This window comes from Lepus europaeus, chromosome 4 (genome assembly GCF_033115175.1).
Source record: "Lepus europaeus isolate LE1 chromosome 4, mLepTim1.pri, whole genome shotgun sequence".
Taxonomy (NCBI): Eukaryota; Metazoa; Chordata; class Mammalia; order Lagomorpha; family Leporidae; genus Lepus; species Lepus europaeus.
In genome coordinates this window covers 76,555,592-76,627,680 of record NC_084830.1, presented here as the reverse complement: position 1 = coordinate 76,627,680, position 72,089 = coordinate 76,555,592, and the positions used below count along the sequence as shown (strand labels likewise).

Here is a 72,089-nt window from a genome sequence, read left to right as displayed (position 1 = left end):
GTTTCTTAATTCTTGCACTAAACACCCTTTCCAAGTAGAGTTTCTGATATCAATATGCCAAGAAAACAGCATCAAGGGCTAAATCCTCACTCTTCACCAAGCTTCATGGGTAGTTCACTGGCCACAGAACATATTCAAAACATCAACAATACAAGAAAGTGCAGGGAGGATAGTAAAATTCAGAGATCTTTCTAGAACCCTCCAGCAAAAAACTATAGGGATGGAATTTCCTGTCAAAAAATGTTCAATTTATTTTTTTTAATTTATTTGAAATACAGTTTTTACAGAGAGAGAAAAAGAGAGAGAAATATCTTCCACCTGCTCGTTCACTCCCCAAATGTCCACAGCAGCCAGGGCTGGGTGGGTCCAGAGCCAGGAGCCTGGAGCTTCTTCCTAGTCTCCCAGGTGGGTTCAGGGTCCAAGCACTTGGGCCATCTTCCGCTGCTTTTCAGATGCATTAGCAACGGTCTGGATCAGACGTGGAGCAGTGATTAGGGCCAGCACGGTGGCATAGCAAGTCAAGCAAGCCGCCACCTGCAGTGCCGGCATCCCATATAGGCGCTGGCTCGAGTCCCGGCTGCTCCACTTCCTATCCAGCTCTCAATTACAGCCTAGAAGATGGCCCAGGTCATTGAGCCCCTTCACCCATGTGGGAAACCTGAAAGAAGCTCCTGGCTCCTGGCTTCAGATTGGCGCAGCTCCTGCAGTTGCGGCCAGTTGGGGAGTGAACCAGCAGATGGAAGATCTCTTTCTCTCTCTCTCTTTGCCTCTGCCTTTCAAATAAAGAAATGAATATTTAAAAGGAGGAGGAGGAGAATAGGAGGAGGAGGAGGAGCAGTGAGGACTCGCACTGGTGCCCATATGGGATGCCGGTGTCACAGGCAGCAGCTTTACCTGCTACACCACAATGCCGGCTCCAAAATTGTGATTTTCATGGACCTGCATGCTTTCAAAAATATTGAGTGTTTGGAGAAGTGAAAGGTTCAAGATATAGCATATTTTGTTAAATAAGGATTACCCTCCTTGTTTTCAAAGAATTATTGTTTGAACACCCCAAAAATAGGAAAAACATGGAAATAAATGTTCTGTAAGTTAATTAACTTGTTTTCCTTAAAAACAGATTGTATCCATCCATTTTCCTCAGATAAGAGCACATCCTTATGCCAAACAGAATTGTCCTTCATAGAGACAGTGGAATTAGAAAAATATTTCTCTGAATCCAGCGTTCCAGGCAGCAGCACCCAACCCAAGGGACTGTTTGTTTTAATCCCAAACTGAATTCTGGAATTCAGGCAGTAAAACATAGTATTGTAATGGTCTAATGAATCCCAGACACTCTTATCCTGCTCACCTCCCACCTCTTAACTTGTATTATGACCCGGAGAAATAATTTCCTATGCCACTCTTTCTCCATCAGCAACCCTGAGAACACAATCACCTTTAAAATCACATCGTAGGGACCGGCTTTGTGGCACAGCTGGTTAAGCTGCAGCTTGGGACACCAGCATCCGGCTTCGGGATGCCAGTTTGAGTCCTACTGCTCTGAGCCTGGGAAGCAGCCATCCCTGTGGGAGAGCAGGATGGAGTTCCTGGTTCCTGGCTTCAGCCTGGCCCAGCCTCAACTGTTGGAGCCATTTGGGGAATGAACCAACAGTCAGAAGATTCTGCCCCCTGCCACTTTCTCTCTTTCTCTCTCTCTCTCTCTCTCTCTCTCTCTCTCTCTCTCTCTCTCTCTCTCTCTCCCTCTCCCCCTCTCATTTGCAAATAAATAAAATAAATCTTAGAAAACAAAAAAATATGGTCAAGACAGTGAGTGAAACTGACTAAAGGACCCAAACCATGCAAATAAGCTGCCAGTCGATCAAAAGCGAGAAACTGTGGCAAGTGTAGGTGCAAACAGCACCTCTGTTCCCCAGACTCTTTAAGGACCCCTTGATGCCATCAGTTATTTTCTGCCTGGGAAAATGAACGCTGAACCAGATGTAAAAGTGTTCCATTCACTGCTTTAAATCAGTTAAATGCATCCGTGGCTCCTCAGCCACCAGCATGTGCACTGCCCTCTGACTTTCAAATAAATAAATAAGTCTTAAAAAAAATACTGATCGGGCCGGCGCCGCAGCTCACTAGGCTAATCCTCCGCCTTGCGGCGCCGGCACACCGGGTTCTAGTCCCGGTTGGGGCACCGATCCTGTCCCGGTTGCCCCTCTTCCAGGCCAGCTCTCTGCTGTGGCCAGGGAGTGCAGTGGAGGATGGCCCAAGTCCTTGGGCCCTGCACCCGCATGGGAGACCAGGAGAAGCACCTGGCTCCTGCCATCGGATCAGCGTGGTGCGCTGGCCGCAGCGCGCCTACCGCGGCGGCCATTGGAGGGTGAACCAACAGCAAAGGAAGACCTTTCTCTCTGTCTCTCTCTCTCACTGTCCACTCTGCCTTTAAAAAATAAATAAATAAATAAATAAATTTAAAAAAAGAAAAAAAAATACTGATCGAATGGGAATACGTTTTAGCCACTAGCTTCCATAATGGCTTGGGACCAACAGTCACTAAGTGAACGGTCCACTTAGTGAGCCGTGTCTCACCTGCTACCAGCATACACTTTCCCTTTCTTTGGTGGTAATAAGACACACACATATTGTATTCACACATATGCTCTAGTTTTAAAAAACAATTATTTGGTCACGTTCAGGGAAATGTAAGCTCTCAAATTCCTTCAGGATAAAAGTTCAGCTTGTCACCAAGATTTTAATGGCTCTTTCAGATCCGGCCCCAATGTGCATTTTCACCACGTTATTTCTTCAAGCCAATGAGACACTTGTCATTCCCTCATATGGCTCTTTATTTTCCATTCTCTAGCCTTTATCTCTTATTGTTCTCCCTGCCTAAAACTCAAAAATTCCTCTATCTCCATGGACCAAAATCACACACTCTTGTTAGAGCCCAATATTGGAATTTGACAAAAATTCAATTGTTCTTTCTTTAAAAAAATCTTATTTGAAAGGCACAGAGAGAGAGAGAGAGAGATTGTATCTCTCCACTGATTCATTCTCCAAATGCCCTCAACAGCCAGGATTGGACCAGGCCAAAGCCAGGGGCCAGGAACGCCTTCTGGATCTCCCACAGGGATGACAGGAACCAACGTACTTGAGTCGTCATCCACTGCCTCCCAGGGTGCACACTAGCAGGAACTGGATCAGAAGCAGGGGTAGGACTTGATCCCACGCACTGGATATGCAATGTGTACATTCCAAATCATGACTTAACCTGCTGCACCACAACGCACTCCCATCAATCATTCTTGCATATATTCTTATATGCATTTATTCTACAAATATTTACTTTAAAACCTTCATGGAAAATGCATGCTATGAAAAAAATGTAAGTGGATTTCAAAAAGATTTTGGGCACCAAAAGAAGTTTATCTTTTAACTTCATTTCTCGTTGAGCTTTTTCAAGCCCCCACGTCTATGCCTGGTACTGTACTCCATGCTTGAATTGCAGTAGCGAGTGAGACAAGCTGTGGTTTCCTGTTCTCATCGTTCTGGCCTCTGCTATCCATCACTCATGGCCTCTGCTAATGGGGCATCTCCTCGTGGATGTGAGGCTTTCCCAAAGTACTGATGCAGTAGCTTGTCATTGGCCACAAAAAGGTCTCACCTTGGTAGACAGTCCCACAGTTGATAGACACCTATGCATTCATTATCTCATTTCATCCTAACTCAGAGGTCAATGACAGACAAATGCCTGTTCTCATTTTATAAAAGAGGAGACTGAACTTCAGAGATGTCAAGTTCACCAACCCAGGCCAGTGTCAGATTAAGGATGGGGATCCTGGCCACCTTTCAGAGACCTTGGCCAATTGCATCACCTCCTTTATAAACAAATTAGATGTGGAGGGAGGATTAGCCATATTAGTTCTACTCTATACAAGAAAGAACATATTTCAGCACAATGTATGTCCAAGGAGTTACTACAAAATAAATACAATGTATTCATATTTGGAAATAAACTATCTCACTCTTTCACCAAAATATTATAAATCAGGTGCCAATGCCTTGAGGGGAAATAAGCTCTTTTGCAGAATTTATTTGAATTTAAAAATTATTGGTTATTCAGCTTTCTTCCTTGACTCTTAAGACTTGAATAACTGGTACTATAATGTGTTAAGCTAGTAAAAATTTTAAATCCAGAAATTCTTCATTTCTGATTTTGTCTTACACTATTAAAGAAAGATAGCATTTCAGAAAATTTAGGGGAAAAGGAAAAAAGCATTAATTTGCAAATTCTAATATAACTCTCTTAGCTTGAAAGTGTTTGTATTCAGTCTTTTATCAAATATAATATTTTACATTATTGCAATTATAATTTTCATACCCTGCTTTTATTTTTTTCACCTGCTGTCCCATTTGCACTTTTCTGGGTTTCTACATAGTGTGAAAATAGGACAGATCAGGCCGGCACTGTGGCATAACAGGTAAAGCCGCTGCCTGCAGGGCCGGAATTCCACATGGGCACCGGTTCAATCCTGGCTGCTCCGCTTCCAATCCAGCTCTCTTCTATGGCCTGGGAAAGCAGTGGAAGATGGCCAAATGCTTGGGCTCCTTGCAGCCACCTGGGAGACTCGGAGGAAGTTCCTGGCTCCTGGCTTCGGATCGGCACAGCTCCGGCCATTGTGGCCATATGGGGAGTGAACCAGAGCATGGAAGACTTCTCTCTCTCTCTCTCTCTGTTTCTCTCTCTCTCTCTTTCTCTGCCTCTCCTTCTCTCTCTGACTCTGACTTTCAAATAAATAAATAAATCTTTAAAAAAAGAAAATAGGACTGATCTTGGAGTCAGAAGGCCGGACTCAGACCCCAGCTCTATAACTGAACACCTAAAGACTGATGATGCAGGGGATTTTTAAATTCATTTTTAAAAGATTTATCAATTTATTTGAAAGTCAGAGTTACAGAGACAAAGCGAGAGAGAGAGACTGCGTCCATCCACTGGTTCACTCCCTAAATGGCTGCAATAGCTGGGGCTGGGCCAATCCAAAGCCAGGAGCCTAGAACTCCATCGGGTTCTCCCAGGTGGGTGGCAGGGACCCAGGTACTTGGGCTATCATTCACTGCTTTCCCAGGCCATTTGCAGAGAGCTGGATTGCAAGTGGTGCAGTCAGGACTCGAACTAACATTCAGCTATGGGATGCTATGGCTTATCGCACCGAGCCACATTGCCAGCCCTTGATGTAGGTTTTATGAGGCTCAAACTGTAAAAAATTTGGGGGGCCTTATTTTAAGAATTCAAAATTAGGGACGGAAGAACTACTTTGGAATGAAAAAGGAAATCACCACACATTTCTGGGGATGTGGAAATTTCAATCTGTTCTTCTGAGAGTTCTTCAAGCGATTTACCAGAAATGCATCTGCGAAAAAGCTCTCTGATCGCAATCTGGTTTCCCTCTGATACACCTCACCCTGTGACTCCTTGCACACACAGAGGGCAAGCTGGGGCCCTGGCATTTAAACTTCGTTTGCTTTACAATAAATCCACTTCAGCCTGCCTGATCTTGGGCTGACCAAATAACTGCTCTGGTCTTCAGTTTGCTCATCTGTAAGAGGGAATCATTATATCCACCTGTGGAGATCAGGAAAGGAAATGAAACTGTGCACACAAGTCAGTGGGAACGTCGAATGAAAAGTTTATTTTGGTGCAAAAAAAAAATTAAAGTCTATGCATAGTTATTTCTCATGAATTTTTTTCCCATGAACTTTTTGAGGGCCTCTCTCTCTTTTTTTGTGTGTGTTTTGTTTGAAAGATTTATTTATTTATTTGAAAGGCAGAGCTATAGAAAGGCAGAGAGAGAGAGACAGAGACAAGGATAGAGACAGAGACAGAGAGGTCTTTCAACTGCTGATTCAGTCCCCAAATGGCTGCAACAGCCAGAACTAGGCCCATCTGAAGCCAGGAGTCAGGAACTTGTTCTGGGTCTCCCACTTGGGTGCAGGGGCCCAAGGACTTGGACCATTTTCCACTGCTTTCCCAAGCCATAGCAGAGAGCTGGATCGGAAGTGGAGCAGCTGGGACTCAACCAGTGCCCATATGGAATACCGGCATGGCATCACCCCAGGGTCTCTTATATGCATTGATTTCAAAGTTGCACACGCCAGCATAAACTTATCTTTTCATTCCATATTATTGTCATTTTTCAACAATCTACACCTTCCTCACTTAGGTCACAGAGTTTCAGACCAGTTCATTTTTACACAGCTTTCTCTAGCAATTTAGGGCCAAAATAAGAATCAGGTTAAGCAGACTTCATCTGGATCTTCCTCTTGATTATTTCTTCTGCAAACAATGCCTTAAAAATCTAATTTTTTTCTTTCAATTTTAGATGCATTGAGGCAGCTAGAAAAGAGGTTAGAGGACGCGAGCGATTCAACGGCTCCAGCCTGAGCAGACGGGCCATTCATAACTCTGTAGTTCCTAATTTGCAATGAATTTCCTGCCCAAGCTGGTCTGCTTATGGAACAAAAGCCTGGAGCTGCGAGTGTTTCACGCCCCACTGGAAGCACACACTGCTCAGGGCTGGCCTCTCTGGTGGCCTGCGGGTCATCAGAGGCACTTGCCGCCCTCCCCAGTTTGGCTTTTACAAATCACTGCTTAAAGAACACATAAACGTTTTCCTTCACACCCCCCTGGGACCCTGCAAAAGGCCTTTTATCTTATAAGCGACCCATAGAGGTTTCTATTAACCATTTCCTGCGACTGCCTCCTCACCAAGAAAGTCACCCTCTCCTGGGAAAAGCCTTAAAGTGAACACTGAAAGTTGTCCCTCGGCTGTTTATTCCCCAGCGTGTGACATAGATCCATCCACCACGCCTTACCTGATATCCTACCCAGTTCTGAAAAATAATATCCAACCTTGGAAAAGATGTGCGTATCCCAACAAGGCAAGAGGTGCCGAGGTGGCTCATTCCACTTCGAATAATGACCCTTGGCTTTCTCCTGCGTGAAGGAAATGCTTCTTTGATTACAGTTTCTGCAGCCCCAGGGCTTTATAGAATAATGTAGAAGGAATGGACTGCAGCAGAGAGGGGAGGAGAGCAGACCCTGAAATGGAGGCTCAGCCACCCCTCTCCCCCATAAGCTGTTCTGGGGCTAGGGGACAGGACAGTGGGCCATTCACAGTCTTGGCCTATAGAGAGAGGAGGCAAGTTACCAATTTAATGCTAAAGAGTGGGTGATGAGAGGTAGCCTTTACTTCCAAGATTTCTCTGAATAAATCTTCAGATTTCTCTTTCAGATATAAAAAAAGAGTACCTGTTTACAATATTTTGAGAAAGTTGAATATATATAATATATATATAAAGTTGAATATATAATATAAAATATTATATTTTTATATTTATATATTTTTATATATTTATATATATATATAAGAAAATTTCCTTAAATACTAAAAGTCGATGTCTAGTAGTAACTGTATATCTTGTAATAGCTGGAATTGACTGCAAATTTTAAATCCAATTTATAAAAGTAGGAATGGGCATTTGGTGTTATAGTTAAGCCACCAGTTGAGAATCACGTCCCATATGGGAGTGCCTTGGCTAGATTCCTGGCCCCACTTCCAATTCTAGCTTTCTGCTAATGTGAACCCTGTGAAACAGCAGGTAGATGGTTCAAGTATTTGGGTCCCTGGCACCTGTGTGGAAGACCTGGATGAACTTCTGGGCCCTGACTTCAGCAAGGCCTATCCCCAGATGATGCAGAGATTTGGAGAGTGAACCAGCAGATGGAAGATTTCTACCTTTTTGTCTGTCTATCTGCCTCTTTCAAATAAAATAAATATATAATTTTTTTTGAGATTTATTTATTTATTTGTAAGGTAAGTTACAGAGAGAGAGAGAGAGAGGTAGAGACAGAGAGAGAAAAATCTTCCACCCACTGGTTCACTCCTCAGATGGCCACAACGGCTGGAGCTGGGTGAAGCCAGGAGCCAGAGGCTTCTTCCAGGTCTCCCAGGTGGGTGCAGGGGCCCAAGCAGTTGGGCCATCTTCTGCTGCTTTCCCAGAACAGAAACAGAGAGCTGAATTGGAAGAGGAGCAGCTGAGACAAAAACCAGCACCCATATGGGATGCTGGTGTGGCAGGAGGAAGCTTAGCCTGCTATGCCACAGTGCCGGCTCCCACTTGTATTATATTGAGCCTTAAATTTATTGTCATTTGTTATGACAGCAGTAGAAAACTAACACAGCAGAGTGTGATGGATGCAATACTCTCTCATCTTACAGAAAGATGTCTGACACCTTTCTACTTCAAATTTCTGTGATCTGAAATAACAGAGTACAGTGGCTTGCATAAAATGAACTGATTGATATTCCTTGAACAGAAATGATAGAATGCTGGGTCACAGCCAGGTGGATGACAATAACTCAACTAATCTAGAAGTGAAAATTGTAAAGGAAAATCCATAGATGAGCTCTAACAACAGGCTCTTTACCACACTGCTTTTAAAGAATTTACTCAGTAACTGGAGTTATTCCTGGTACTAGTTTACTAAACTCTAGAGCCCTGTATGACATCAGGGTAAAATATGTTGACAATTACAATAATGGCCTTAAATGTGTATGCTGGGAACGATTTTTCTAGATCCAATTTAGCCATAGTTTATCGAGGAAGCTTCCGCCAGAAGTCTCCACACTTTAGAATTCTCAGTTGAGAATTAAGGAGTCAAGGGCCTATCCTAAGAGCAGACTTTACATCTTCCACCACTCCTCCACGTGGTGCATCATTCTTGTGCTCCTTGAAACTTTGAAAGAAGCTGTGTTCAGCTGTGCACCTGTCCCTCCTGTAGCTGTCGTCTCTGATCTAAGATGGTACTCTTCTGTAGGTGTGATAGAAGCCTCACAGGTCTCTCCTGCTGAGGGCATACACAGACTGAACATGTGTTCTGTGTACAGCCTTGAGAGTAAATTCCAACCAACAAGTAGCTATAACTTGGTTCTCTTCCAACTCTTACCTTTCTTTCTTTCTCCCTCTTAATCTCTTTCCAGTTGGGGATGCTGTTAAAACAGGAATCTTCTCTGCCTTCCTTTGTTATGGTGGTCTGTGAATATCGTACTCCTTTTGTTCAGAATCCTTATGATTGATAGTTGTATGTTAATTAGGGTGGTTATTTATTCCATGTGTCTTTCCCCACCAAACATTATATCCTGTGACGGAGATTTGAACCACATCTGATTATTCCTACCAGATTATGGCAGGATACACCGATATTTATTATGTGAACCAATAAATAAGGCACCTAGGCTATGAATCCAGACTCCCTTCTTCCTCCCCTAACAAATACTTGGCAAAGCTATAAATAAAGTCAACATAAATGTGTCAAAGTAAAAAGAGAAGGCAACATTCCAGTGTATTTAGAAAACATTTATTGTGGGCCCAATGGATCGGAACTCTTTGTTAAAGTTATAGATCTACAGGAATCTCCAAGGCACAAATGAGTACTTAGAGCTGCAACAAGGAATGGGGGTAATGACAACCACAGACGAGAGAGAAAGCATAGTGGAAATCCAGAAGAAGCAAGGTGACTTCCAGTTGAGGATTTCTTTCCTTCTTCTCTGGCCTCCATTCTTGTCATTCTTGATAATATTCCATGCTCCCATACCCTCTGTCCTCTGTCACTTCCATGTGGCAAATGGACATGCCCCCTCCTCTCTCTGCCACCACTTCAAGAGCAGTATTGCCCTCCTGGAGAATGCCAAGGGCAGGGCAGACATGCGTCATTGTGCACTCGTGCAGAATCTTGGCCTGTGGTTGTGCACCCAGCTGAGGGGGCAGGAGGGGACTGAGTTACCAAGAAACCATTCGGGCAGAGGGTGTAAACACATGCTTGACAACCTAAAATGAACGAAACATAGTTCCACTGTGTTTCCCTGATCAATTCCTTCCTCATTCATCTCAAGGGCTCTTTAAAATTCTTTATTCTTAGCAAGATCTGTTGATGCCTCCGACACCATCAGTTTCTTTTTCTCTCATCAGACGGTTGTGCCCCTTATTGCATGAACACACTGAAGTTAAGGAATCGGCTCTGCAAGGAGTGTCCTCATCCAAGGACAGGCCCCATTCCTGGGCAGCCACTTGCCATGATAGATCCAGGGCTACAAAGGCCTGCTCTCATCCTTCCCTCATCCACCACCTCCATGGGACAACTCCAAGGGCCATCATGTGTCAGAGCTCCCCAGGGAGTGGCTGAGGCCTTCGCTGAGACTGCAGCGCAACCCAGCTTCTCCTTCTGCCAATTCTGCTTCGTCCTCTCTGCAAGTGCTGGTCACCAGAGTACTCCCCAGGTGTGTCCTGCTATTTTCCATATCAGAGTCTGCTGCCTGGGGAATACAAGGCCTGCCAGACATGACCCCTCTGCTTCAGGAGCCTCCTCTGCACCATTGCCTCCCCCACCAATCTCTCTTCAGTCACCCTGGCCTTAGGGTCTCTGAATATGGAAAGTTGGTTGTCTCCATAGAGCATTGACCTGCTGCTTCCCAACCCTCTTTGCCTAATTACATCATGCCTGACCATTGGTGCGGACTCACCTCCAATATAACTTTCTCTAAAGGAAGCACATCTGTTTCCTTTATCACAGCCTCTCATGGGATCGTGTTTCTTTCCTTCAGAGCACTTGGATTTATGTCTATCTCCCTTCCTAAAACTGAAGCGCACCAGCAAGGTGCTTGTTTTGGCTCACCATTGCATCCTTGATGTTTTGTGTAGCTCCAGGTGGTAAATGCTGAACATAGAGTGGTGACAAGGAAAACTCCTGCCCGCGAGGAGCTCACAATCCACTGAGAGAAGCAGTAAAGAGCTTAAACATGTGGTAGATATCTATTTTTCTAACGAAGAAACTGAAGCTGGTGACTTAGCCAAGTCTCACAATCCATACAGAGAATTGAGATTAAACTCCAGCTCTGAAAGACTGAGGGAGGGTGAGAAGGAAGAAAAGGGAGAGGAAGACGAGGTGGGCTGAGATGAACAGTGTTTCTCCTGAATTACACATTTTCTCTGTGATTTAGAACTTCAGTGCCCAGTATAGCTGCCACTTGCTTCATGGAGCTATCGAGCTCTTAATGTGACTAGTCTGAGTGACAATGTGCCCTAAATGAAAAATGCACTTTGGATTTCAAAGAGAACGAAAAAAATAAGCAAAATAGTTCATTAATAATGTTGTATATTGGGGCCGGCGCTGTGGCTCATTTGGTTAATCCTCCGCCTGTGGCACCAGCATCCCATATGGGCGCCGGTTCTAGTCCGTTACTCCTCTTCCAGTCCAGCTCTCTGCTGTGGTCCGGGAGTGCAGTGGAGGATGGCCCGAGTGCTTGAGCCCCTGCACCTGCGTGGGAGACCAGGCGGAAGCACCTGGCTCCTGGCTTCGGATTGGCGCAGTTCCAGCCGTAAAGGTCATTTGGGAGGTGAACCAATGAAAGGAAGACCTTTCTCTCTATCTTACTGTCTATAACTCTGTCAAATAAAAAGAAAATGTTGTATATTACCATGCATTAAAATTACAGTATCTTGGATATATTGGGTTAAATAAAATATATTACCAAACTTAAATCAGACATTATTTGTATTCATAGTTAACTGAGCAAAAAGCAAATGTGCTCAATAATGTGCCCACTCCCACCCTGCCCACGCCAGCCTCTGGGCCCCCGCAGGAGTGGTCACAGGCATGCCCCAAGGGGAAGGGTGCTGGGAGAGCATGGTCCAGGACGGACCACCACAGGGGACACCCATGGCTGTGTGGCCGGCCAAGGCAGCCGCACACAAAGGAGTTCAGTCAAGGCCTTAAGCCTGTTTCCATTTCCATGAAAGTAGATTATAGGAGTGGGTACTCAGTCAAGTGGTTAAGAAGTCTGTGTCCCACGTCAGAGTGCTAGAGTTGGATTTCTGGCTCCAGCCGGACTCCAGCTTCCAGCCAATGCACACCACCAGGAAGCAGTATGGCTCAAGTAATTGGATCCCTGCCACCCATGTGGTAGACCTTGGTTGCTTTCCAGCTTCTGGCTCTAGCAGTGGCTGTGTGGGCATTTGGGCAGTGAACCAGATGGGAGTGCTCAAGTCTCTCTCAAATAAAAAAGAATTTTTCAGTGAACTATAACAGCATTTATCCCATAGGATTGCTGTGAGGATTAAATGAGATGGTGCATGTACATAGAGGTTTATCACAGTAGCTGGCAAATGGCTGCAGCTGCTCAAAACTTTTAGCCCATGAATTTCCCAAGTGGTACAAGAATCCACTGAACCACCTAACCCAACCAATTTTGCATACAAGAGGGGAAAAAATTGTCACACTATCTAGGCCGAGTTCAAATATTTCTCTACTCACAAATGAGCATCCATACATATATCAGGGAACTTGGCTGCTTTGTCCATCTCACTTTTGGCCAAAAGAGAAGAGAGATTAAATATTTATTCATTTTCCTTTCTAGTATCACTTCCTTAAGGAATAAGATAGTCTTTGAGACTATCTGCAACAGCTCCCCCAGTACCTGGCACAGGGTATAGAAAGCACTCAGTGAAGCTGAATAAAGACATGCTAACTATATTAGGGCCTATGTCAGATTCTCTTCAAACCTTTGAGCTATTGCTGGCAATATTATAGTAGTTAAAAGTGAGCAAAGTGAATCTCCCTCCTTTTCCTGTGCTGGCCAGGAAAATCCATTCAAACCTAGTACATTCTGTACTTGGAAATTGAATTAGCATACCCAGTCTGAGAGCTTCAGAAACAAGAAAAGTACATTTAGCTACTTTTAAAATGAAGTTTGCTCAAATTCAACAGCTTTTAACGTACTTATGCCAAGATGCTAAAAACTTTTCAAAACACTCTTCCTAGAACATCAGCCACAAATAATTCTTTTCCAAGTGTACTTTTTCTTGGTTTCCTAGTTATATTTGACATAATATTAACTATATCTGAACTTATTTTTAAAAAAATAGGGGATGGGGCCAGCGCTAGGGCACAGCAGGTTAAAACCCTGGCCGGAAGCGCCAACATCTCATATGGGCACTGGTTCTAGTTCTGGTTGCTCCTCTTCCAACCCAGCTCTCTGCTATGGCCTGGGAAAGCAGTGGAAGATGGCCCAAGTCCTTGGGCCCCTGCACCCATATGGGAGACCTGGAAGAAGTTCCTGGCTCCTGGCTTCATATCGGCTCAGCTCCGGCTGTTGAGGCCATCTTGGGAGTGAACCAGCAGATGGAAGACCTCTCTGTCTCTACCTCTCTCTGTAACTCTTTCAAATAAAATAAATCTTTAAAAAAAAGGGGGGGGGATGGAATTTCACTTGGTTCCATTTATCCTTTACAATTTAAGTGTAATAAAATTTCACTTTTCAGAGCACATCAGGACAATTATCATGTTTAACATTAGACACTAAAGATCTGATTGGCTGGCAGGCCTGTCACTCTGTAACTGGATAAATAAAGCAGGAAATTACTTGGTTATAAAATGAGTATATGATTTTTAATAAAGTAATAATTTCTTTGCTATAAAACTAGTTTCATACTATGTAATTTCACACTTACGTAAGCTCAGTTAATATTCCAATAGTCATGACTACTTTTAAAAATTCAATTTAACATTTAGTGAGATTTTTTGTAAGCACCATGCTAGATACAGAAATCAAAGTGTTATAAATAGCAATTGCTACTCTTCAGAAATGTAAAGTCTACTATGAAGGTTTTATGGAAGCACTAGGATAGTCAGGAAATGATTCACAGACCAGTGCCTTGAAAGGCTAAGATTTTTAAGAGTCTAGAGAGACAAAAAAAGAGCAGTCACCCAGAGAGAATTTCAGAAACCCAGTATCAGAGATAAGAGCACGCACATTCGCGTTTTGGGAGACCCAGGTGACCAACATGATTGACAAAGTATGGAAAGGATGACCAGATCCAGAAGAGTGAAGAACCAAGAGAATTACTATTCATGGGAGGTTTTTGAATAGGAGAGATATGATCAGGTCTGGCTTATTTTCTCTCTTCAAAGATTTTATTTCAAGATAACACATAACTTCCACCCAGATCATGATGCCAAAGAATAAAAAAAGTGTTTTGCCTCACGCATCCTTCAAAGGGAACATGTGCCCTCTCACAGATGTCTCTGAAACACCTCCATGCAGTCCTCAGAAGCTATATTCCAGTACTGGAAATGCTTTTCTATTTTCAACTGATGTAATGTTTGTTAGGAAACCTCTAACAATTTATTCAGTTTCTTGGAGGGTAGACACCCAGACTCTCCCAAAGTTTCCTGGGTGATCTCATCTTTTGGGCTTCTTGAACCCTTGAAGCACAACTGAAGAAATCTTGGATCTCTTTTCTGTGCAGTCCATCGCAGAATTCATTTTGCTTCCAGCAAGCCATCATCACTGACATCCCATGACACAGGTCACCTTGCCCTTCTCTTGGCACCACCCAGTGTGGTTAGCTACAATGAGGGGGGTTTGTTGGGCTCCTGAGTCGGGTCAGGCTGCCCTGAAGACAGGGCATTGCCATTGCTCTCCCGGATCTGTTTTTTATATTTGTTCCTTTCTGCTTACATTAAAGAAGATAACATGCCTAGTCCTCTAAGTAGTTTTATTTCACACTATTCATTAATGAATTGGCATTCCAGTTTCATGCAACAGTCTTACAAACTTGACAAGCCTTCCACTGAGTGGTAAACTCACTTCCAGTGAGTTAATTTCAACAGATTTCTGAGCCTAGAAGGCTAAGGGTAGAATCTGGGTGATGATGAATTCATGGAGGTAATGTCAAACTGCAGAGACCTGACAGAGTGACCAGGTGGCCTTCCCAGATGACACCCTGATGCCACTGCAGCTTCTTGATATTTCTGTAGGATGGAGGTCACAGCAGTAAGTGCAAAGATCCAAAAAATAGATGAAGGAAGATAATTAGAACAGCAGACTTACGCATGCTGAAATTTTATAGATTTCAGTGTAGGAGGGGAGGGAGGTTATCAATGGGTGATATCATTCAGTGACAGAACAAAGGAAGGACAGATTCAAGCTGGGATAAAGGAATCTGCTTTAGACATGAGTCATATGGAAGCATCTAAAGAGAAGTTGAAAATATGGCTCTGGAGGACTGGAGGCAAGATGGCGGAATAGGAAGGGAGCACACTGATAGTCGGGGAAGAGACAGTTTAATAAAAGTGGAGATACTGCAGGTTCAGGGAAGAGTAGGGGAAGAAACAGCAGAGGAAACTCTTCTGGAACTAGTGATTCACAGTGGACCTGCGTGGAGAGCGTGGGAGCCCAAGTTCGGGACACCAGCGGCAGACTCAACACAGCAGCGCTGGAACGCAAGGTGAGCCGAACCTCAATAGCCCAAGACACCAGCGGGAAAAAGGAAAGAGGAGACTAGAGGGAAAGAGGCTTGAAACTCCATGGGGAAAAGTTCACCAGGCTAACTAGAAGAGAGAGAGGGGAAAAAGAAGTGACCGATACAGACACAAGTTTCTCTCTCTCTGCTCACCCCTCAAAGGCGAGCAAGACAAAGAGCAGGAGCCATTTTGGACATACATCATAAGCAGGGCGACCTCAGGTCTGCACTGGCCCTGAGCCTAGCAGAAAAACCTGACTCTGGGGGGAGGGGTGAAATAACAGGAGATTAGGATCTAACTTGGCAACCCAGTGGGAGACTGCAGGAGAATTGGAGCCCACACTGAGGGCAGCAGAGATTCCCTGTGTGGTCCTTCGGAAAGAGCTTCCGATCTCTGGCTCCTGTAGGTATATCATTTGCCTGCCAACTACCTCCAATTACGTTCAGCTGTGCGTTCACCTGTGCGGAATTACTTCCCTTTCGAATAAAAAAAAAAAAAAAAGAATGAAAGAAAGAGAGATTTACCACACCTAACCTGGGAGTGTCACCTTTCACACACCCTCAACCCTGAGGAACCAAACACAGCTCTCAGGCCACACTCATCTCAAGCCTCTAAGGCTCCACCGAAAGCAGACAGTCCACTTAATATAGAGCCATAGTGTAACAAGAAAAAACACCACAGTGAAGAAACCAAATATCTCCAACATGCCAAACAACAAACGCAAAAACCAAGCTAACAAGAACAAGGAAGACACAATGACGCCCCCAAATGAAAAAGACACCCCAATTCAAGATTATGAAGATGATGAGATCGAAGAAATGCAAGAAGCAGATCTCAAAAAATTGATAAGAACATTAAGAACTTCTCAAAAACAAATTCTTGAACTACAGAAATCCTTAATGGACAAGATAGAAAATCTCTCTCGTGAAAATGAAATATTAAGGAGGAATCAAAATGAAATGAAACAACTAGTAGAACAAGAAACTGTGATAGTGACGAGAAATCATAATGAAATGAAGAATTCAATAGATCAAATGACAAACACATTAGAGAGCCTTAAAAACAGAATGGGTGAAGCAGAACAGAGAATATCAGACTAAGAAGACAGAGAACAGGAAAGGAAACAGGCAAACCAAAGAAAAGAAGAGGAAATTAGAAATCTAAAAAATATTGTCGGGAATCTACAGGATACTATTAAAAAACCTAGCATTCGGGTTCTGGGAGTTCCTGAAGGCATGGAGAGGGAGAAAGGATTAGAAGCCATTTTCAGTGAGATACTAGCAGAAAATTTCCCAGGTTTGGAGAAGGACAGAGGCATCTTAGTACAGGAAGCTTATAGAACCCCTAATAAACATGACCAAGAGAGATCCTCACCACGACATGTTGTAATCAAACTCACCACAGTGAAACATAAAGAAAAGATCCTAAAATGTGCAAGAGAGAAACGTCAGATTACTCTCAGAGGATCTCCAATTAGACTCACAGCAGACTTCTCATCAGAAACCCTACAAGCTAGAAGGGAATGGCAAGACATAGCCCAGGTACTAAGAGAGAAAAACTGCCAGCCCAGAATATTATATCCTGCAAAGCTCTCATTTGTGAATGAAGGTGAAATAAAGACTTTTCATAGCAAACAGAAATTGAAAGAATTTGTCGCCACTCATCCAGCCCTGCAAAAGATGCTTAAAGATGTGTTACACACAGAAACACAGAAACATGATCATCAATATGAAAGAAGGTAAAGGAAAGAAACCTCACAGCAAAAGATCACAGGAAGCTCAATTTCTCTTTGACATAGAATTAAAATCTGATTCTCTGTTAAAGCAATGTGTTAAAGTAATCTATTATGTTCTCTTGATGTCTATTAAATTCTAATTGTTCAAAAACAGCTGAATTTTTATTAAGAGCTATGGGTTATTTAAATATGTGCTTATTTTCAAAGATTTGAATAATCACCTTGTAACAATGATCAAATTTGGTCTATGTTATGTCATGATTTTAAGGAATCTTATTTCAACCAGATATTTTGGATTTTGAGCCTTCTTGGCATTCTTGACAGGCATTCAAAAAATCAAAGTTTCAAACAATCTGGACTCTAAAATTTCCAGTAAATCTTGGACTTTGGTTTTTCCAGTTTGGGCCCAACTGAAAAAATTGAAGGACCTATGTCTCTCATCTTATAGAGACACCAACTAATCAGGCTATTTGGATTATATTTGAAGTACTGTCAAGATGTGACGTGGTACTAAATTTTAAGTTTCTATAATGGAAAATGCTATTAATACAAATGTTTGAGAATTAAAAAGTCTAATGATCTTGTGTTAATAGACATGATAGTTATCTTAATGAGAAAGCCCCAGAGGCCTAAAGGGTTAAATACTTGTAAAATCCTACAGGTGCTTTCAAAAATACTGTGAAGTAAGCAAATGCCTCTTGTTGGTTAATGAGTTTATAATTTTAAACATGGCGCCTTAAAGTCTTTTGTCATCCACAGTTATATATGATTTGCTGCTCATAAAACTAAAGCGTTGTTGGTTCTGTGTTTAGCTGTCCTCCTATAGGTTCCTATGGACTTTTTCCAACCACTCCTATTGTATTCAGTACTTTGGGATGGCTCTGTAAACAGATGAAGCCAATAATTATTAACAGTACCAACTGAGAGAAAGTATGGTTAACTGAGGTTACTAAAAACAAAAAGCAATTCAAATCAATTGGCAATCTACAAAAAGAGTTAAAGATTTTAAGAACTATTATTAAAATTGCTATATTGGTCTATTATGTTATGTTATATGTGTGTACACATTGTATGTCCACATAGGAAAATTTTATTAAGAGTTTTATTTTAATTGGCTTATAGATAAGATTGTCCATAAATTTAAGCTGCTAAAATTAATCAGATACATTTTAATTCGTGTGACCTGAATCTCTGCATCATATGTTTTATACTTGTTGGTAGAAACAAACTAAAAACATTTTAGATGGTTGTGCTTAAGTTTACTGGTTAAACAAACTACACCATGTTAGATATTTAAGAGGTGTTTCCAAATACATGATTCTTAAAATTTATAGAAGGCATTGGACATTCTGGTAAATGTTTTATTAAGTTGTTATCTAATAGTTGAAACTATTTCCTAAGTATTCACGTAATATTGCTATTGTCAGCAAGCGATCTAGGACTTGCTCCCTCATTTCTCTATTCTAAGCCCAACTTGTTCTTTCACTTCTCTATTCTCCTCAAGGTAAGAAACTAATTCTATTATAAAGGAATCTGTAGGATGCACAATTTAATCTTTAGACCTTATAAAAGAGATGGCTAACATGTTTCTGTAATAGCATAGCCAAAATAAGAACTTAAATAATAATCTCATAGCTAGATTCACTTCGCCATCAGCCAAGTAAACAGTAAGTAGAAAAAACCTCCCTTTCAGACCAAAGGGAAAGAAAGTTTTCAAGTGAGAATATAATTTTCCTCATGGGCATTGTCTACCTTAGAAAAACTACTACAGAACATGCCTGTGACTATAGACTTGTAGTTCAGGCCACCGAAGATTAGAGATGGGACTTGGGCACTCCCTTGACTTGCATCCTCTGGTCTGCTTTAACAAAAACCAGGAGGAAAAGAAAGCTAGGCATCAGAAGCAATGGGTGGCAGGCCTATTAATGGCTGATCTGTACAGTGATCTGCCCTCAAGGAGACCCAACAGGCCAGTCCACTGCAGTGGCTTTCAATGTGGTAAGCCTGGGCTTCAGCAGAAGTCAGCTTGTGAAGAGCCCTGGCAGCTCTGCCAAGAGTTGGATCACTGGAAATGGACCTGCCCTGGAGTCGAAGGATGCCCAGGTCAGAGCCACAGATCTTATTGGCTCTAAGCTGAAAAGCCCTTCACTCAGCCCAACTTCCAAAGTGACCACTGCAGCTGAGGGGATGGCCAAGTAGGGTCAGCAACATTGCAGGCAGAACTGTAAATTTCTTGTTAGAGATGCCACCTGCCTTTACCTGGCCAGCTCTCCTCCCAGGCCAGCCAAGTAATGAAAGTCAACAGAGTGCCTTCCCCTAGGAGGTTCACACCTCCCTTAGGATGTACCCCATGTGAAGAGATAGATAGGTCTGGGCCTCTTAACTTACAAGGCCTAAAGCCCACCAGATTATTATCAAGCCCCTTCTGTCAGGTTCTATTTGCCTCTCAATCAGAAAACTTTATTGTAGCTTACACAGCACCTTTCTTAGCTCCTCTAATAATGACTCTGTCCTTTATTCTAGACCCTGTCTAGAGCACTTGGGCCCCATTCCTTCGTAATCATAACCTCTACTCTACCTCCAATGGCTCTACTTCCAACCTGTGTGTACTGATGGTCCTCTTCCCCACTTAATGCTGTATAATTGTTCAGACCTGGTTAATGCCACTCTTAGGATCATTGGTTACTATCCTCACCCTGTCTTTTATGACCTTGTCTAAATATGATCAGAGTCAGCGAACTTGGAAGGCTTCCATAGCCTTGGCAACTCATGACGAGAGCCTAGGGTGGTTACTGGCGCCATAAACTAGAGTGTCAATTTGTTGGGTCACCATCAGGAGTCACTGTGCACTTGCTCTTCATGTGGGATCTCTGTCCTTAATGTGCTGTACATTTTGATTTAATGCTATAACTAGTACTCAAACAGTATGTTTCACTTTGTGTTTCTATGTGGGTGCAAACTGTTGAAATCTTTACTTAATGTATACTAAATTGATCTTCTGTATATAAAGAGAATTGAAAATGAATCTTGATGTGAATGGAAGGGGAGAGGAAGCGGGAGAGGGGAGGGTTGCGGGTGGGAGGGAAGTTATGGGGGGGGAGCCATTGTAATCCATAAGCTGTACATTGGAAATTTATATTCATTAAATAAAAGTTTTTTTTTAAAAAAAAAAAAAAGAAAATATGGCTCTGAATGAGGTTCAGTGAAGAGGTCACATTGTGTTAACAGACAAAATCTCCTATAAAGGGAATTCGAAGTGAGAAACAAGGCTTAAGGACAGAATATGGGACTCAATCCTCAAGGGTTTAATTAATTCTATAAAACACAAAATCAAAGCGCAATGAGCCATGCCAAGTCAGCTTGTACACAGATGCTTTATTTTGGATGTTAATATATGTCAATATTGTATGCAAGATTCTCATATAATGGAAAGTTTCTCCATACATCAAAAAACTCAATTTAGTCAGGGTAATTGTTGTATTAATGTGAAAACCTTACAACAAAACGCAGTATTATATATGTGTAGTCAGTTTCCATGCAAGTATGGCTGCTACATGTATATCTGGCATCTTTATAACATATTGAAAGAAATTCAAATGAACACAACAGTAAAAAGGTGACTTGAGATGCCTGACATATTTAAGATTAAAAATCTTAAAAAAGCAACAAAGCAATTAACTGGAGGCTTCAACCAATACCAACCCAAATATGTACTATATTCAATAAGTACAGGCTTATATATAATATAATGCCATTTGGGATAATTTAATGCTGAAGAAAAATTATGCTTTAAAAAATATAGCTCTTCTAAGACATTATACTTTGGTGGCAACTATGTACATCCAAACCAGCTAAGGGCCACATTAAAAAACAAAACAAAACAACAATTATGTGCTTTTAGTTCAAGGTAACTGAATTGATCCAGTTTGATTTGCTACAATCATTGGTTTTACAAAGTGAAATTTTTGTGAAAAGTTCATTAATTAGAAAGCAATCAACATACTTAACAAACATGCTAAGAAGATTCAAATTGGGTTTATCTGTTATCAACAAGGCATAATCTTAGTACCTTATATTTTCTTCACTTTTCACTACATATAATATGCAAAAACTGTTTTTATATACCTTAAAACCCTTTTAGTTCTACTGTTGAAGAGCTAGGCAAGCCATCAGAATGCTTACTATTTCCATTTCATTTAACACAAAAATAGATCAGAAAAGACTGAGTTGTTTTGTTTTTGTTTTGTTTGTTTGTTTTAAGACATAGTAGTATTTTGGTGTCTGTAAGAATTTGTCTGGTAATGGTTGACTCCACTCAGTTAACTTGAGAACTCGCCATCATTTGCTTTTTATCTTTTCACACAGTGCAAGTGGTGGTCGCTCTTTCCTTCTCTCATAGCAGCAAGCCGATTCTGCTATCTTCTATAGCAGCATACTTCAGGAGTGGAGAGGGAGAGAGTGCGTCAATTATAAATAATTCAAACTACAGTGTACAATTCTATTTACCTGTCAGTGTTTAAGTTGACAGCACACCATTATATGTCTCAAAAATTACATAAAATCTCTACCACAAAAGCAAATAAAGACATTCTTTCAAGAAGAAATAAAATAAGTGCAAACACCTAAAACAGGCAACTGAAGCAACTGTTGTAACCTGTAGAGAAACACAAAACATTTATAAAAGGACAAAATATTTTTATAAATAAAAGATAATGTTCTCTACTTCTGAAATATTGAGTAAATATAATAAATTTCTAAGTGCAGACTGTTTTTAGGGACCAAGGTACCATATCATTTTTAAACAAAATGCAAAAATTTCAAACACATATACAAATCACCAGATTAATTTAAGTGACCCCCCAATATAATTTAAAAAGAAAATATTAAGTTATTATTTAGTACATTTTTAGAACTACTTTATAACCAACATGATTTAAAGGGCATAGTGCAATATTTAGGTAGATGTGACATACAGTATAGATATTGTATTCCTTGCAGCTATAACTTATTACTGTTTCATACTTAAAAGTCAAAACTGTTCTTCACCATGTTAGCTGTAATAACAGGAAACAACATTGGCTTCTAGATACCCTGTATACATATAAATATCTACATTTAAGCTTTAAAAATGAAAATAAATTATAAAAACAGACTTTTTTCCAATTTACAAAGTTTTCCTGCTCCTACATACTGTACAATACATTCAACAAAACTCTCAGCTCTTCTGAGATTCATGAAGAAAATACTGACTCTTTACTAATAAAGGAAAAAAAACCCTTTTTCAATGCTTGTTGTTTTAGTACTATGTTCAAATAAATACATTTAATACTGTAGTTAATTATATTGTTTCTGAAAAATATCAAAAATTAGTAGTGCAACTTTCCATCCTTTGAATTCCTTCCCACTGTGTTTCTTTGTAAATGGTAGCATAAGTAAATCAGCACATAGGCAAAAGTACTTCATAAAACTTTGTGTGCTTCCCATACATAGACTAATTTCAAAGATCATATGTACTCATATCTATCTATAACAAAACTGCAGCATCAAAAGTAGCAACATATATCTTGTGAAGAAAATATGTGAAAATTTACTTTTCAAATAACCATGAACATTTATTATTTTCCCATCTTGTTCTTTAAAAACAATTTTTAAAAATCTCATCTTTTAAAAAATAAACAATAAAATTACCTATCCCTTACTTAAGTGGCACATTAGCTTTTTGCCTGCCCAAATAAAAAAAAAAAGATGCAAACCGTTTTAGGGCTCTATTAAAACTTTAAAAATAATTGATAAAAATTTCATTGCAACCTAATTTAGTATAGAATATAGTAAGGGAGGGGACATTTTTTTCAGTTTCAATAACAATTACAGTATTAGAGCTCGCGAAGTGCTGCTGGTAGTTGTATAAGTACTCAGGTATCTTCTTGCTTGTTCAGTCATGATAAGTTGGTCTTCCGTCTTCCCATAAACCACTGTTTCCCATTCACAATTTGACTAGGAAAGAAATATTAACAGTGATATGAAAATTATTAAAATAACTACCCATATTGCCTCATGATTAGATTTTTTAAAGTTAATTTAATTGATTGGGTATTTTATAAGTCATTATTTCTAATGTTTTGATATTGGCATTGTGTTTCTTTTTAAACAATGATGTTATATTTTTAAAATACATAGTAAAGTATTTATGATTTTTCCCCATTTTATTTCAAAGGGAGAGAGACAGAGAGACAAAGACAGAGATAGAGTTCCTCCATCTGCGAATTCACTCCCCAAATCCCTGCAACAGCTTGACCTGTGCCAGGCTAAAGCCAAGAACTTGGAGCTCAATCTGGGTCTCCCAGGTGAGTGTCAGGGACCCAAGTCTTGAGCCATCCTCTGCTGCCTCCCAAGGTACATACTAGCAGGAAACTGGAATCAGAAGTAGGGGTGGGACTAAAACCAAGTCACTTTGATAAGGCATGCGGGTGTATCAAGTGGAATCTTAACTATTGTGCCAAATGCACCCCTACAATTAACTTTTTGAAAGTCAGTTATTGTAACTATGTTGCTTACAGGCCTATTGAGGCAGTTTAAAAGTTTTATCTCAAACTTCCCACAAATAAAATAAGTCTTACTTCACATGAAGAGAAATGTTCATTTTTATTTCTTCAGAATTTTGCAAAAGATTTTTAAAAGTTGTAATGTCAAAAAATGAACCAAGAATGAACACTTCATGTGCTCACAAATTAGGAAATATATTCATCACACAAAGTCAACTTTATGTACTTGTTTTCTTCCTTTACTATATGATCACTATATTAAAGGTATGATCTGTTATATAATAAATTTTCCCAAAAAGTTCTCTGTCAATTAATACTGGAAACTCAAATAATTTTAAAGATATTTTAAAAAATGTGTTACATGGCTCTTTGAAAGCAGGGGCTCAATCCAGATAACCGATTGTCAAAGACATTTCAAGGATGTTTAAATGTCAGGAATTCTGGGGCTGTAATCATTGTAGCATAAAGAAGAAACCTTCCTCTTCAACGAGCTCTGAAATTTTCTGGTGTGAACTAAGGGTAATGCCATAACAACTTTTCCAGCCCTCATTTGCAGATACATACTGGTTACAAAGCAACAGAGAAAAGGATTTTGTTTTACAGTTTCTGACCCAAAAACTTACTGGAAATCTTATTCTAACAAAATTATGCTGAAACTCCTTCCAACCACTTGTCCTAATTAGGTCTATACATGTCTGTTATAGGAGAAGAGATGCCAGAAGTACACTTATTTATTTTTCATTTAAAAGAGAAATAGTGGGGCAGACATTTGGTGCAATAGTTAAGATGCTGTTTGAGACACCCACATCCCATATCTGAGTGCCTAGGTTCAAGTCCTAGCTCCACTCCTGCTTCTAGCTTCCTACTAATGTGTACCATTGGGAGCAGTAGGTGATGGATCAAGGACTTGGGTCCCTGTCACCCACACAGGAGACCCAGATTTGAGTTCTGGGCTACTGGCTTTGGCCTGGACCAGCCCCAGCCAACATTTGCGGAATGAATCAATGGACAGGAGATCTCTTTGTCATCTCTGTCTACCTTTCAAATAAATAAAAGAAACTATGCTTAAGAAATTACCAGAAGAGTCTGACTATAACTTCAAATGTTCAGTTTATATGTGCCCTCAATGAATCTCTCAATCCCAAATCTACTTTGAGTGACAAAACAATGGTGAATGTTAGTTACTGTTATAGCCAATAAATTTAAAAGAAAAAGGTATAATTTGTGATCAGTAAGTCCAAAGTGATCACTGAATAAACAACAAAAATCACTAAAGAAATTTATAAATCCATACCTGAAGATTCTTTTCCAATTTGACAACTTTGGAAGTGTTAGGGTTTGGTTTCTTTTTATTAAGTGTATATGTTTTGTTGGTTGAATTTGTATCTTGTTTTTCAGGAGTCAAGTTGCACCTATTGTCATGTATTTCCAATAATGGTATCATTAATAAAGATGTTGAAAATATATTTTCTGACTAAGAGAAAAAACAAAGAGGAAAATAAAATAACTAATTCAAAAATGGAATAAAATAGAGGGACTACTGATAAGTAGTAATGGAAGGCCTGATTCATTTCCCTCCAAGAAAGCATGTGGCTCCTATGAAATCTCTAGTAATATAATAGAATAAAATATTTTGAGAATGAACCAAAGATAAATATTGAAATTTAAAGTGTTGAGAACTACCATTTTCTGATATCATACATAAGAAAACTAACTCCTCTCAAAACAAATGTGAAAAAAAAGTAAATGTTCTCTACAATTTATAGCTTTTCTCTGAATTATGCAGAATACCAAAGAAAACTCCCATGACACAAGAATAACTAAGACTTAAAGTGACAACTTAAAAATATAATTCTTTACAAACCTGCATGTCTGAAACATCTTCAGTCAATAGCTGAGTGCCTGGTTCTTCTTTTTCCCAATTATCTAAGACTAAGGATTTTCTGACTTTCTTCACAGAAGCAGTATGCTGGAATGAACCATTTACATAGAAGCATTATGGCAAAGTCACTTGGACACAGTAGGGCTTTTGTTAACAATACTACTAAAAGATTACCTCTTGTTTGCAGCTTTTGTAAGGAGGTTCATCTTCCTCTTTGAGGAATATGTCTGTTCCAGTTTCTTCCTTTAAAACTTCCCGAATATCTTCTTCCAAGAAGGCAAGTGGCTGGGACTAAATTGTTTTTAAAAGGATTTTAAAAAGTCGTTTCTAGCAATTCCTTTTTCTCCCTACATATAGAAAACCCATCTTTTATACTTTTCCATTATTGGCATAATTTTCTCCTAGTCTTTATAGCTAATTACTAACTAATGAGTTTTAAGGCAGAAATAATATTGTACATTCTCAAGCACAGAATGAAGTATGACAACTTCTTTATTCTAGGCTACAAAACAAAAATCTTGCTTTGAGGAAGCTATTGTAGCCCCTTGCTTCAATCAGGATCTTCAGAATTAAAGATTATTTTCCAAATATTTAATATAAAAACAGGAAAAATAGGAAATGTGGAACAAATTGGCAACACACTAGCTCTCATTATTTTATTTCAATTGGTTATTACATAGTGTATAATTACTAGTTGATGTGTTCCTCTTTTCACCAAGATTGTGAGCTGCTTAAGAACAATGAAAATGGCTTTTTCGTCTTCGTACACCTAGCCATAAGTACAAAGCTGACACACAGTGTTCAAAAAGAATGCATGGGGGCCAGCGCTGTGGCACAGTAGGTTAATTCTCCGCCTGCGGCACCGGCATCCCATATGGGCGCCGGTTCTAGTCCCAGTTGCTCCTCTTCCAATCCAGCTCTCTGCTGTGGCCTGGGAAAGCAGTAGAAGATGGCCCAAGTCCTCGGGCCCCTGCACCCACGTGGGAGACCGGGAAGAAGCACCTGGTTCCTGGCTTCAGACTGGCACAGCTCTGACCATTGCGGCCACTGGGGAGTGAACCAACGGACAGAAGACCTTTCTCTCTGTTTCTCCCTCACTGTCTGTAACTCTACCTCTCAAATAAATAAAATCTTAAAAAAAAAAAAAAAAAGAATGCACATATGTATGTGTGTGTGTGTGTGTTGATGTAAAGGTCAGTGTTTATCTATGTGTGTATTACAGTGTGGGAGAACAGGTTACAGAAAGTTGAATGTGTGCTGAGTAATCAAATTGTCTCAAATGCATATTCATCTAGCTCTCTATCAAATAGGCAAAAAAGGGGCCAGTGTTCTGGGGCAAAGGGTTAAGCCACCGCTTGCAATGCTAGCATCCCATATTAGAGTGTCCATTCAAGTCCCAGATGCTCCACTCTGATTTAGTTACCTGCTAATGCACCTGGAAAGGCAGCAGATGTCTGCCCAAGTGCTTGGGCCCCAGACCTCCATGTGGGAGACCTGGATAGAGTTTCTGAATCCTGGCTTTGGCTTGGCTCAGACTTGGCTCCCCTCTCTGTCTGTAGCCATTTGGGGAGTGAACCAGTGAATGGAAGATTTTTCTCTCTGTTTCTCCCTCCCTCTCTGACACTCTTTCAAATAAATGAATCTTGAAAAAAAAAAGTGTAAACACACCTTATAATCAGAAAAAGTTTTTGACATTATAATCAAACATATCATAATCAAGATCTGCTTTAAGGGGATAAAGTATCAAACCTCTACTAAATAAAAGAATATACTGGCAACATTTAATGACCAGCAGCATATGCTCCCAGCCAAGATAGTTAGGGAGAATAGTATTCATATGTAGATGAGATTTAACAGTCCTTATAGAAACTTTCAAAATGGAAGTAGATGGGTAGGCATTTGGCTCAGTGGTTAAAAATGCTGTTTGGGACACTCATATCCCATAACAGAGTACCTGGGATTCAAGTTCTGGCCCCATTCTTGATTTCAACTTCCTGTTAGTGCACACCCTGGGAGGTGGGAGGTGATGGCCCACATGGTTGGGTCCCTACCACCCATGTGGAAGACCTGGATTGAATTCCTGACTATTGGCTTCAACCTGGCCAAGCCCTGGCTATTGTGAGTATTTGGGGAGTGATCTAGGGGATGGGAGATCTCTCTCTGCCTCTAGCTCAATAGCAAAATGAATAAAAAAGAAGTAAAACTTTCTTAAAAAGTGTTTTAACCATGGTAGGCATTTGACACAGCAGTTAACATGCCACTTAGGAAACTACATCCTTGATCAGAGCCTGGCTTCCTCCAAGCCGGCTTCCTACTAATGTGCATCCTGGAAGACAGCAGTGATGGCTCAAGTACTTAGGTCCCTGCCATCCCTGTGAGACACCCAGAACGAGTTCCTGGCTCCCAGCTTTAGAAATAGAATTTGATCCAGATTGAGTTCCTAGATGTAGAATTTTAAAAGTGCTCTCATCTAGAGTCAAAGATACATAGAAACTATGTTAGTATTTCTATTTCTCAAAAGGCCTTCAAGGACTTTATTTCACCAATAACATATATTAATTAGGTATTCTTAAAAAATCTGGAATCTGTTTTTTTTTTTTTTTTCTTTTTAAAAATATAAATGTTGGGGTCAGTGCTGTGGCGTGATAGGCTAAGCCTCTTCCTGTGGTACTGGCATCCCATAAGGATGTGGGTTCACGTCCCAGCTACTCCTCTTCCAATCCAGCTCTCTGCCTATGGCCTTAGACAGCAGTAGAAGATGGCTCAAGTGCTTAGGCCACTGCATCTGCATGGGAGGCCCAGAAGAAGTTCCTAGCTTCAGATCGGCCTGGCGCTGGGCATTGCAGTCATTTGGGGAGTAAACAGGAGAATTGAAGATTTTTCTGTCTCTCCCCTCTCTCTGTAATTCTACCTCTCAAATAAATATATAAAATCTGTTTTTTAAAAAGAGAATATAAATGTCATAGAGTAGCGGCTAAAATAATTCATTCACTACCAGGAATTATCCTCTTAATTGTCCTAATGTGACAAAAGCAAAAAAACTGCTGTGTCTGGGGCAGTGTTTAAGATGCCCACATCCCACATCAGAGTGCTCAGAATGGACTCCCAGCTCCTCTTACGAATCTAGCTTCCTGCTGATACACAACCTGCCAATATCCAAGAAGTGCATTTGACTCACAGTAACATACATTAGAAAGCTAAATGGTTTTCAATAGTAAGTGGTCAGTAAATAACAGGAGAAGGAGGAACAGAAAAATCAATTTAATGCAAAGAAATGTATGCACCCATAGGTATCTTGGGAATTTTAATTTCTAAATCAGTACTATGGTTTTATATTAAATTATCTGTTTTAGCAATGATCAAATTCTACCCAAAGAGTTGTGAGTGCTGCTATTATTAAATTAAAAAGGCTAGAAGGCTAGTATACAAACTGGCAGACATTTGAGGTAGTTCAAAACCTACCTACTCATACACTATTATTAGAATAACATTTATTCAACTTACATAAAGGCCAGATCACTTTGACTCACTGATACACATACACACACACACACACAGAGAAACAGAGACGGAGAGAGTGAACATGTGTGCTCCCATCTGTTGTTTCACTACTCAAATGGCCAGGACTGGATCAACTGAAGTCAGGAGCCGGTAACACAATTCAAGTCTTCCATGTGGGTGGCAGGAACCCTACTACTTGAGCCATCACCACTGCCTCCCACAGCCTGCATTAAGAGGAAGCTGGAGTCAGAAGCCAGAGCCAGATATTGCACGGAGGCACTCCAATATGGGATACAGGTGTCTTTTTTTTTTTTTTTTTTTTTAATTTTTGACAGGCAGAGTGGATAGTGAGAGAGAGACAGACAGAGAGAAAGGTCTTCCTTTGCCGTTGGTTCACCCTCCAATGGCCGCTGCGGCTGGCACACCGCACTGATCCGAAGCCAGAAGCCAGGTGCTTCTCCTGGTCTCCCATGCGGGTGCAGGGCCCAAGCACTTGGGCCATCCTCCACTGCACTCCCAGGCCATAGCAGAGAGCTGGCCTGGAAGAGGGGCAACCGGGACAGAATCCGGCACCCCGACCGGGACTAGAACCCAGTGTGCCAGTGCCGCAAGGCGGAGGATTAACCTGTTGAGCCACGGCGCCGTCCACAGGTGTCTTAATGGCTAGGCCAAGCACTTGCCCCAGTGTAGAATTTTTAAATGCCTTCAAAACACTGTTTCTATGCCTAACCCCCAGTTAGTCTATATACCCCCATGAAGGCAAAAACCATACAAGATATTTTCAACATTACATCCCCAAAGCCTAGCACCTGGCACCTACTAGGCACTCAATAAATATTTGCTGAATTAATGATTAACTTAAAAATAAGCCGTAAAATGCTGGAACAGATTAAATCGATTAGGTAATTCCATATAATGGAATTTTATGTAAATGAAATTACAGAATAAATACAAGCATTTATTAACTAGGTTAAATTTAAAATACAGGTTATAAATAGTATATAAAATAGGATCTCACTCTTGTTAAGTATATATGTATAAATTAAAAATCTAGAAAACTCTAAAGAAATATGATTGTTCATGAGCCAAGTGACAATGACTTATTCAAACCCATTGCATACGTTAAACAATACTTCAGAAAAAAAGGAAAACACCAGAATATTTAAGTATGCAACATGCCTTTAGTTGCAAATTCATTAAACCAAGTAAACAAGAATTTAATGTATTAATGAATACACCCAAAAAGTAACTAAAAAATACAAGAACATAAATACTCTAGAAATGATCAGTTTTTAAAATCATATTTTATTACTAATGAATTTAACTTGTCCAAAATTTGTATCTTCTAGAATGTCAATGGCTTTTCTAAGGTATTTCAAATGTAATAATATACATTATAGCACAGATAACTAGACCACTTGCCAGCTCTACTCATTCATGAACTACTAAATATGTTCTATTTGAAACTCAGGACAAGCTCCTTTATTCCTATCATCTGTGTCAGCTTTCCATTAACAATGAGGGCTGTGCTTTCATGATCTCTGCATAAGGGAAACAGTCTCAAAGAGGTATGCTGACCAGTTTCCTAAATATTATTATGAAAGAGCTTAGGTATATCAAAATCATTTTGCTCTACTGTGGGTAACTGCTACTAAGCCTACTAAAATGCAGGTTTTAGTAGTTAAGAAAAGGATTCTACTGATATTAGATTTTCTCTTTTTTTGACAAGAAAATCATTTTTAAATTTTCTTTCTTTCTTTAACACAAATTCAAACTTATAAACCAAGAGTATATTTTTTAAATGTTTTTTTTTTTTATTAAACTTTTATTTAATGAATATAAATTTCCAAAGTATAGCTTATGGGTTACAATGGCTTCCCCCCTCGCATAACTTCCCTCCCGCCCGCAACCCTCCCCTTTCCCGCTCCCTTTCCCCTTCCATTCGTGTAAAGATTCATTTTCAATTCTCTTTATATACAGAAGATCAGTTTAGTATACATTAGGTAAAGATTTCAACATTTTGCCCACTTGTGCTTCATTAAAACTAAAGAAATTCTTAAAAACAAAGAGTATACATACCACAACTTTAAGAGGGCCATATTTTTTCTCCTGAGCAGCAAGTGCATTCTTAAAAGGAGTAGGAGTTCGTGGTGTGGTACCCAATAAAGATCTTCTAATAGTAGGTGTTCTAAACCTATCATTTAGATATTTAAATATGTGTGTTATAGTCACAATTTGATTTCATATGAGTTAAGTAAGGCAAAGCCACGGGAAACATATACACTAAATGTTCCTGCATATGTACATGCTTTATTTAAACATTACAGAGATAATTTTAAGTATGTCTGCCTAAAGTAATTCTTAATCAATCATCTTAAATTTAAAAAAGGACTGACACATAAAAAAAGAACTAAAAATGTTTTGCTAATAATCAACTTTTTACAGTATATTTAGGTGGTTTTCAATGCCCTAGGGATAAAATATAATGTTATGAATTTCTAAAAACAACTGTAAGTACTTTATGGATACAGATTTTCAACACATGCCATTTATGTGGACAAAAAACTAATCTGTTGACATTATGTTTCCCATTTTCTCTATCATAGTTATTTATTAACTACTTACCCTACATTTTCTTTTTGATCTTTGGGAGTTGTTTCCTTTTGAAGAGGAGTTGTAATGAGAACTTTTTGTCCACAAATAGGGGTTGAAGTAAATGAAGGATTTTCTATATTAAGCTGTTCATTTCCAGGACAAGTGTTGAAAAACTAAAAAGAGAACATAAAGACAAGTTCTAGAATGTCAAAATGCTATACAAATATTAAACTGACAGAATTTTCAAATTATTTCTTCATTCATTTTAGAGAAAGCTTACCAACAATATTACATTTATACCCTACTTCATGAAAATTGAGCTTCATGAGGGCAAGAATTTTGGTCTATTTTGTTCATTGTTGCCTCCCCAGCTCTTAGAACAATGTTTACTACATAACAGGTGCTCAAGACATAGTCACTGAACAGATATTAAAATTGTAAAAAAAAAAAAAAAGCACAAAAATTTTAAAGCAAAACAGTTTATTATCAAACAGCTGGTACATCAAACACCAGTTTTGTACAATAGTATAACAGAAAAAAAATGCAGCTTTTAGCTCCGCTTTTAATAAATGATCTTACGTGTTCTTCTCAAAAAGTACTAAAATTGAGAACATAATAATACTTTGCTGATAAGGACAGCCACGTCACAAATTTGCCTTTCTAGAATAGCACAGAACCTTCAAGCAGCCAAAAATTGATAACAGAAGAGTCCATTTTCTAAACCGCACAAGTTACTCAGTGGGTCGTAACATAAATACAATTGTGAAATACTAATTTATTTTTGTAGCTGATAGATTAGAAGTAGCAACATAAAGAAGTGGAATTGCTTCAAAGCTACTTATAACTGGAATGAATTCTACCTCCATCATTTCTGGCTCTTAATATTTGAACTTTAAGATTAGTAACCAAACCTTCTTTTACAGGATAAAGTTCAAGCTATTTGCCTTGGGATACAAGTGCCTTTGAGTTACATTCTACCACAATGAAAGCTACCTACATGTTACTCCAGTAACAAAATACTGCTAGTGTGCCCAACCCTGTTTCACCCTCTCCAGAACTCTTTTCAACTATGAAGGGTGGGAAAAGGAATGGATGCACTATTCACAAGTAATATGTAAATAGCGTCCCCTGAAGAGGGTAGGGAAGGGATGTAATTTTCAGAGATCAAAGTGGTGGTATCTTGCCATACCCTACTCATCTTCCAGGCTCAAAACATAACTCCAATAATATTCCAGGATCCTCATGCCTATTTGATCACTAAACTCCTTTCTTCCCCTATAGAGGTTTTTAAACTGTCAAAACACTTTTAGCAAACACTGCTCCATCTCTTACCGTGACCTTGGCCAAGATGCTCAACTTCAGAATTTTAGCCTGGAGCATGGCAAGTGTTCAATAAGAAACTATTCTAACATAAACATCTGCTGCCCAGGGATATTACAAGAGGAGAAAATAGGTATTTCTGCATATGGCTGGAAAACCAGGTTTCTTTCAAGGAACATTAAGCTGGAAAAATCAATAGGTAAACTAAAGGCTAAATTACTCTAAATATATAAGGTCTTCTTTAATATCTGTTAAAAAGACAGTCAGGAAACTGTACTCAATCTCAGCTCATTAGATAACTTTGGGCAAATCATTTTTACCTTTCTGGGTCTGTTTTATGATGAGTCATTAAAATGTGAGATTACATGATAAAGAAAACTTTCGTCTGAGCTCTAAAACTTATAGTACACTCACACTTTGGGAGACACCTCATGTATACACTCCCATGTATACATTTAAACATATTATCCATTGTTAGGTGTTAGGAAAACAACCAACTGCCAGAAAGGATACTAAAGATCTAATTTAATCCAGCTCATCAACATTTGGAAATATATATAAAAACAACAGTACTACCTGTGAAGGAGAAAATGGTAGTGTTTTCACTGGTGTGTGTTTTAGTGCTGTATTACCACCATCATTGAATGAGCCATCACCAAGTTCACTGCCTGGGGACTGACCCACTCGCATTCTTCTCTTCTTTCTGAGGATGGTTGGTGGAGTACTAAACTTGGCCACATTTGGGGATGTCAAAGGAACAGCCTCATTGTCTCCACCATTACAACTGGTTTTTTTCCCTTCAAGTACAAGACTGACATTAAATTGACATTCCATGGCTCCTTCATTGTGTTGGATTCGCATTAGTTTAACTGGAGTAGACTTGACAGGAGAGGCAGCAGCATCAGAAAGATCAAAACTGGTAACATCACTCCATGCTACAGGATCCTGCAATAAAATTAAATTCTGAACTGAAGTTAATACTATAACCTATTTAAGTCAAATCTTGAAAGGCAGAGCAACAGAAAGAAAGAGAGACAGAGAGACAGACAGACAGACATCTCCCATCCATTGGTTCACCTTCCAAATGATCTGAACAGTTACTCATTTTTACAAACAGACTTTCCTGAGTCATCCTTTTTAAAGCAAGACCATTTGGATCATTTGAATGAAACAGATTATCTTTTTTAAAAGATTTATTATTTATCTTTTTATTTGAAAGAAAGAGAGAGAGACTGATCTCCCATTTGCTAGTTCACTCCCCAGATGACTGCAACAGTCAGGACTGGGCCAGGTTGAAGCCAGGAGCCAGGAAAGGCCCAAGCACTTGGGCCATCCTCCATTGCCTTTCCAAGCAGGGAGCTGGACAGGAAGTAGAAGAGTCGGGACTCAAGCTAGCGCTCTGATATAGGATGCCAGTATTTCAGGCAGCAGCTTAACCAGCTGTGTCACACCACTGGTCCAGATTATGGTTTTCCTTTCAATTTGGGATATCCCGGAATAATATTTCACTTAATTCAGCAGATGAAGCTTACTATCAAAGTATTTTATATAGGAGAACAAATTATTTTAAGTCATTATCAAAAAGCACAATCCATCAGGGTGGGCATTTGACTCAGTGGTTAAGATGCCCACATCCCATACTGGAGTGCCTAGGTTTGAGTCCTGGTTGCTTCAGACTCCAACTTCCTGCTAATGTACTCCCAGAGAGGCAGCATGTTGTAGCTCAAATGCTTGGGTCCCTACCACCCATGTGGGAGACTCTGATGAAGTTCTGGGCTCCTAGCTGTTGCAGGCATTTGGACAGTAAGCCAACAAATGGAAGATCTTTCTTTCTCTTGCTCTGCCTTTCAAATAAACAAGAATAAATAAATTTTTCAAGTTTCATTTATCATAAAAATCACATTTGACTTCCTATCAGGAAAACTATCAAATTCTGTATCGTCATTTGGTAATATGCATAGGACCATTTTAAAAATGGTGATAGGTGATACAGGAGCTGATGCTGTGGCAAATGGTTAATCTGTCACTTGTTAGTGCCAGCATCCTGCATCAGAGTACCAGTTTGAGTCCTAGCTGTTCTGCTTCCAATCCATCTCCTTGATAATGTGCCTGGGAAGGCAGTAGAAGATGGCCCAGCTACTTGGACTCTTGCTCCCCACAGAGGAGATCAAGATGGAGTTCCCAGGCTCCCAGCTTCAGCCTGGCTCAGCCCCAGCTATTGCAGCCATTTAGGGAGTGAACCAGTGGTTGGAAGATCTCTTTTTCTTTCCTTTTCTCTCTGTCACTTTGCCTTTCAAATAAATAAATAAAATGTTTTTTTATTTTTTTATTTATTTATTTATTTATTTTTTATTTTTGACAGGCAGAGTGGACAGTGAGAGAGAGAGACAGAGAGAAAGGTCTTCCTTTTGCCGTTGGTTCACCCTCCAATGGCCGCCGCGGTAGCGCGCTGCGGCCGGCGCACCGCGCTGATCCGATGGCAGGAGCCAGGTGTTTATCCTGGTCTCCCATGGGGTGCAGGGCCCAAGGGCTTGGGCCATCCTCCACTGCACTCCCTGGCCACAGCAGAGAGCTGGCCTGGAAGAGGGGCAACCGGGACAGGATCGGTGCCCCGACCGGGACTAGAACCCGGTGTGCCGGCGCCGCTAGGCGGAGGATTTAGCCTATTGAGCCGCGGCGCCGGCCAAAATGTTTTTTTAAAAAATGGTGATATACTTTGATCCAGAAATCCAAGATTTTGTACAAAGCTTTATATAAATATATTCTGTTATTTGTAATAACATAAAACTAGATAACTAAATGTCCAAGAAGAGTATACTGGGTAAATTTTCTTGCATTCGTATGATTGAATGCTATAAAGCCATTAAAATTCAATTTTAAAAAACAGGAACACGGAGACGTGCTCATGATATATATAAATGAAAACCAAAAAAAGTCTGCAATCATATACATAGGTATATATCTGGGGATTAAAATCTACATATTTTTATCTATCTATATACATATATACACACATAAGTGTGCGTGTTTGTGTGTGTGTGTGTGTTTTGTGCATAGAACACAGACTGAAAGGAATATATTAAATTATTAACTCTGGGAATAAAGGATTTTTTTTTTCCTATTTCTTATTTATTTGAAAGCAAAGATGGCTCCCATCCATTGATCCACTCTCCAAATACCCACAGTGGCCCAGCTCGGGTCAGGGGCTAAAGCCAGGAGTCAGGAATGCAACTCAGGTCTCCTATGTAGGTAGCAAGAACCCAATCAACTGGGCTGTCACCACTGCCTCCAAAGATCTGTGTTAGTAGGAAGCTAGATTCAGAAGATAGAATCAGGCATCAAACTGAGGTTCTCCAATGTGGGACATGGCATCTTAACTGGAATCTTAACATCTAGACCAACTGCCCACCTCTTTGGAGAATTTTAAGTTTCATCTTCATAATTTTCTCTAGTTTCCAACTTTCTCTAATGTACTTATACAGCTTATATGCTCATAATTAAAATTAAGTTTTTTAATCTGTAGAGATTCTATACAAGGCACACACTTAAGAAAAATTTAAATTTTTTCCCTTTTTTTTTTTTAATGAAGAACCACTGCAAAATAGAACAAAATTAAGCCTGGCATGCAAACTAATGCTTAACAGAAACTGATCAATATCCCTTAAGTTGAGTTTCTGAACAGAAAAATACATAACTAAAATGAGCTTTCAATAATCTCACAATTTCAAACTTACAGATTCAATAAGTTCTAGAGTCTCTGCAAATTCTGGGATGGTCTGTAGAGAAGACAGCACAGCATTTGCCTCTACAGCCAGGAACTTCGTGGGTGAATTCTGCTGAGTAGACACAGTCTGATTTTCATCCATACTATAAAACTCACTAGTGTGATCCTCGAGGCTGTTTAGAGTATTAGACATGCTATCATCCATGAGGAAACTACCAGACCAGCTAGAAAAGCTTCCAGGCTGCTAAAGTACAAAAGAAATTTGAATATTATTTGTCTTTCTCAAAGTAGGCATAAATTCAGATTTTTAAGTGAATTTTTTTCTAGAATAACATACTTATCATTTCAGCTAAAAATACAGCTGGGCAAATGTAGTGCCTTTCTTTAAAAGTGGTATACTTTTCATTAAACCCATACCTTGACTATATTTCCTTTTTATGATTAAGTTTTTTATCTATGAAATCATGGTCAGATAAAATAAACATTTATATGTAAAGTCCAAACTCCTAGAATCTAGCCTTTCTTTTTTCTTTTTAAACTTCATCTCCCAACATTTTCACTTACAAGCCTTCCTCCCAGTGACTATGCAGCTAGAGTACCTGCGACTCCCTGATAAATTACACTTACTTACCCTAGAGTGCCTTCATACATATTGTTGCTCCCTTTATCTAGAATATTTCCTAACCTACTCATCAGGGAAACTCCTATCTTTCATTTAAGACACAATTCGAATATTCAGAAGTACTCCATTTGATTATATACTTTTCTCTATATCATTTGTAATAATGTCCTAATTTATCTATCTTGCTAGTATATATTCATCACCTATCTTCCAAGACTGAGCTCTAACAGGACTTCTTCCAGGAACCCTTCCCTGACTACCTGAATCTAAATTAAGCACCTCTCCTATCCCCTGCCATACTGTGACTTATTTTATCATATCATGTTTCTTGTCCATAATCCCACAGCAGAATAAATCTTTTGAAGTCAGGGAATATGCCATTTTTCTTTATCTCTTTACACCAGACAATTTACCTATCTTGCAAGTCTAGCTTCCTAGTGTCTTATAATAAAAAATAAGAAAACAAACCTGGAAGGGTCATGAATGAAAAACAAAATATAAAATGTATGGCACTGTATAACAGAATGTACCTGTAATGTATTGAAGAAACTAAATTTTAAATTGTATTTAAGATTAATTGTGGTTAATAGCTATCATATCATAGAGAACACACATTTCTCAGTCTACAGGAAGCAGTCAATAAATGATATCTACTATTAAAAATTAAAATTGCTAGAATGTCCTAGGGATGCACAGTAACTAAACGTTGTGTTTCAAGTTACTTAAGGTAAAAAACCATTGTGGCAAAATAAGTTCCATGTTTTATTAAAGTTTCCTAAAAATAAAATAAATTGAAGTAGTTTTATTTCATTAGCACAGTCACCCCCTGAATTAACAATCACTTTTAGGAAGAAGCTTCCAAACCACATGCCTTTCAAATGAGTTTCCAGGTAAGAAAAAAATACAAAAGACAAAGAGGAAAATCACTAGGGTGTGCATTGGAAAAACCACCAGGTTGTAATTATATTTACAGATCATAACCTGAATCTCTTAACAATAGTCCACTTACTTCAGAATTAATATGAGGATTACCAAGAACACTTTTTTATAAAACCTCTACAAGAGTGGCACATAGGCGCCGTGGCTCAATAGGCTAATCCTCCGCCTTGCGGCACCAGCACACCAGGTTCTAGTCCCGGTTGGGGCGCCAGATTCTATCCCGGTTGCCCCTCTTCCAGGCCAGCTCTCTGCTATGGCCCGGGAAGGCAGTGGAGGATGGCCCAAGTCCTTGGGCCCTGCACCCGCATGGGAGACCAGGAGAAGCACCTGGCTCCAAGCTTCGGATCAGCGTGATGCGCCGGCCGCTGTGGCCATTGGAGGGTGAACCAGCAGCAAAAAGGAAGACCTTTCTCTCTCTGTCTCTCTCTCTCACTATCCATTCTGCCTGTCCAAAAAAAAAAAAAAGAGTGGCACATAATGAATATTCAGTAAAATGGTGGTCATTATTAAAATACATATTTATATATATAAATGGAGTCTATTCTATTAGCTGTAACAACTTCCCTCTAGAATTCAGAATATCTTACTCAACCAGACATTTGTTGTAGTGCTTAAGACGACACTTTGGATACCCACATCCCATATTAGAACACCTGGGCTTAAGTTCTAGCTCTGTTCTGAATTCTAGCTTCTCATAAATGTGCCCCTGGGAGGCAGCAAGTGATGGCTCAAGCAGCTGGGTCCATGCTACCCATAAAGGAGATTCAGGTTGAGTTCCCAGCTCCTGGCTTCTGCCTGGGCCCAGCCTCAGCTATTTCAGGCATCTGGGGAGTGACTCAGCAAATGGGAGTTAGCAGTCTCTGTCTCTAGCTCTCTGCCTTTCAAATAAATAAATAGCTTTTAAAAATCCAAAGTGGTTTAAACATTATATAATCATCTACAAATACTGACTTCTTGACCATAACTATTTATTTGTAGCTTTTTAACAAAACAAATATTAATTTCAAGATAAGTAGAGTTCAGGTCTTCCTTTCTGCCTTGGTTTTTAAAGTTTCAAAACAAACATTGTTTCTCCTATGCTATACCTCACTCATTATAACCCATAAATGTCATTTTTATTAATACCCCTTTAAACATAAACATATCATTAGTTACTTCATAATACTACTTCAAGATCTCAGGTTATTCTATTTCAGTAATTATGTCTGAGGTCCCAGTCATTCTCATTGTATTATCCTCTCTCAATCAGCCCCAAACCAAGAAAAAAAACCCTTTCTAAACGTAAAAAAACCTGAAGACTAACTTTTGTCATTTAAATACAAATTTTTAATTTTTTAAATTATAAAGTTACTTTTTTTTTAATCCATTGAGCATTGCCTGGTTAATTCTTTAAAAATGATTAAGATTTAGCCTAACTAAATACTCCTACTTATTCCTGATCAGATCGAAGACAACAGCTTTCACACCTGGGAACCAAAGCCTACTATCCCATGTAAAACATCTTCTTTTGAAACGGTTCTTCAGAGAGCAGAAAATCTACATGTTCCCTTTTCATATTTTTCAGTTTACTGAATTCATATTCTAAACACAATAAATAGGAAAAAATAAAAATAAGAATAAAAATAATTTTGGAGCTCATAAATTTATATTTCTATTAAATTATTTTTCTAGCTTTCTTATCTTAAAGATTCATTTTTACTTACTTGAAAAGCAGAGTGATAGAGGAAGAGACAGAGAATGAGCTCTTCCATCCACTGGTTCACTCCCCAAATGGCCGCAATGACCAGGGGTGGACCAGGCTGAAACCAGAAACCTGGAACTCCATCTTGGCCTTCCATATTCCCAAGCATGTAAGCAGGGAACCGGATTGGAAGTAGAGCAGCCAGGACTAGCACTGACACTCAGATAAAGAAGGCATTGCAGGTAGTGACTTAACCCACTGTGCTAAAACGCCGGTCTCATTACATGGAATGCTTAAAACAAAACCAAGCTTAATCTAACTACACATAATTTTCACAAATACCTTATATCAAAGATTTTATTTTAAGGGGCTGGCACTGTGGTGTAAGCAGGTAAAGCCACCACCTGCAGTGCCGGCATCCCATATGGGTGCCGGTTTGAGTCCTGGCTGCTCCACTTCCAATCCAGCTCTCTGCTGTGGCCTGGGAAAGCAGTGGAGGATGGCCCAAGCCTTTGGGCTCCTGCACCTGCATGGGAGACCTAGAAGAAGTTCCTGGCTCCTGGCTCCGGATCGGCACAGCTCCAGCCGTTGCGGCCAATTAGGGAGTGAACCAGCGAATGCAAGACCTCTCTCTTTTCTCTCTGCCTCTCCTTCTCTAACTCTGACTTTCAAATAAATATATAAATCTTAAAAAAAATCTACAACTTACTAAAAGAATTCTTAAAAAAAAGATTTTGCCGGCGCCGTGGCTCACTGGGCTAATCCTCCGCCTTGCGGTGCCGGCACACCAAGTTCTAGTCCCAGTTGGGGCGCCGGATTCTGTCCCGGTTACCCCTCTTCCAGGCCAGCTCTCTGCTGTGGCCAGGGAGTGCAGTGGAGGATGGCCCAAGTGCTTGGGCCCTGCACCCCATGGGAGACCAGGAGAAGCACCTGGCTCCTGCCTTCGGATCAGCACGGTGCGCCGGCTGCAGCGCGCCAGCCGCGGCGGCCATTGGAGGGTGAACCAACGGCAAAGGAAGACCTTTCTCTCTGTCTCTCTCTCACTACCCACTCTGCCTGTCAAAAAATTAAAAAATAAATTAAAAAAAAAAGATTTTACTTCAAATCTGCTTGACATACATAACTCAGGAAGTATCCTAATATAGAATATTGTAAAAATATGCTCAAAGAGATGCATATCGAAATCAGACAACCTCTAAGTTAAAACTTTTTAAAAACTTATTATTTATTGAAATCTGAAAATCATTTATATGCTTTCAAGCTAATGAAAACTATAAAAGCATATATATAAGAGATTCTAACAATAAAATCTAAACACTTAAGCTTATTTCTTACTGTTGGAATTCGCTTTCTTCTAACTTCATTCTCAGCTGACATAAGAAGCAACTCAAGTTCCTTGATTTTCTTCTCCTTATCAGGATCTTCATCAACAAAGGGTTGCTGAAACAAGTTAAATAAAAGAAAAACAGACCATTTACATAATTGCATTATTACTAGTCTTCTAATTTTTATTTTCTTCTATGTAACATATTTTTCTCTAATAAAGCTTAATGCTACTAAATCCTAAAAGTATTACAATAACAGTCGTATCTGAAGAAAGGGCACTGAATATTTTCAATTTAGAAAAAAAGATCTGAGAAAATTAGTGCATTTTAAAAATACTGTATCATCCAAATCACTTGAAAAAATTATGCCTGGGAAATTTTAGCCTATTGGATCTTAATAGATACATCCTATTCATTTTAGAGAAAACATACCCATTCATAACTTAAGGCTTCAAGTTGGAAGAATGAAAGAACTACTACAGAGATGTATTTGTTTATTTTTTTCAAACTCATTTACACACTTTATCTTTCAATGTTATAGTACTCACAATAATATGCAGATAGTGTTTTCATTCTAGTTCAATAGATGAAGAGGTACTATAATACTTTAAGAAATATAATTGCAAGCATTTCCTTTCTTTTTTGTTAAAAATAGAAGTTACCTGAATAAAGGCAGAAGTAGTTTGAACATGTTCTATACAATTGCCTTCAGGTGACACATACTGATAACTAGGAATCTACAAAGTAAGTAAAACATTACAATTACACATACAATATTAGAAAAACTTTAAAATATGAAGCAAATGACAAAACTTTTGATAAAATTTCTACAACAAAAGCTTAGAAAAATATCGATTACTCTTAAAAATTGGTATCTGTAATAGTTTACGTAATAACTAAGACTGTTTCTAGAATCCAGTGATTGAAAATTATAAACTTAGAAAAGACCTTCAATTTCTAGATGAAATGAGAATTACTTAGCCTAGATTTATCAGCCAATCAGTCTATAATCTACATTATCCACCAAATTTATTTTTAAAGATTTATCTATTTACTTGAAAGGCAGTCACAGACAGAAAGAGAGGGAGAAACAGAGAGATCTTCCATCCACTGGTTCACTTCTCAAATGGCCACAATGGCCGAAACTGGGCCAATCCAAAGCCAGGAGCCAGTAAGTTCCTCCAGGTCCCCAACGTGGGAGCTGGGGCCCAAACACTTGGGTCACCCTCTGCTGCTTTTCCAGGCACATTAGCAGGGAGCTAGACCAGAAGTGGAGCAGCCAGGACTCAAACTGGTCTCCACATGGGATGCCAGCACCATAGGCAGCAGCTTCACCTGCCACACCACAACACCAACCCTCCACCAATTTTTTTTTTAAACCCTTATATGGGTTGCTCTATCTCTTGGACAACACGAAATAACTGTATTCCTATCAAAGGAAGAGACTAGTCTACACAAAGTACTCACAAGAATGGAGACTAAAGCAAGTTTTTCAGTTTTTTTTTTTTTTTTTTTTAAGATTTATCTATTTGAAAGAGAATTTCAGAGAGAGAGAGAGGAAGAGACAGAGAGGGAGAGATCTTCCATCCACTGTTTCACTCCCCAAATGGCCACAATGACTTCTTATACCCTATTCCTTACCTCTACCCCAGGTCAATCTTTGCATAAAAAAGATATGAAAACAGAGGCTTCTTTTACTAACTGTCTCTCTTTTTTTTTTTTTTTTGACAGGCAGAGTGGACAGTGAGAGAGAGACAGAGAGAAAGGTCTTCCTTTTGCCGTTGGTTCACCCTACAATGGCTGCCACGGCTGGCGCGCTGCAGCCGGCGCACCGTGCTGATCCGAAGGCAGGAGCCAGGTGCTTCTCCTTGTCTCCCATGGGGTGCAGGGCCCAAGCACTTGGGCCATCCTCCACTGCACTCCCTGGCCACAGCAGAGAGCTGGCCTGGAAGAGGGGCAACCGGGACAGGATCGGTGCCCCGACCGGGACTAGAACCCGGTGTGCCGGCACCGCAAGGCGGAGGATTAGCCTGTTGAGCCGCGGCGCCGGCCCTTAACTGTCTCTTTTAAGATTTATTTATTGATTTATTTGAAAAGCAGAGCTACAGAGAGAGAGAGAAAAACAGATAGATAGACATCTCCCATCTACTGGCTCACTTCCCAAATGGCCACATTGGCTACAGCTGGGCCAATCCAAAGGCAGGAGCCAGGAGCTTCTTCAGGATCTCCCTCATGGGTGCAGTGATCTAAGAACTTGAACTATCTTGTGCTGCTTTCCTGGGCACATTGGCAAGGAGCTAGATCAGAAGTGGGCAGCCAGGACTCGAACCAGTGCCCATATGGGATGCTGGCATCAAAGGCTGTGGCTTCACTGGCTACGCCACATCACTGGCCCCTGTCTTTTTTGTAAAAAGTAACAGGATCATTCTTGTACTTATAATAGACACTCTACTGATAGAATAAGTATTATCCTGCTTTTTTAGAATATCTGTAATAAGAATTTGAAGCTGCATGTAAGTTGGAAAGAAGAGTATGAGGAAAGGCATTTTTTTTAAACCATAGAAAAATTAGAAGACAATTTTAAAATTTCTATTTATAATTTATTTTTATTTATTTGAAAGGCAAAGAGAGACAGACAGACAGGAAGAAAGAGTTCTTCCATCTACTGGTTCACTCCTCAAATGCCCAATACAGCCAAGGCTGGTCCAGGCTGAAGCCAGGAGCTCAGAACTCAATCTGGGTTTCCCATGTGGGTGGCAGGGATCCAACTACTTGGGCCATCACCTGCTGCCACTCACCGTGAACATGAGCAGGAAGCTGGAATCAGAAGTGGAGTCAGGACTCCAGGATTTGAAACTAAGCGTTGAGATACAAATGCAACATATCCAGCAGGAACTTAAGAGCTGTACAAAACAAACCTTAAAATCAAGGGGCCAGCATTGTTAAAAACCACCGTCTGTGATGCCAGCTTCCTATCTGGCCACCAGTTCAAATTCCAGCTGCTGTACTTCTGATCCAGCTCCCTGCTAACGTGCTTAGAAAGTATTTGGGCCCCTGCCTCCCACATGGGAGACCTGGATGGTCAGTTCCAGGCTCCTGGCTTCTGTATGACCCCAGCCCCAACCATCGTGGCCATTTGGGGAGTAAACAAGCAGATGAAGATCCCTCTTTCTGTCTCTCTTTATCTCCATATCTCTGTATATCTTATCTCTTATCTTTCAAATAAATAAATAAATCTTTAACAAAAGATTTTTTAAAACCCTTAAAATCAAATAAATGTAAGTATGAAACCATCTGTCTACTTTCCATAACAACCTACCTAAACCACTATCTTATGCAGAATCATTCTATACAACTTCTAACAGAAACTTACGTTCCTCAAATTTTTCATGAAAATCTGATAGTATTTCAATCCAATCTATTTTTTAAGTTACACTTTACAACAGAATTGTCTTCTTGGTAGTTTAAGATAATTGAAGTAGGAATACATAAATCTTTCTAAAATTATTAAAAATAAGGGAAACAATTATTAAAGTATAAGAAATGCTATCTTTGCAACATCTTTTGATTAAGTTTTTTTTTTTTTTTTTTTTGGACAGGCAGAGTTAGACAGTGAGAGAGAGAGAGAGACAGAGAGAAAGATCTTCCTTTCCATTGGTTCACCCCCCAAATGGCTGCTACAGCCTGCACTCTGAGCCGATCCGAAGCCAGGAGACAGGTGCTTCTCCTGGTCCTGGTCTCCCACGCGGGTGCAGGGCCCAAGGATTTGGGCCATCCTCCACTGCTCTCCTGGGCCACAGCAGAGAGCTGGACTGGAAGAGGAGCAACCGGGACAGAATCCGGCGCCCCAACTGGGAGTAGAACCCGGGGTGCCGGCGCCGCAGGCAGAGGATTAGCCAAGTGAGCTGTGGCACCGGCCTGATTAAGACTTTTAAATGCTCCTATTGCCCAAATAATTTTTAAAATTATCTTTTTATGATTTTAAGAAAATAAATTTAAATGATAACTTCTAAGGGATAAGCAAAATGTTTTAGTTTATATTACTGAAATCTAGACCTCATAAAAAAATGTAAAGAAACAGGCAATAAAAATCTCAAGGTACTGAGTATCAGCAGATCACTATACTATCTTCACATGCTTTCCTTTTGTAAACTACAATGTCATTACTTTAAATGATTCTTTTAAAATTTATGCCTAGGGGCAGAAGTTTGGTGCAGCAATTAAGTTGCCACTTGGGACACCAGCATCTCATATTGGAAAGTCTGTTTATTTAAGTCCTAGCTATTCTGCTTCCATTCCAGCTTCCAGCTAATGTACATCCTGGGAGGCAGCTGATAAGAGGCTCAAGTACCCAATCCCTGCCACCCACGTGAGAGACCCAGATCAAGTTCCTGGCTCCTAGCTTTGGCCTGACCCAGCCCTGTTAAAGGCATGTGAGGGCTGAAGTCGCAGACAAAAAGTGTCTGTCTTGTCTCTTTGTCTCTCTGCCTTTCAAATAAAGCAAAAAGAAATAAAAAATTTTAAATAAAACTAAGCCTAATAAACTTAATAAAGACCATAAAATACAAAATAAGACCTAAGGCATAGTAAGTACAGATTTTTACCACCTTGTCCAATTCTACCTTTCAATAAATGTTATTAAGTCCTGGCTTAATCTTTACATTTTACATTATAAGAACTGAGAATTGCTCATTGGGAAAAGTGATGTAACAGGGGTGGGCATTTGGCACAGCAGTTGAGAAACCACTTGGGACACCCACGTCCCACATGGTAGTCCCTGGATTTGAATCCCAGTTCTACTTTTGATTCCAACTTCCTTCTAATACACATCCTGGAAGGGGAGAACAGTAACACAGGAGACCCAGACTGAGTTCCTGGCTCCTGGCGTGGGCCTGGCCCAGCCCAGCTGTGGCAAACATTTGGGGAGCGAATCAGTGGGTGGCATTTCTCTCTACCTGTCTGTCTCTCTTTCCTTCTCCCTGTCTCTCCAATTAAATAAAAAAATGTAAATGACATGACAGACAAGTTGATAGAGAAACATAAAACAAACTTCATGGATACTCGCAAACTAATTTCATGCAAGTAAGAAAATGCACTGTATGAAGCCAAATACAGTTTGCCCCATTTGGAGCTTAGATAATCTCCATTTCAATAAATTTGTCCAATCAAAGACTGAAATCATCAAACCTGAAAGTCATTAAGAATAATTATTTAACCCCCAAAATGATGACTTGAATGATTTTTGACTATTTTCTTCTTTAAGCTATTTTATATACACATACCTCTAACAGACAAGCAATACTACAATCACACAAAAAAATTTAAATGAAAACTATAGTATCTATTAAAGCATATGACCATTTGTTCTGAATCATAAACAAAGATTGAAAGAATAAGAGTGGTAGGAAACATACACACTCAGTTTCCTAATGTAAAAATTACATATAAAAGGAAATGTTAATGATTTTGTTCGCAAAATACTTATCTAAGTTAGGATCTAATCAGACATTTTATTTCAGTTTAGAAATTTAAATGGTTATCCCCTGCTTAATATATGTTGTAGTTGTCCTATTAATAAATCAAATACCTTCCTAAATGCAACTAAACAAAAATTTTTGAATAATAAAGGTATTAAAAATATGTGCCTGAACAGGTATGTAAAACTGATTCTGGGTTTGCAAATGGTCCATGGTCGCACAAGGTTTGTGTTGAAGTTTAGATGATCGTTCTGATTTTACTCCATCTTGTAAGTATCCCTCCTGTTCCACTTTTCTTCGCATAGTAGAATTCCAATGATTTTTGATAGAATTATCAGTCCTAAGAAATTAAAGTGTATAATTTAGAACAAAAAATAAAATGATTCCACACATTTTAATACTGTATTTCTTGTACAAAGTATAAAAACAAACTGCTACAACTGATCAAAGTAGATTTTTAAAAAAAGTTATAAAGATAAACTGCATGCCCATATATCAGGAGTAGTTCTGAGCAACAGAGATATTGCAGGGAATAAGACAAAGAAGGGCCCTACTTCCATGAAGCTTACATTCTCATTGGAAATGTGGCAGCATGGACGGAAGAACAGAAAAACAAATAAATAAAAATATCAGTACAAAAGAAATATAAAGTAGGATAAGAAAAGTGGGTAATGTGTAATTTTGGCTTGGTGGTGTAGGAAGGCCTCTGTGAGATGACAGCAAAGCTAAGATCTAAATGACAAGAAGAATGAGTCATATTAAGAATGTGGGGGTAGCTGGCGCCGAAGCTCACTTGGCTAATCCTCTGCCTGCGGCGCCGGCACCCCGGGTTCTAGATCTGGTCAGGGCGCCGGATTCTGTCCCAGTTGCTCCTCTTCCAGTCCAGTTCTCTGCTGTGGCCCGGGGAAGGCAGTGGAGGATGGCCCAAGTGCTTGGGCCCTGCACCCCATGGGAGACCAGGGGGAAGCACCTGGCTCCTGGCTTCGATCGGCGCAGCATGCCGGCCATGGCGGCCATTTGGGGGTTGAACCAGCGGAAGGAAGATCTTTCTCTCTGTCTGTCTGTCTGTCTGTCTCTCTCTCTCTCTCTCTCTCATTGTCTAACTCTGCCTGTCAAAAAAAAAAAAAAAAAGAAAAAGAAAAGAGAATGTGGGGGTGGCCAGCACTGTGGCGTAGCAGGTAAAGCTGCCACCTGCAGTGCCCCATCATTATGGGTGCCAGTTTGAGTCTTGGCTGCTCCACTTCCAATCCAGCTCTCTGCTATGGCCTGGGAGGGCAGTGGAAGATGACCCAAGTCCTTGGGCCTCTGCACCCACATGGGAGACCCTCTCTTTCTCTGCCTCTCCTTCTCTGTGTAACTCTGACTTTCAAATAAATAAATAAATCTTTAAAAAAAAAAAAAAAAGAATGCAGGGATGGGGAGCATTCCATCTAAAAATATTGATCTCACAGAAGTTGAGAATTGTGGTTACCAAAAGCTGGGGAGAGTAGGGATGAGCAAAGGTTGATTAACAGGCACTAAATTATGGTTAGGAGAAAGTAGTTCTGGTGTTCTATTGCACAACAGAGTGACTCTAGATAATAATATACTGTATTTTGAAAGGATTTTACCTCAAAAAAAGGATAAATGTTTGAGGAGACAGATATTGGAACATTACACAATGTACACAGGTATAAAAACATGACATAGTACTCCATAAATATGTAAAACTTTTATAGATCAGTTACAAATAAAAATAAAATAATTTTAAGAGAAATTCTAGAAAAGGGCATAGCAAAGGTAAAGGCCTAGAGCTAGACACAATCAAGATCCTGAAAGCAAATCACAAATTACAGAATTGTAGCATTCTCCTTTTATATCTAAAGTTTCCCTTATAAAAATGTAAATATTCAATCCAGAATTACTTACAATATTAATTCCATCTTTCGTAAAATATACATTTACTGAAAACCTACTTTATGTTATGTTTACTAAGTTAGTAAACATATGGAAAGTAAAAAAAAAAAAAAAAAAAGTATAAGATTGAAAACACCAAAAGTTCCAAGACCAGGTTTGGTAACTTGGTTTAAAAATTTAACACTACGTGGCCGGCACTGTGGCATAGCAGGTAAAGCCACAGCCTGCAGTGCCAGCATTCTATATGGACACTAGTTCCAGTCCCAGTTGCTCCACTTCTGGTCCAGCTCTCTGCTGTGGCCTAGGAAAGCAGTAGAAGATGGCCCAAGTACTTGGCCTCCTGCACCCACAGGGGAGACCCAGAAGAAGCTTCAGGAAGAAGCTCCTGGCTCCTGGCTTCAGATCAGCGCAGCTCTGACCATTATGGCCAACTGGGGAGTGAACCAGCGGATGTAAGACCTCACTCTCTCTGTCTCTGCCTCTCAAACAAAAAATAAATCTTTAAAAAATAAATAAATAAAATTTTAAAAATGTAACACTATTCCTGAATTTCCTTATTTATACAACAAAGCAGTATTTGCTCTGCATACAAAGTATACAATGATTACATAAGAATACAAATAAAAGCACTTTATAAACCATAAAGTACTATTCAGATAGACACTGCAGCACAAAAACAAACGTACCACCTGAGTGATATGAAATTCACCAAGGTTGTTTGTCTGCTAAAGATTATTAGGTAACATTTGAACCACAGCAATGTAGTGTTTGAGAATACTTCAAAAGGTTCACAGAAAATGAAATTAGAAGTTTATTTTGGTGCAAAAAAATTATGGAGGGGCAAGTGTTAAATGATACAGAAGGTTAAACTGCCATTTGTGAAATCAATTTGCCTGAGATTGAGTCCTACCTCCACTTTCAAACTAGCTTTCTGCTAAGGCATGCTAGGAGGCAATAGGTGATGACTCAAGTGGTTGAGTTCCTGCCACCCACATCGGAGACCTGGATGGGGTTCCAGACTACTGGCTGCCAGCCTGGCCCAGTTGCAGGCATTGGGGAGTGAACCAACAGATGGAAGATCTCTCTATATATATCTGCCTTTTAAGGAGATGAAAATAAACATCAAAAAATGTTTTAAACCCACACATAGAATGTATTATAAATGATCCCAAAGGGTTATGCAGCCTAAATTTTTATTATAAATAAAAGTCATGGGGTACTTGCAAATATATTTAATACTAGGTAACAAAGATCATATTTAAGTACACAAAAATGTATATACATTTTTATAAGCACCTTCCAGGAAGTAGTTTGGCAATTTCTGCCCAACGATTTCCCAACCGCTTATGCGCTTCATAGATGATCCTATCTTCCTCTTCTGTCCAGGAAGACTTCTTTACCTCAGGATTCAGATGATTATGCCATCTTTCTCTACATTGCTTGCCTATTCTCCCCTTTAAATGTTTTGCAATTAAAGACCATCTTTTTGGTCCATATTTCTGAACTAATTCAATAACCTAGGAAATAGAAAAAGTTTAAAAAAGTATTACCTTGAAGGAATTTTAAAACATAAATCAAGAATACCATTTGAAACAAATGCATTAAATCCAAGCCACAACTACAATTTACAAAACACAACTGTACTAATAAATAATCCTTCTATAATTGCCAAGTCCAATAATTGATTCCAAACTTACCTAAAACCTAAAGGGCTAATTAAAGTGACTTGTAAGTTAAGCTCCTTTCACACAAAATTAATTTGAAATAACAGCAACACTGTTGAGATTTGTGTATTTTCTACTCTTACATTTTACAAAAAAGGGGATTTCAGCAAAAAGTTAAAACAATTTGGAAGCAGGAACCTCTCTCAAACTGGAAAAATAGTGTTCATATATTCCTTTTCCCATATTCCAAGTTTGTTTTTTACTTAAAATTCCAAGAATAATTATTACCAGCACACTTTACCTCACTACTCTGGCAAATAGCATGTCATAAACATTTTATATTGGTAGAATATTTAAATTTAGGATATATCAACATTTTCACTATATGCATCTATTTGCTATCTTTAAAAATATTTCTAGTTTTATTAAATGTACTTTCAAACAAGATCACACATTTTAACACTTATCATTGTCCATCAGGTAAATCAGATCAGTATTGGGCCTAGTGAAATGACTTTATTTGCTTTGAATGATAGTTAAGATTGCTCTGATTTCTCAACTACATTAGCAACTTCTATTCCTTAAACAGTATAAACTAAAGCACAAATCCTAATGGAGGACAGAAACTCTTTTCTTTTTCTCCAACTTTCATATCACAAAGAATTACCTTGATTTACTAATCACAAACCAATTGGAAACATGATACTCATATATCTATTTAATTGTTGATCTCATATCCAGATCATGAGGGAAAGTTTAAGAATTACTTCTTTATATATCAATGTATCACATGTAAAAGCAAAATTAAAATCTGTTTATAAAGTATGAGCTCAATTTTTAACAGAAACTACCCTAAATATTCCTAAACCAAGTTCTACACAAATGATTAGGCTTACAGCAAGTGTTTTCCCTTCTGTAAACTAAACTCCTGGAAAGAAGGGACTATGTATATTACACTTTATTTGACTCAATTAAAAAAAAAACAAAAACACTGTATTTCAACAGATTTGATATTCCATTTAAGCAGCCTCCAAAGAATACAACTGAAGTATTTTCAACATACATTTTATGTGTTACAACAACATATTAGGAACAATAAAACCTAGTTCACATACACAATTAACGTAAAGAACATGAACATGTTACCCGCTGATCTTCTTCTTTAGTCCAAGGACCTTTTATCAATTCTGGATTTAAAACTTTCTGCCACCGATGCTGGCACTGAAAATCTGAACGATTCTGAAAGAATTTAGATGATTTTGTTATTGAAACAACTGTCTTCTAGAAAGTAAGTAAGCCTAAACTTAGGTTGAACACCCTGAAGGACAAAGTCTGTAAGAATAGTGTATTCAATAGCGTTTCTTAAACATGCAACATCTATTTACATGCCTGTGTCTCAACTCCATCTTCTTTCATTAAAGTAATGGTGGGGTATTGGGGTAGGGGTAGACAGGTATTTGGCTGGTTAAGCTGCCACATCGGATGCCCATATCCCATATCAGAGTACCTAGCTCTGCTTCCAAGTCCCAGCTCTGCTTCCAGTTCAGCTTCCCACTAATGCACACCCTGAGAGCCAGTACTGATAGCTCAAGTGGTTGGGACTCTGCCTTCCATGTGGGAGACCAGAATTGAGTCCTGAGTTGCTGGTTTCAGCCTTGTCCAGCCCCAGATGTTGCAGGCATTTGGGGAGTGAATCAGCAGATGGAAGATTCTCTCTCTTTCTCTCTGCCTTTCAAATAAATACATAAATTTTTAAAATAACATAATAACATAATTGGCAGGGTCTAGAATACAAATGAAAGTGATAAATTCAAGTATATATCTCTATACTATTTACCGTAACACAGCAAGCATCAAAGCTATAACCCAGATAATGCCATAAAGAAATGCTAGGATTGAGGAAAAAAGAGTGGACAGAAAGCCATAAAAACCAGATGTAAGAAATCAAACATAGCCATATGGATCCATAAAGTACAAGAATAGATAATTTTACACAGTTTAAAAAAAATAAAGGTACTGATATGATATTAAAAGGGTACTTACAAATGATGACTACCAAGTTATCATGAAAATGTTAAGTATATCTATATAGAAGATATGTATTATATTTCAAATAAATTGATTATTGACACATAAAAGGAAAATAGATTGACCAGAAAAAAGCTTTGTGTAGAAACATCTCAAGCCCTAAGAATGTTTGATAAATAAAGACTTATTTTAGTCAGTTCATGACCTGGTAACTCCTATGTATTACAAGGGTAATAATCATAATAACATCTATATTCAACTAGCATTTCACAGTTTACAAAGTTATCAGTTCATACACAAGACTAAAGGTAATTCAGACGTACATAAAGGGATATATATAAATATTTTATCTACCAATGGCTCTTTTGTGTGCAATGGACTTCAAATTATTTATATTCAGACTGAACTTCTTCATTTATGGCTTCTGTACAGCAGTACTGATCCATTTTAAGGATACTACTTTCTTCAAAATTATCAGGTTATTCTTGTTTGTCTTGTAGTATTTCTCTAATGTAGCTTCTGTTTATTAAATACCTGTTAAATGTTAGAAACTGTGCCAAATATCCTATGTTATTTTTAATTCCCATAATGCTACTGAAATAAGTGCTATGATATACATTTATCTATATACTATAGATAAAGAAGCTTAAGGTCATAGAGTTTAAGTTACTTTTCCAAGCTAGTACAGCAGATATTTTAACACAATTCTGACTCCAAAAATCCCATTCTTTTCATTATTTGGTCTCAGTTTTCAAGTTATGTTAAGAGTCATGATGAAAATATATAAAACACAGGTAATAAAATTGTTTCTGAAAGTCAATACTGAGATTAAAATATGAACATTTTGCCTAACTACTCATAATGTATTAAGGAACAAATAAGAATTTATGTAAAAAATCTTGAAAACTGTAAAATTACACACAAATGAACAATAAGTGGAAAGTAGTATGGTGAACAATAGCATAACTTCTAAAAAAAATCAGTAACATTTCAAAATGTAAGCATTAGATATCAAACTTTTTTAACATAAGTTTTTCTGATTTTTTTTTTGGTTACCTATCAAAATATTTTAATATATTTAATTCCTCTCAAAATGTTTTTACATATATCAGCAAATTTATAAAGCCCTACTCAAATTTAATATTTTTGTTTTAAATTGGTAATCTTTTTAGGTTCCTAGATAAATACACTGCAGGTTTAGTTTCACCTATCTGAATGCTTCAGAACAGAAATGTTTCCATTTTTGGAGTTTAATATTTACACATACATAAGAAGAATCTTGGACACAGGACCCAAATCCACAAAAACTTCATTTATATTTCATTTACAACTTACACACATAGCCTGAAAGTAATTTTATACAATACTTCTAGTGAACTGGTATTTTGATTATGACCTGTCGTCACATGAGGTCAGATATGGAATTTTGTGGTGCTCAAAAAGTTATAGAGTTCAGATTAGGGATGCTCAACCTGCACTACATAATCAGACTTTCTAAGCCATTAGCAATCAACAGGTAGATCAGAAAATCAGGGATATTGGGGGGAAGGAAACCAAAAATCTAAAATATGGAGACATATTTTTGAAAAACAAATAATTAAAACCAATAGCTTAAGTCATCCATTATAGAAATACAACTTTTTTAAATGAACCAACATTCACAGGGAACACGGCAGCAGAGAAGCTCACACTGGGAGAAACCCTGTTTGGTTTGTGTATGTGTGTTTAATATGAAAGGCAGAGAGACAAAGAGAGGGAGAGACAGAGAGAGAGAGATCTCCCATCCACTGGTTCACTCCTCAAAGTCTCTCAATAGTTATGGTTGGGTCAGACCAAAGCCAGGAGCTAGGAACTCAACCCGGGTCTCCCATGTGCGTGGCAGAGACCCAAATACTTGAGTCATCACCTGATGCCTCCCAGGGTACATGCATTAGCAGGAAGCTAGAATTGGGAGCAGAGCAGGGGCCTGCGTACAGGTACTCCATTGCAGGATGTATGTGTCCCAAGCAGTACCTTAACCGGTATGCCAAAAACTTGCCTCTAGAAATATAATTTAATATTTTACTTACTTGAAGATGACTAGCAATTAGAGTCCAATCATCTGTTCCATGTTGTTCAACCAATTTCTTTAACTTATCATCCTATTAAAACAGATATGAAAATTAGAAAGTTCTCCCCCCATCTTTTTCCTCTACCCTGAATATAAAGAATCTTCCAATTCTATCACGTATATCTGCTGAACATTTTTAGAATGAATGAAGTCATTATAAATTGCTCCATTTACTATACTATTTCTACCAGTCCCAAAATTAACCCATACTCACATCTCTGGCTGAAGAAACATGCAAGTTAGTTGTTAGAAAACTTTTTTCCCGTTTTGTTTTTAAATCTCTCTCATAACCATAATAGCATTAATCAATAATTATAAGTATGAAATCAGTAAATCCTGTCAGGTACTTACCTCATCTCTTGTCCATTTTACTCTGTTCCAGAGTTTCTTCAATCCTTTCTGTTGTGGTACTTCATAATCATGATCAGCATACTGAAGGTCATCATCCTCATCCTCACTACCAAAAAAAAAAAAAAAAACACATGATTTTTAAAATCAAGACTTGTAATTTAAATTGGTAAATCCAATCACTGAACCTTTATGTGCAATTATGACTGATGAAGTCACTCAGACTTAAAAGATATATAAGTATCTTCAATGAGATTATTCAAATTATAAAAAATTAAAAATGGGAGCCAGCGCTGTGGCACAGCAGGTTAAAGCCCCAGCCTGCAGCGCTGGCATCCCATATGGGTACTGGTTCAAGTCCTGGCTGCTCCACTTCCAACCTAGCTCCCTGCTAATGTGCCTGGGAAAGCAGTGGAGGATGGCCCAAGTCCTTGGGCCTCTGCACCCACATGGGAGACCTGGAAGAAGCTCCTGGCCCCTGGCTTTGGCCTGGCCCAGTCCTGATCATTGCAGCCATTTGGGGAGTGAACTAGCAGATGGAAGCCCTCTCTCTGTCTCTACCTTTCAAATAAATAAAAATAAATCTTAAAAAAAAAAAAAAGACTCAATGAGCAGGAGCTACAGTTCTTCTGCCACCAGAAATATGAGCTGGACATACCACTAGGGTCCAAATCATAACTTTGTATGTCATGCTAATGAGCTTGACCTTTAGTGTTCTCTTGACCTTCATTCTAAAAACTTCAAAGACTTTAAGTAGGACAACAAATGACAAATATCTTGCATTTTAGAAAAAAATCAATGGCAGGAGAGTGGTGAAATAGAATAAGGAAAATTAATGAATAATCTTCACAAGAACTCAAGAAATGATTAGGATGTAACATATGGTAATGATAAAATATAAACCACAGCCAGTTAAAAGAGAATGAAAGAAGCAATCCATTAATTTTTTTTAAACTTTTATTTAATGAATATAAATTTCCAAAGTACAGCTTATGGATTACAATGGCTTCCCCCCCCTCATAACTTCCCTCCCACCCGCAACCCTCCCCTCTCCAGCTCCCTCTCCCCTTCTACTCACATCAAGATTCATTTTCAATTATCTTTATATACAGAAGATCAGTTTAGTATATATTAAGTAAAGATTTCAACAGTTTGCACCCACACAGAAACACAAAGTGAAAAATACTGTTTGAGTACTAGTTATAGCATTAAATCACAATGTACACCACATTAAGGACAGAGATTCTACATGAGTAAGTGCGCAGTGACTCCTGTTGTTGACTTAACAAATTGACACTCTTGTTTATGGCGTCAGTAATCACCCTAGGCTCTTGTCATGAGTTGCCAAGGGTATGGAAGCCTTTTGAGTTTACCAACTCTGATCATATTTAGACAAGGTCATAGTCAAAGTGGTAGTTCTCTCCTCCCTTCAGAGAAAGGTACCTCCTTCTTTGATGACCTGTTCTTTCCACTGGAATCTCACTCGCAGAGATCTTTTATTTAGGTCCTCTTTTTTTTTTTTTTTTTTTTTTTTGCCAGAGTGTCTTGGCTTTCCAGAAGCAATCCATTAATAATACCAACAATGAAAAAGCTAAATATCTAAAAATTGTGCTAATTTACAAGATCAAGGTATAGCAAATGACTAATATTGTAAGACACAGAAGACTTGAATAAATGGAAGAATACTGAGACCATATTTTTTATTTATTTTTTAAATATTTATTTGAAAGGCAAAGTTGGCAAGAGAGGCAGAGGCAGAGAGGTCTTCCATCTGCTGGTTCACTCCCCAAATGGCCGCAATGGCTGGAGTTGAGCTGTCCCGAAGTCAGGAACCAGGAGCTTCTTCCAGGTCTCCCATGAGGGTGCAGGGGCCCAAGAACTTGGACCATCTTATGCTGCTTTCCCAGGCATATTAGCAGGGAACTGGATTAGAAGTGGAGCAGCCAGGACTCAACCGGTACCCATATGGGATGCCAACACCACAGACGGCAGCTTTACCTGCTACACCATAGAACTAGCCACTTACTTATTTGAGAGACAGAGGAAGAGACAGAGAAATTTGCATCTGCAGGTTCACTTCCCAAATGCCCTCCATTGCCAGGACTGGGCCAGGCAGAAGCTGGGAACCAGGAATCCAATGTAGGTCTCCCTCCCAAATAGTTGGCAGGGACCCAACTATTTGAATCATCTCTGCTGCCTGCCAGAGTCTGCATTAATAGGAAGCTGAAAATGGAAGTGGAGCTGAGACTCAAACCCAAGCACTCTGATATGGAATGTGGGCATCCCAAGGGTGGTCTTAACTCCTAGGCAAAATGCTTGCCCCTTAGACCACATTCTTAGATAAGACAGTATTATAGTTATGTCCATTCTCCCCAAATTAATACATTTAAATTAAATGAATCAAAATACCAATAGGTATCTGGAGGAAAATTAGTCAAGTTAATTCTATAGTTGATATGAAAAAAAGTAAAACAATAATAGCCAGAAAGGCTCTACAAAATAATTACAGAAGAATTCACATTACCCAATGTGAAAATATACTATAAAGAAAGAAGATATAAAATGGAATTGGGGGGTCGGCCTGTGGCGTAACGGGTAAAGCTGCTGCCTGCAGTGCTAGCATTCCATTTGGGAGCCAATTCAAGTCCCCGCTGCTCTTCTTCCTATCCAGCTCTCTACTATGGCCTGGGAAAGCAGTAGAAGATGGCCCAAGTGTTTGAGCCCCTGCACCCGCATCAGAGACACAGAAGACCTGGAAGAAGCTCCTGGCTCATGGCTTTGGATCAGCTCAGCTCCAACAGTTGAAGCCATTTAGGGAGTGAACCATCGGATGGAAGATCTCTCTCTCTCTCTCTCTCTGCCTCTGCCTCTCTGTAACTCTGCCTTTCAAATAAATAAGTCTTAAAAATAAAAAAAAAAATGGAATGGGACTGGCATATAGAGACATTGATATATGGAACAGAATAGAACATTTGGAAAAGAAAGCATGGAATTTGGTAACTTGTAACAGTAACATTTCAAATCAGTGGGTTAATGGACTTTTCATTAAACAGTGTTAAGACACTGAGTAGACATTTTAAAAAAGTAAGCTATAGTCCTACTTTGCAATGAATTCAGATGAAGTATCTACATTTTTAAAAATGAGGCTAGAATAGTACTACAATAAAACAGCAAACAATTCTACTTCATATGCCCTTGAGAGGTAAATGTGACAAAAATCCAGAATCCATAGAAGAACAAACCACTCAAGGTAATGGAAAACAGCACACAAACACTTAAAAACTAGAAACAGGGACACTGCAGCACATCAGATAAAGCTGCCACTTGGGATGCCCACTTCCCATATCAGAGTGCCTTGGAGTACTGCCTCTGCTTCCAATCTAGCTTCCTGCTAATGCACCTGGGAGGTAGCACATTATTGCCCAAGTACTTGGGTTTCTGTCATCCGCATGGAAGACCCAGATGGAGTTTCTGGTTGCTGGCTTTGACCTGGCCCAGTCCCAGCTGTTATAGGCATTTGGAGAGTGAGGTGGTGGATGGAAATCTGTTTCTTTACTTTTCAAATAAATATTTTTCTTTAAAGAAATTAAAAACTAGAAACAAAAGGATTTTGCAACTGATGGATATGAGGGACAAGAAACAAGTAGAAATCAAGGATGACTCCAAAATCTGAGTGCTTAAGTAGAGCTATTCACTAAGGAAAGGAATTGAAGAAGAGTCAGAACTCTGGAAGGGAGAATGGAATGGAGGGAGTAAGTATAGCTTTGGACTGTTGTGAAATCACCTGAGGTATACGCAGGTGGGTATGTCTAGAAGAGCAGTGTCCAACAGAAATATAGCGCATACCACTTATCAATTTCCTAGTAGCCATCTTTCTCAAAAGATAGAAATGGGGCAGGTACTTGGCACAGAGGTTTAAATTGCCACTTGAGACATCCACATCCCATATCAGAATGCCTGGCTCTGGCCAGCGCCACAGCTCACTAGGCTAATCCTCCACCTGCGGCGCTAACACTCTGGGTTCTAGTCCTGGTTGGGGCGCCAGATTCTGTCCCAGTTGCTCCTCTTCCAGTCCAGCTCTCTGCTGTGGCCCGGGAAGGCAGTGGAGGATGGCCCAAATCCTTGGGCTCTGTACCCGCATGGGAGACCAGGAGGAAGCACCTGGCTCCTGGCTTTGGATCAGCACAGCACATCGGCCGTAGCGGCCATTTGGGGGGTAAACCAACGGAAGGAAGACCTTTCTCTCTGTCTCTCTCTCACTGTCTAACTCTGCCTGTCAAAAAAAAAAAAGAATGTCTGGCTCCAATTCAGCTTCCTACTAATGCACATCCTGGGAGACCGCAGATGATGGCTGAAGTTCTTGGGTCCTAACACCCACATGGGAGACTGAAGTGTAGTCCTGGGCTCCTGGCTTCAAATGCCCAGTCCTGGCTGTTGTGGACATTTAGGGGAATGAGTTAGTGGAGAACTCTCTCTCTCTCTCTCTCCCTCTCTCTCTCTCTCTGCTCTGTCTCTTCTCTAAGTCTCTATGTCATTCAAATAAAATGAAAAAAAAATTTAAATAGAGGAACAGCTGCAATTAATTTTAATACTATTTAATTGCTGCATCAAAAATATAATCACTTCAATATGTACTCAACATTAACATTTATAAGTGAAATATTTTATTCTCTTTTTGCTTACTACTGCAGTCTTCAAAATCTTGTGTGTACATCACAACACAGACTAGCCACATTTCAAGAGCCCAATAATCACATGTGGCTGGCTAGTAGCTCCCCTACTGAGTACAGATAACATGCAGCTGGTTAGTAGCTCTCCTGCTAGGAACAGCAGATCTAGATGGCAACCAGGCACCTTCATCTTCTGCTCCGATACAAGGTTTGGGGTAGAAAAACACTTTTTGGCATTCACCAGCATACAAAGCTGAGGCCATAAAATGACTCATGGAAAAATTAATATGGTGAGGCATGGACCAAAATCAGAACCTGAATATTGATTAGAGTGAAAAAGAAAAGGCAGTTTTAAAGTATGAAGCCCCAAAAAAGAGAGAAGGCCTCTATGGTAAGCTGAATTGGAGAATTTTAAGTAGCCAGAGGAATGAATAAAGTCATAATACAGTATCTGAAAATAAGATGAGCTAATAAAGTGTTCTATGTCCTAGACAATGTGATAGTCATTGAAATTTTTTTCTTACAACTTTACAACAGGGACCAGAGTTGTGGCACAGCAGGTGCTGCAATGCCAGCATCCTCCATGAATCCTGTGCAAGTCCTGGCTGCTCCACTTCTGATCCACCTCCCTACTAATGTGCCTGGGAAAGCAGTGGAAGATGGTTGAAGGGCATAGGCTCCTACCAACCACGTGGGAGACCCAAATGGAGTCCCAGATTCCTGGCTTAGGCCTAGTCCAGCCTGGCCATCAAGACCATTTGAGAGAGTGAACCAATGGATGAAAAATCTCTCTTCTCTCTCTTCTCCTCCATGTGTGTGTGGGGGGGGGGGTGTCTACCTTTCAAATAATTTTTTTTTAAAAAAAGGAAGTTACTTTTACCTTTATAAATCAAAATTTTCTATTCTGTGTAGTGGGAATAATAATATTCCTCTCTTTCGGTTGTTGCAGCTCTCCCAAATATTTGTGCTATCTTCCATGGCTTTCCCTGGCACATTAACAGAGGCAGAGCAGCAGGGACTCAAACTGGTGCTTCAATAAGGGATGCCAGCATGGCAGGCAGTAGCTTAACTGGCTATGCCATAACATCAGCACCAAAAAGTAACTTCTTGCCCACAGTCATACCAAAATGACACAGCTGACCTCAAAAGCCCACTACTTAGCCATTATACTACAACATACTGGAAAAATATGGGAAGAATACTGGAAAGCTGAAGATACCAAAGAAAAACATCAAGCTCTAGTTCTAACTTAACTATTCACTTTGTAACCTTGAATATATTAACCTTGGATTTTTAGCTTACTTGATTACAAAATGAGGGTCATACCAACTACCTTACAGAGCTGTTTTGAGGTAAAATTAAATGAGAAAATGTATTAACATCTGATATAGCAGTTGGCTTAGAAAGATAACACAATATTGGTTTTATGTGCATACGCTGATCATCTGACAGTATTAAAAGTTACTGCTTTACTGGATTCAACTCCTTTCCCAAAATTCATTATGATTTTAAATAGCAAAAGTTTGAAGATTTAACTGTATTATAATACAGTTAAGCATATATATTTCCTAATGCTTATATAATTGCAATCAAAAATTGAAAAATGGAGGCTGAGATTTAACATATACTGCCTATACTCTTTGAAGGATCTTCAAATTTCCTGTCAATTGAATTTCTATGTAAATTCCATAGAACCAAAATTCCTTTCTCAACAAGCAAAATACCAAGATCCCCTATTCCTCTTCCCAAGATATATTTCTGCTTCTTTAGCTCAATGTTCTTCCATTTTCCAATGCTCTCTCTGAAACAAATGTCTACGTGTAACAACGATCTGCCAGTCCTATTTCCTTCCATGTACACTTGTTAAAATATGCTCGAAGGAAAAGAGTTAATTAAAGAAAATACCTGTTATTTGCAGCCATCTTCAGTTATCAGAAATATCACCTGTTAGCTAAGATTAAATTGTTACACTAGAGATGCTGCAGCACCCAATGACTTCATGAATTTCTAAGAAAAGCTACTAAATCAGATAGCACCTTCCTTTTTCTTATATTTGCCAATCTTCCCAGTCAGCTCATGAGTATAGAAACCATGACTATCATATACATTTCTTAGGATCAAGCACAGTAACCAACACTCAAATACTTGTGAAATTAATGAAAAACCTTTGTTACAATCTCCCACCTCTCCCAGATGTTCTATATTCCAAAAGTACTTCACTCCCTCCCAACCCAATCAAAACTTTCACCTCCCAGGGCTGGCGCTGTAGTGCAGTGGGTTAACACCCTGGCCTGCAGTGCAGGTATCCCATATGGGCACCAGTTCAAGCCCCGGCTGCTCCACTTCCAATCCAGCTCTCTGCTATGGCCTGGGAAAGCAGTAGAAGATGGCTCAGGTCCTTGGGTCCCTGCACCCATGTGGGAAACCAGGAAGAGACTCCTGGCTTTGAATCAGCACAGCTCTGGCCGTTGCGGCCATCTGGGGAGTGAACCATCAGATGGAAAACCTCTTTCTCTCTCTCTCTCTCTGCCTCTCTTCTCTCTGTGTAACTCTGACTTTCAAATAAATAAACTAATTTAAAAAAAAAAAAAACTTTCACCCCCCCCCTCAATATAGGTGGTCTCAAAGCAGATCCAAGAGAAAAAAAAACTTTCACCCCCCTCAATACAGGTGGTCTCAAAGCAGATCTAAGAGGAAAAAAAAAAAAAAAACTTAAAAAAAAAAATTGAAACTACCTCTAAGAGGAAGAGAAAGACATTCCCATTTATTAAAAATCCAAATGCACCTACAAGTGGTGAAATTTTAAGAAGTAGAACCTGCTAGATTAAAAAAAACATTCTGTACGAAGGAGCTCTTTGAGAATATCTCCTACACTGCTAACCTTTCCTAGAAATTCTCCCAGAAATATTAGCCTTTTCTGACACCCCAAATAACCTTCAGACATGCTTTTCACAGGTTCTCTTTCCTTCCTTCCCTTAGCTCTCAACAGTATCCATAATAACATGAAAGAGCTTTAAAAAAAAAATAGGTCATTTCTGAATCAAAAAATGGGGGGGGGGGGTTTGCCCACATAAATGAGTAAAAAATCTACATCATATCTAATCTGTATAAAATCCATATTGAGGTTCTTATTAAAATATTTAAGATTACAAGTCCAAAAATGTTAGTTTGGTCAAAAAGACTCTTTTCCAAGGTGTACTTTTCCTGAAAACCTACTCATTTTAAGTTTAAAATCCTGCCTTTTATTTTTCAGCCACATACTTATTTTTGAGAAATTTCTATTTCCATATGAAGTTTCATTCTCTGTTTTGCATTCAGCATGGTCATCAGTTTCAGGCACTGAGTTATACAGCCCATTCAACGTTCAGGAAACTGGGTTTTTGAGAGCATAAGTGTGAGGCAGTATAAAAGCAGAATTCTTAGAATCATCTGTCTACCACTGGGACTTTCCTAAAGTTTACCTACCAATTTACTTCCTAGTTTTGACACCAAAACTAGGTTTTTTATTTTATATTTATACTATATTTTATATATATTACATACATTTTATATACATGCTATACTTTATAATATATAAAGTAATTGCTGAAAGTATGATACAATTTTCAAATAAGTGTGATAAAGAGATCCTAGAAGCATATCAATATCATTAACTACAACAGCAAGATTCCTGAGGATGCATATAACTTGCCAAGAAAAAAGGGAAGAGATAAAATCCCACAAGAAACCTCATAATAGTGCACTTTCACCATTTAACAATAAAAAAAGTCTCATCACCAGTGATGGTTAAGAGACCACCAAAACAGATCAATCAGCTCTATTTTTCTCCCTTTATATTGTCTTTTAACATCTCTGTATTTGTAGGAATCACTAGTATTAATACATAATAACTCAACAAAATGTATTTAATGCAGTTACATAAATGAGCCATTTCTAGCATAGTGTGACTAATCCACAGGACAGCAAAAGAAGGTGAAACAAGTTCTCCAAAGAGGAATTTGGTCTTTGTCCAGTCCAGTACTTGTTTCCAGAACTACCCTGCCAGTTTTCTATTGTAAACCAAAGAAACTATTTATTCTATAAATGCCTAATATCTAACTAATCACTATAATCAAATGGATACAGTGTTGTAGATTATGAATGAACAAAGTGGTTGAAGTGATTATGACACACCAAAAACAAGCACAAACATACATATAAAGATTAGGCCAAGAAAACTGTTAAAAGTAACTTTGCATTGGGATATAAACTATCAAGATGTGATAGTTATGACTCTGCCCAATAAATAACAAACAAAACTATTCACACTTGATACTAAGATAAAACATATAGGAGAAATTCTGTTTCAGAGGACAATTACTCTACCTAAAAACAGTAAAATGAGGTAGCCAAAGGAAAAATTTTTAATTTTTAAAAATCTTTTAACAGGATCGGCACAGTGGCGTAGCAGGCTAAGCCTCTGCCTGCGGTTGACAGCATCTCATATGGGCACCAGTTCAAGGCCCAACTGCTCCTCTTCCCATCCAGCTCTCTGCTATGGCCTGGGAAAGCAGTAAAAGATGAGTCAAGTGTTTGGGTCCCTGCACTCACGTGGGAGACCCAGAAGAAGCTCCTGATCAGCCCATCTCTGGCCACTGTGGCCATTTGGGGAGTGAACTAGCAGATGGAAGACCTTTCTCTCTGTCTCTCCCTCTCTCTGTATGTAACTCTACCTCTCAAATAAATAAATAAAATCTTTTAAAAAATCTGTTTTTAGTTGAAAGGGAACTGCTGGCTTGAAATTACAAAAATATCAGTTGGTTCTATAATATTTGCTCTAGTGAAATTACTTTAACTTGCTCATATCTTTAAGTCACAAACTGCCTTAAGTCTGAATCTTTGTCATAACCAAAAATTACATCTTTATTATATTTATTAAGGACAAAGTAACTATATTTAATTTTTTAAAATCGGTCACAGTCAAGGTACAAACAGCGCCCAGGTTGATTAAATAAAGTGAAATCAGGCCACCCAGTGGCTAACATGAGGTACTGCATAGTGAATATTTTATTTCCAAATCTGGACTATGAAAACATTACTACAGTAACACTAAATTGTCATCACATAATCTTTGACCATTATTAATAGCAATATTGAAATAAATACTGGATTTAATTCTACCTAGCAATCTATAAGTAAAATGTGAGGACATTTCTATGATTCCAATAACATGTATATTTCTAAATGAGAAAAATTATAAAAGCTCTTCAAAACAGGATATACATTAATGAAAGAAACTGTCCTACAGTCCATAAAGTCCAAACTCCTTATATTAAGAGGTAAAAAACTGGAGCAGGGTTTACCTGTCTTCCAAAACATACTGCCACTCAGTGATAAAGCTGATTTAAAAATTAGTTCTTTTACTTTGGTATACTTTTACTCCTATCCATTTTGCTGGAAACAATATAGCAAAACTGCTTTCTACACACAAACACAGGCACACACACACACTCTAGCTTTTACCATTTTAGTTGAGTCATAGTTCATCTCAAGTAAACACTTTAACCTGCTACAAGTTTTAAAACTTTCTAGCTTCTAAATCATCCATTCAAAGTTTATGTTTAAGGATAGAACTGGATTTTTAAAACTAAAATTATTAATTCATTAATATGCTTAAAAATCAGATATATTTTAATAACAGCCCAGTTTTAGTCCTACCTGTAAATCAAGTCAGTAAAAGCCCCAATGGGATCTGAAACTATTTAAGTTCTCAATACCAAATGAACCTTTTCCTTTATGTAAATCTGGTTGAGCTATATTACAGCTATCTCAAACAAAGATCAAAAGAGGCAACATCCTTCAGCTGTTTCACACTTGAGGTAACACTTAGTTTTCTACTCTTATGTGTTTTTTTTTTTCAGATCACAGAAAAAGTATTTACAGGATTTATGCCTATACTCTTTATGCAAAACTTTCATATAGCAAAGTACAGTTTTCACTCAAATATTTAAATGGTTGTATACTGGAGATCCCAAAATACAACTTGAAGTTTCTGAGTTATTTCCTTTCTCTTTCAACTATTAATTGGGCTCACACATATTGATCTTTAGCCAAAATGCAAGAGACTTTGCCCAATGAATAATTATTTCCCCCTCAAAATATTTCACATTCTATTATAAGACACAGTCATATTTCTATAGATTATATAGATTATAATCTATAGGGTGAGATTCATTCAAGCATGAAGTATGAAATATGAAGTATGAAGACCCTAAGAATTAACATCATTCGGGTCTGATAATTTCTCCCTTACATCCACTACATGTACACACCCACATGGAGTGAAGCTTCACTCCACCACATTTAGTTATTCTAGACTTAGGACTCTTTAAATAACTCTATAAAACATTCCAATTAACTTACACAGCTGACAAGGATTATAAGTCACCAGTACAATTAATGTTTAGATCTCAAGCTCAATGAAAGAAAATAATTTATACAGGCAAACTTATCATTAAATTATTTCTCCTTTCTCAGTCTATTATTGTGAAACATATATAACTTAAAAATTAACAGAAAGAAAGCCAATGGAGTATTCTGACATTCAAACATCAAAGTCTAACCCCAACTAAATGCTGATGACAGAATTAACCTAGAAACTGTTTCAAATAAGATTAAACTGATAAGTAAAAATGCTACATTTTACACATAATAACTTATTAAGTTGACATGCACTTGTCATTTTGCTTCATAAAGTTATTTTTCAATTAGTTATACTTAGAATTTCAAAAGACACCCCTAAGCCAGTACTTCAGCAATCTTGATTACATGAGCTTTTAATACCTATTTTTCTGAAGATAGAGAGGTTACTTGGGTTCTTGAGGTTCTAGGTTCTTATCTAGGTGATGCTGCCCCCCCCCAAAAGACACCTGGCAACATCACCCCTCCACCAAAGTATTGTCTAATCCAAAATGCCAACAGTGCTTCAGTTGAACTCTTTTGAAGAAAAGGAATATGCAAGTGTATACATTTGTTCCACCTCCATGGTTTGTCCATAATACAGTTGCTATAAAATAATAAGCTATATTTTACCCTGATTCCTGGAGAAGCCTCTTACACAACTGATGCTTAATAACCAAAATAAACATAGGATATTATATGTAGATATTGCCAATTTTTAACCGAAGTCTGCAATGTAGTACTCCCAGTACTAAATTTCAACTTGGGAAATACGCCTCTAGTTCAGACTTTGAAGCTGTGGATCTAAATCAATAAAAACTTTTGGAAATTCTGCCCAACATCTTTTCAGGTTTATTTAATACTACTGAAGATTTAAAACACATCCCAGATTTTCATCATCGAAGCGATTACTCCACATAATTTATGAGTAGCTACTTGTAGCAACACATAAAAAATGAGATACAGATTCATTCTACACATTTTCCAACAAAATATGTGCAACACCTCTGTGCCATACTTCATACACAGTTAAACAAGGACGCCCAAAATGTCAAGTGACTCAAACAGTGTTTTAAGAGCAAGCTGGTGGTAGCCACGATGTGTTATCTTCCCAGAAGATATAAAACACATACACATGAACACGGGCATTGTAATTAGAGAAAGCATCACAAAGGTCCTCCTCAGCTACCCAACAGGGGAGTTTCCATAACCTTTCAAGAGAGCAGAGTTGGCAGAGGGGCTGCCGCCCAGGTTTGTCGGGGAGCGATCAGAAGCGAATCCTAAACTCCGTTTCGAGGCATCCAGGATGGGCACGATCCCTGGTATCCGGGTAGCATCTTCCCTCAAAGCGCACACACTTACCTGGCAAGAAACCTCCCTCCAAGAGTGGCTGGGAGGGCTGAGGAGTGGGACGTGCGCCGTGGGGACGCCGTCACACACACCGGTCCCCAACTCTGCCCTGCACTCGACCCCGCGGGGCCGAGAGGCTGTAGGGCAGCGACGTGGAAACCCTCTGCCCTGCCTGGGGGAAAGCTGAGTGCGGGGGGCAGCGGGAAACGAACGAGACCCCGACCAGGGTTGGCGCTGACAGGCCCGGGCGAGAGGGGTGTCACCCACCTGCGCGACCTCTTCGCCATCCTTCAAGTACCGCATAGGCGCGGGCTGGGCGGGGACGCAAGTCAGCCTCCTCCAGCCTCAGGCGAATGCTCCTTCTCCCCGACTCTCCCAGTGGCTTCCCTCGCTCCCTCCCAGAGGCGGCCGAGCGCGGAACGCCAAGTCCCAGGCAGGGCAGCACGGAGGGACGGAGGGGCGGACCGCGACCCGCCCCCGGCCCGCAACGCTGTGTCCTAGCCCCGGCCCGGCCCGGCCAGGGATGCCCCCAACATGTCAGGAGGCACGCTCCCGCCCCTCGCCGGCTTCTTCGGCCGCCTCGGAGCCTCCCCGCCGAGGTCCCAGCGCTGCTCCGCCGCGGGCGCCGACCCCCGCCCTCTCCCCGCAGCGAGCAGCTGTGCAGGGCTCGCAGCCTCCTGCAGGGTTTTGTCCGCACCGCCGAATCTCGCGCCCAGCCTCCCTCAAGAGCCGCCGTTTGAATCTGCGCACGCGGCCCGGAACCTTATTGGCTGTGGCGCCCGCACGCGGGGGGCCAGGGCGGGGCGGGGAGAGCGCGCGCTGCTGAGGGCGGGGCTGGGGAGCTGGAAGCCGGGACTGGAACTCGCGGGAGACGGCGACGGAGCGGGGAGCTAGGGGGTGGGGCCGTAGGCGGGGCTCGCGGGCCGAGCTGTGCCGGGACCCGGAGCGCGCGGAGAGCCGCACCGCCAGGGGGCGGAGCGCCCTGGCCGCGCGAGGCCTGCAGGGAAGCCGAGTTCCTGAGCTTGAGGGGCGGATCCGGAAGCGGCGGCCTCAGAAGCCGCCGCCCTCGATTTCCCCGGGTGAGCCGAGGGCGTCCCTGGGGAAGGGCGGTCCTGCCGCCTGGCCGAAGGACGTTCTCTGCAGCCTTTCTGGGCAGTAGGTCCTGGCTGTTTGGATGTATCCCGCCTTCGTAATTAGGCGCGGTCGTCGGATGTGACACAAATTTAATCATAACATTTTCGCGGCGGTTACTTTTTTTTTTTTTTAAAGCAAAAACAGGAGCTATTTTTACCCAGAAGACATCCTAGCTAGGAGAGTGGCGAAGAGTCTGTGGCAGGGAACTGAATATCACCTCATTTTTCCTCAAGAAGGAACAGAAGTGTGACAAGTGGGGAAGTTTTTAGGCGGAGACGTGTGTGCAGCGGTAAAAGGAAATGATGCGTGTGTGCATTACGTTCTCAAAGTACTTAATGCAGCGCCCCACCTTATGGGATAGAACTGATGTGCGGGTGGGGGAGCTTGGTCCGGGAGAGTAATGCGGGAAGACAGAACAGAGGTGGTCTGAGAACTTGGTCCACATGAATAAGTACGATGGACAGCCGGAGACGTTGACCTTCCGCCCTCGCAGGAGAAGCGGGGGTGGGGCGTGCGGTACCGCACCGCGGGAGCTTCCAGCAGTTGGAGCCACTAGAGGTTCCAAGTCTAGTAACTAGGAACTGCGCAGTTCGCCTAGCAGGAAAGTAGGTTAACTGCACTAACGATTAGACACGGTTACGGATTCAAATTTGCAAGACAGCATGCTCTACTGGATAGAGCACTGAACCGCGTGTTAATATTGTACCAAACTGACATTTGCTATTTTGAAAGTCTACGCATCATCTTTTGCAAATCAGAAATGCAGGTGCAAATCTGAATTAAGAGGTGGTTACAAGCACTACTGTCAAAACTTAAATACATTAGCGTTTTTAGAGTTCCTTTTTCTCAAGGTATAGATTCTGGGAAGGTTAAGCAGCTTTTTATTCCAAATCATATTGAATTGCTGATCCACTTTAAAAAAAAAAAAATCTGAGGGCTAGTGCTGGGGCTTAGTGATGAAAGCCTCTGCCTGCAGTGCTGGCATCCCATATGGGCGCCGGTTGGAGTCCCAGCTGCTCCATTTCCAATCCAGCTCCCTGCTATGGCCTGGGAAGGCAGTAGAAGTTGGCCCAGGTCCTTGGACCTCTGCACCCGTGTCGGAGACCCAGAAGAAGCTCCTGGCTCCTGGCTTCCTGTCAGGCCAGCTCCCGTTGCAGCCATTTGGAGAGTGAACCAGCAGGTGGAAGACCTCTCTGGCTTTTTCTGCCTCTGCCTCTGCTTCTGCCTCTCTCTAACTCTGCCTTTCAAAAAAATAAATTAAAAAAAAAATAGGTTGGAAATTAGTTTCCAAGTTTCACTAGATTTCGAAAGTCACTTGGAATCAGACAATTCCTATTTTTTCCTGGGTCACACTTTATTCTGACAGGAAGCTGAGATTCTGCTATGTTTTAGGCTGCAGTTTTATACAGAATACCTTTTTAGGGCTTGAAGCAGTTTTTAAAGATCTTAACAGTAAAATTACTGCCCATCATTTTAATGTAAGAAAGTGCCTTAGAAAGATAACATTTTAAAATCAGTTATAAAACTCATGACAAAGTTTGGAACTAGTCTTCCACAGTCATTTGAATACACAAGTTTAGGTGTCACATAAACTAAGATTTGGGATTTTTAAAAGCATAACATAGAGGTTTTATTTGGAATATATAAAGAGCTCTCAAAACTCAATCATGAGAAAAAAAGCTTTTAAAAATGGTCAAAGGATTTGAACATATGCTTCACCAAAGAAGATATAAATGACAAGCACATGAGATGGTCCACCTTATTAAATCATTAAAGAAATGCAAATCAAAACCACAATGAGATACTACTACACATATCTAGTAGAATGAGCAGGGAAAATAACCAACTCTGCAAAGGTTGATGAAGATGAAAATACTGAGCAAATACAACTGTCACACATTGCTAATAGGAATGCAAATGGTTCCACCACTTTAAAAAATGTTTATAGTGACTTTCTTTACAATTACTAAAGACTAAAAATGCATAAAGGGACATTCTTCCTCACATTTATGTCAAACTATCAGAGAATATCAGTAATTTTGAATAGTCTCTTTTTATGTCTTTTTTAATTTATTTTTAAGGAATATAAATTTCATAAGTAGAACTTTAGGAATATAGTGATTCTTCCCACCATACCCGCCCTCTCAACCACCCTCCCACCCCTCTACCTCCTCCCTCTCCTCTTCCCAGTTCCATTCTCCATTAAGATTCATTTTCAATTAATTCTGTACACAGAAGACCAACTCTATACTAAGTAAAGATTTCAACAATTTGCACACACATAAAAAAACCTGAGAACTAGTTTTGCAGTTAACTCTCATAATACAACTCAATGAAGACAAAGGTCCTGCATGGGAAGTTAGTGCACAGTGACTCCTGTTGTTAATTAACACTTTTACATATGACATCAGTATTTAGACAAGGCCATAAGCAAAGTGGAAATTCTCTCCTCCCTTTTAAAAAAAGTACATCCTTCTTTAATGGCTACTTCTTTCTGCTGGAGTGTCACTCACAGAGATCCTTCATGTAGGACATTTTTTGCCATAGTGTCTTGGCATTCCGTGCCTGAAATGCTCTCATGGGCTTTTCAGCCGGACCAGGAGCCTTAAGGGCTGATTCTGAGGTCAGAGTGTTACTTAAAGTAATTGTCATCCTATGAGTCTGCTGTGTGGACTACTTCCCATGTTGGAACATTCTCTCCTCTTTAATTCTATCTGTTATTATTACCAGACACTTGATCCTATTTATATGATCTCTTTAACACTTAATCCTATCTATATGTTCACTTTAACACCTAATATGATCACTTTAACAATTCAGATGACATTTTTACCACCAAGCTTAATGGGATTTAGAGTCCCATGACAAGTTTTTAAACTGTACCCTTAGAAGTAAGTCCATAGGAATGTATGCAGAACTATACAGCTTTACAGTTACAAACTTCCTCCTCACTCTCTTATTCTCACCATTATATTTTACTGAGATCCATCCTCAATTGACTTTATACACATATGATTAACTTTACATTAAATGAAGAGTTCAAAAAATAGTATAAAGAAAAAAATGAAAAAACAAAATCAACAAAACTGTTCCTGGGCTGTCAAGACAAGGGCGGATCAAGTCATCCCTTCTCAAAGTGTCAATTTCACTTCTTCAGATTTCCTTTTAGGTGTTGAGTAGTCTCTTAATGTTTCTCAGTTTTACACTTCAAGGTAAAATAGGTGTTGATGGCAAATGTTGGAAATTTCTTTGCAAACTATTTTATGCTTTATCTCTTTTTTTTCTTTTAAGATTACTTTATTTATTTGAAAGGCAGAGTTACAAAGAGGCAGAGAGAGAGAGAGAGAGAAAGAGAGAGAAATCTTCCACCTGCTGGTTCACTCCTCAAATGGCTGCAAAGTCCAGAGCTGGGCCAATCCAAAGCCAGGAGCCGGGAGCTTCTTCTGACTCTCCCATGTGGGTGCAGGGGCCCAAGGACTTGGGCCATCTTCCACTACTTTCCCAGGCCATAGCAGAGAGCTAGATAGGAAATGGAGCAGCTGGGACTCGAACCGACACCCATATGGGATGCTGGCACTGCAGGTGGGAGCTTTACTTGCTATGCCACAGCACCAGCCCCTATTGTATCCTTTAAAAACCCATGTGAAGTTTTCTTTCTGCTCCATAATAAATATACTTACATATTTATGAAAATAATAAACAATGCTTTACTATTTCACTTTCTTGCTCTAAATCTTTAAGTAAATTGCTTCCCTGGTA

At 39.5% G+C, this 72,089-nt stretch overlaps 1 protein-coding gene across 8 annotated transcripts; it reads right to left on the bottom strand.

The window, feature by feature from the left end:
- Positions 1-20,439: 20,439 nt before the first annotated feature.
- Positions 20,440-67,679, bottom strand: MYBL1 (MYB proto-oncogene like 1). Of its 8 annotated transcripts, none has more exons than XM_062188406.1 (17): positions 67,464-67,679; positions 54,742-54,847; positions 54,350-54,421; positions 51,399-51,491; positions 49,885-50,105; positions 46,861-47,032; positions 41,878-41,952; positions 41,226-41,330; positions 36,659-36,892; positions 33,501-33,869; positions 31,635-31,777; positions 31,089-31,203; positions 25,683-25,799; positions 25,491-25,595; positions 24,921-25,100; positions 22,954-23,078; positions 20,440-21,519 (listed from the first exon to the last, which is right to left on the bottom strand). In XM_062188406.1, exons 1-17 carry the CDS (start codon positions 67,481-67,483, stop codon positions 21,507-21,509), a joined length of 2,265 nt encoding a protein of 754 aa, XP_062044390.1. In that variant the 5' UTR covers positions 67,484-67,679; the 3' UTR covers positions 20,440-21,506. The 8 variants fall into 8 exon arrangements, with proteins under 8 accessions (XP_062044390.1, XP_062044391.1, XP_062044393.1 ...); XM_062188407.1 differs by having other exon boundaries at positions 36,659-36,889; XM_062188409.1 differs by having other exon boundaries at positions 36,659-36,757.
- Positions 67,680-72,089: the final 4,410 nt, after the last annotated feature.

Coding starts and splice junctions, on each gene's coding strand:
- MYBL1 (XM_062188406.1), bottom strand. CDS start 67,483: ATGGCGAAGAGGTCGCGCAG. Junction 54,848..67,463: donor ATGGCGAAGAGGTCGCGCAG/GTGGGTGACACC, acceptor TTTTTTTGGTAG/TGAGGATGAGGATGATGACC. Junction 36,893..41,225: donor GAAGAAAGCGAATTCCAACA/GTAAGAAATAAG, acceptor TTTGTACTTTAG/CAGCCTGGAAGCTTTTCTAG.